The 72,089-nt window shown below is 38.1% G+C and overlaps 2 protein-coding genes and 1 long non-coding RNA gene across 4 annotated transcripts; 2 read left to right on the top strand and 1 right to left on the bottom strand.

Annotated features, from left to right (window-relative positions):
- Positions 1–1,251: 1,251 nt before the first annotated feature.
- Positions 1,252–8,810, top strand: LOC145615256 (uncharacterized). Its single transcript, XM_081670322.1, has 6 exons — positions 1,252–7,060; positions 7,136–7,297; positions 7,368–7,691; positions 7,771–7,917; positions 7,989–8,102; positions 8,176–8,810. The coding sequence occupies exons 1-6, from the start codon at positions 6,596–6,598 to the stop codon at positions 8,731–8,733; spliced, it is 1,770 nt and encodes a 589-aa protein (XP_081526448.1). The 5' UTR covers positions 1,252–6,595; the 3' UTR covers positions 8,734–8,810.
- A 41,716-nt stretch (positions 8,811–50,526) lies between these two features.
- On the top strand, positions 50,527–65,287 carry LOC145614812 (cell division control protein 48 homolog C-like). Of its 2 annotated transcripts, none has more exons than XM_081669876.1 (12): positions 50,527–55,495; positions 55,939–56,726; positions 57,211–57,872; positions 58,089–58,241; positions 60,104–60,220; positions 60,362–60,466; positions 62,105–62,167; positions 62,253–62,317; positions 62,415–62,616; positions 62,787–62,924; positions 63,023–63,106; positions 64,572–65,287. In XM_081669876.1, the coding sequence occupies exons 2-11, from the start codon at positions 55,967–55,969 to the stop codon at positions 63,068–63,070; spliced, it is 2,313 nt and encodes a 770-aa protein (XP_081526002.1). In that variant the 5' UTR covers positions 50,527–55,495; positions 55,939–55,966; the 3' UTR covers positions 63,071–63,106; positions 64,572–65,287. The 2 variants fall into 2 exon arrangements, with proteins under 2 accessions (XP_081526002.1, XP_081526001.1); XM_081669875.1 differs by having other exon boundaries at positions 55,934–56,726.
- Positions 65,288–65,662: 375 nt separating this feature from the next.
- Positions 65,663–69,901, bottom strand: LOC145615517 (uncharacterized). Its single transcript, XR_014107289.1, has 2 exons — positions 69,395–69,901; positions 65,663–65,922 (listed from the first exon to the last, which is right to left on the bottom strand). It is a non-coding gene; the product is annotated as an uncharacterized LOC145615517 (long non-coding RNA).
- Positions 69,902–72,089: the final 2,188 nt, after the last annotated feature.

Genomic DNA, 72,089 nt, shown 5'->3' with positions numbered 1-72,089 from the left:
CGACACCCCGCGCAAATTCCCGAGATGCGCTCGCGAAAGATTCAGAATATCAAAATCGAACCTTACCATAGAGCTGCGCGCAAGACAAATAGTTGCGTGCATCATCCGCGCGCGACCTATTCACTTGCGCGCGACAGCCGCGCGCAACTCATCCAGTTGCGCGCGACACCTGCTGCAGCAGAATGCTTGAAACCCTAAACCTAGTCATTCCCTATAAATAAGACCTTAATTCGAGGCTTAAACACACAGAAAATAACCTAAAATTCTGGCAGAATACTTGTGATCTTGTGCTTCCTAACCCTCTTATCCTAAACACTCACCCCTTTGATACTTTGTTCCTACGGTGGATATTCATCAAAAGGCATCAACACGTTCGGACGAGGCGCATAGCCCAATAAGGCAGACAGATGGTCTTGTCCAGCCCTGCTAGCAGCACGAAAATGCTTTAAACGAGCCCAAGGTACTCGAACGAGTGAAGATCAGATGATGCGGCCTAGTTGGGACGAGCCACCCCCTCTAAGGCTGATAACTTGTTATTTGGTATGATTTTAGGGTACTTTTGAACCTTGTTTTCGTGATTATTCGACATCAAAGTTCATTATTTATCCTATTTTGTACAAATTTTGTACCTTCCATGCTTCACGGGTTGTTTGTGTTTTTGATGTAATGTAGCTATTTTTAGCACCATATATGGATGTAATCAATCATGAGTGAACAAGGAGAAGGGCAAGCTTGGTTGATAGAGCAATGGAGGAAGAAGGATGAGTGCCTTAAAGAGAAATGAAAAGCTTTTGGAAATCTTTGAAGGGTTGTTTGGACAAGGGTCAACTTCAACTGACCATAACTTTTGTTCTACTCAAGATTTTGAAGTGATTCAAATTGGAGAATAAAGTTCATCTCAAGATATTTCCAACGAGTGGTCACATGCCTTATTCCGATTAGTAACGAAGAATTTATGACCTTCCGAAAATAAGCTGTTTCGCTAGAAAAGGGCTGCACGTCCGTGCCAAGAAGTGGCACGTCCGTGCAAGTCCCTGCACGTCCGTGCCAAATGAAGCACGTCCGTGCAAGGTCAGGCAGTAGCTACCGCTCGTATTTTAACAGGTCTGCACGTCCGTGCAACCTTTGGCACGTCCGTGCCGACCTGTAGACGGGTCATTTTTCTTGTTTTATCCGTCCTTTCTATTTGGGGTAATATAAATACCTTCATAGCTCCGATTGTAAAAAAAAAATCTTCTTAGTGTAGTTTTAGCTTAGGTTAGGGTTTTTAGAGAGAGAAACTCTCATTTTCTAGAGAGAGAAAGTGGGGAAAACTTGTTGAAAGCTTGGAATATGAAGAATTGAAGGAAGGAGACTTGAAGATTTAATTATTTCTTGCAATATCAATGAGAATTTCTTACTCTCTCTCGCTTATTTTATTGCTTTAATTACTTATTTTTTCATCTTTTCTAGTTTAATTACTTGTTTATGTTAGATTAGTGTTTGAATTCATGTTCTTAGTTGTTAACTCCCTTAGTTTTGGAATTTATAATGTTTTGTGAGTAGTTTATTTACTTGGGGTGGTTGAAACCATTGATGAATTCACAAATACTTGTTTGCATGTGTTGATTTAGCTAATGTGGGATGTTAATTAGTTGAGCTTAAGTGGTTTCATTGTTAGTTCTTGTAAATGGCCATTGCTAGAACTATTTATCTAAGCTTTCTCAACGAAGGATCGAGAGATGAACTTGAGTTAGCTCCATTATGCTTAATTGACTTGAAATGCCATGAGAATAGGAATTTCCAGTCAAGGGAATGTTTATGTCATCGTGATTATGCTTTAACACTTGCTTTATGCTTTGTAGCCACGAGAGTAGGTTGTATTCATGATTCAAGTAATCCCTCTAGCTTGAGAGAGTAGTTGGGTGCCTTAGATGACTTCCCCTAATTTTATCCCCAAAATGCTATGTTTTGTATGTTAAATTGTAATTTGTGAATGACTTAATTGGTGGATACCTTCCCAAGATCCTTTTTATTATTGTTTGTAGTTTTTTTCTTTATAACTTAAAATCAAAAAAGACTTGACTTAGCTTATCACAAATTGATATTTGTTAGTGCTCCCCTTAGTCCTTGTGGGATCGACCCTTACTAGCCCTTTCTACCCATTAGAGAGACTAAGTTAGGTTTTTATCTTTGGTAGACTCGACGACGGCCTATCAAATTTTGGCGCCGTTGCCGGGGGTTTCGGTTGACATTGGCTAAATATTGATTAGATGAGTCTAGGTCTTTGTACATTTTTTTTTCTTTATTTCTTCTCTTTTTATTATTATTTTTTTAAATTTTATTTTGGGGTTTCTTCTATTGAAATAAATGGCAATTTTTTCCCTTCCCCAATATGAGAATGAAACATTTTTGAGATATTTCCATAGTGTAGGCGTCGCTCGAAGTGCGCCTACGTTAAAGCATGTGGTGAATATGCTTGGCACTCATAGGAAGCGGGAATTGACATATACGATTAGGGACAACGATTAGGGACAAATAAAGTAGGGAGCCGCCAACAAGTTTTTGTGGAACTTGTAAACCGTTCACGGATCATAAAAGGCAACCACGAAAAGGGACAACGAAAGGCAACAACGATTGACCCGTGAAGGTTACACCCCATTCATAATCCATGAGATTACTAACTCCATATGGTTCGGAACCACGAAAGGAGGATCGGGGATGATGGTACGAAGTGAGTCATGGAGTCACATTCGCCCGTATTGGCCTCTACTCGATTCTTATTGTGAAAAGCATTCCTGTGATCTCAAAGGCATATAAACAAAATTCAATTCGCTCCAAACTATTATTATGCTAAATTGGTTTAATATTAATTTAACATATAATTCTATAATATTGTGATCACTTGATTAAATGACAAGATTAAAGGAACCTAAACCGGTTGTCCAAATTATCTTATTAGTCGTGATTTTCAATTACATATTTCCTTTAAACATGCAATATGGTGATCATAATAATAGAAAGAACATTAATATTGGAAGCAATTCAACAATAAATCCAACAATATAAAATCGTTAGAAAAATAATAGAAATAAAAGGAACATGATTCCTTACTTTGATTTTGTTTGCTTGCTACTATAAAAACAATAAACGCGTTAGTAACTTCAAGGAAAATAATTAAACAATAATTAAAATGGAATTAAATTAAATTAAATGAGAATTGATTTGGGGCCAAACCCTCAAACAGTTCTACCTTTCACGCCGTGGTTTAAGGACAGATTCCCGGGTAAAGTACGGACTCCTTGGAGTGCTTAAGGAAGGTATTTTGAAAGAGAGAAAGGTAGGCTAGTGTTTAGGCTAGAGCATAGAAGAGAAAATGAGAGAATTAATTGATGCCCCGTACATCAGAAATGAGGGGTTATTTATAGGAAAAATGTGCTGAGGGAGCACAAGGAACCCTAAAATGACAGAAACCCTAAAACAGTATCCCGTGACACGGCAAAGTGTACCGTGACACGGTAAACTCCACCGTCAGACGGGAGAGAATCCCGTGACACGGTACTTTATTGCGTGACGCGGGATACTTTTAAACAAACGGGGAAGAAAACGTGTTAGGGTTTACGCGGAAGGGACACATACTGTACCCGTGTCACATCAGGTCTCCCGTGACACGGGATTCTTTGCCGTCAGACGGTAAAGGTTTCCCGTGGCGCGGGATTCCTTGCCGTGACACGGGACAGTTTTATCCTTTTTTCCGTCCAAATTCATTTTTAACCCTAATTTCATTCAGCATTTTAGGTGCCGATTGATAATTTCGGGCCATTTTTCTGGTTTATTAAAATCGGGTTAAAATAAGAAAATAAAAGGTTTGGGCCAAAATAAATAATAAACAATAAAAAAAGGTTTGGGCTGAAATTAAAACTATGCTTTTACCAAACACCAAGACTGATCCATGGACTATCCAGAAATACAAATTTAATTAAAGTTTAAGCACTCTCGGGATTAAATACTAAACCCGACCAATAGTGGCGGTGAAAGATTGTTCATCATCGGGTTTGGTTTTGGGGAGACATTTTTAGGTGTCTACAGAAGCCCCCACTTTGACTGAGTTTGTAGAAACATAAGTTTCGAAAACGATAGTCAAAGTAGTCGATAGGGACGGAGAGTGATTTAAGACGTTGTGCGATCCTAAATCACTCTGTATACGCCGATACCTGCAGAAGAATGTTAGTTCCACAGATAAAAGTGTAAAGGGATAGCATACGTATCCGACACCAGTGTATCAGTGACAAATGATGCTTGGTATCTTCCTATGCTTGAAGGAATCCACCGGATGATGTTTCGCTGAAATGCTTTCCATGCCTGAGGAAAGCCGACTGATGAATTTGGTAGCTTTCTATTCTTGAAGAAATCTACCGGATAACATTTTCCATGCTTGAGGAAAATCGACAGATGATTTTGGCGGTTTTCTATGCTTGAAGAAATCCACCGATAATGCTTTCCATGCTTGAGGAAAACCGACAGATAAATACTTTCCATGCTTGAGGAAAGCCGATAGATAAACACTTTCCATGTTTGAGGAAAGTCGATGAATACTTTCCATGCTTGTGGAAAGTCGATGAATGAATACTTTCCATGCTTGAGGAAAGTCTATGAATAATCGCTGACTTCTTCGTGTTGAGAGGTGACAACGACCGACAATTTTCCATGCCTTCAAGTCGACCTTTTGACGTTTGCTAGGGGTAAAATAGTAATTTTGGTCCCCTTTAAATATCAGTTAGAACCTTCGGCGCTTTTTCCGTGAGAAAATAACTGTCCAAAAACCTCGGAAAAATTGTTCAAACTGGTAAAAAATGCCAGGAATATTCGCTGATGGCTTCGAAAAGTGTGCAGAACACGCGTGGGGTCACCGTGCCACATGGCATCATGCCGTGGCACGGGATTCTGCCCCGTCACGCGGCACCAGGTCCCGTGACACGGGGTACCTTCTGGTCAAATTGATGCTTTTGACCCGCAAATTAAAGCGTGCCACTTTAGGAACTGACCGTTACATGATGACGGACCCCGTGGCACGGAGAACGGGGCTTGTAACGGTTATATCTCTTGCTTTAAATTCGAGCGGATGTTTCACCATTTTGCCATTTCTGCTGCTATACTTCTCCATTTTTTTTATTTTCCTTTTTTTTTTCTTCTGCTCCACTCACCGAGGCTCGGCAGAGGTCACCGGCGCTCGTCTAGCATCACCGTGACACATTTCCGGCCACCGTGACACGGCGTCCTTTGTTTGCTTTTTGCGTTGCTGCTGCTGCGTGAGGCTCGTTTCTGTCACTGCCGGCTCTCTGTTGCTGCTGCCGCTGTTATTCGGAGCCACCGCTGCCACAGCCGGAGCTCCGTCGAGACTCAGCTTCACCGTGACACGGGAGCTGCAAACCGTGTCACGGCTGTGTTGACCGTGTCGCGACGGCTGTTGCGGTTTTTCGAGCTTTTGGAGCTCAAACCTCCATCAATTTTGCTCTAATTTTTTGTTACTTCCCTCATTTTCGATTCTCCACAAGGATCTATGTAAGTTTCCTTTTATTTTTGCCTCAAATTTGCTTCAAATGAATAATTTCATGTAAAAACCCTTAAAAATCAATTTGGGGATTTTTGATTTTGAGTTTTTTTTTTATGTTGAAATTTTTGCCATGAATTTACTTGTATGTGTATGCTTTTGTGAGAAATTGGAGACAAAAATTGCATGATTTGGTGGAGAATTGAACAAAACACCATTTTTGAGTACTACTTCTTGTGAAATAATGTCGTTGTTGCTCATGTTATTTCTTTGCACTTGAAATGGTGAAATATTGGTGGTAGATTTTGTAGAATATGCCATGATGTGTTGATCCATTGTTTTTGCGCAATTTCGAAGTATATTTTTGTGTATGTACTATATTGTCATGGAGAACATAGTATCATGCGGCTAGGAGAACTGTAGTATTAGTTTGTCATGGAGAAACTTAATACTAGGAATAATTCTATTATTTTGCTAATTTTTAGCCTTGAGGTAAAAATTTAGCGTATAACAGAAAATGCAACCGGCGATAATTGATAAGCCATAAATAAATAAATAAATAACTTAGGAAATGATGCTAAACCTTTAGATTTTTATTTTTGAAATAGCATGCCTAGACGGCGGGATTGCGATCTTTCCACACGTGGCCGGCGTTAGGCTTTTCGGGAGGACACTCCCACAGTTCCTGAGGGTGCGGAGGACGACGCCCTAGATACCGAGCCGCGCGCTTCTTCGAGTAGGGGTAGATGGGTTCCACCTCCCTGGACACCCGATCAGTTGGTTTTCTGTCGTGAGAACCACGTTTCTCACCGTCCACTTGCCGGCATAGTCGATGGCACGCTTCGCCATCATGGATCTGGAGCTGGAGATTTGATTCTTCGTCTGCATGAGATTATCACGGGGGATCCTGTTACGAATGCCTTGTGGATATCTGCTGGTTTAGTGGACTTCTATTCTGCGGTCGTAGGGTTTCGCAGCCCCCGGGGTTGCGGCCCGACAGTTGTTCGTGCATTGTTGGAGTATTTCTGGGATACTACCAACACTTTTCATTTTTCTTGGGGGGAGATGACAGTGACCCCTTTGGATTTCAGCATGATCACCGGTCTGCGCTTCACCGATCAGGCCGTACGACAGCTTCCTGACCTTAGCTGGGGGGCAGCTGAGGTAGCGGATCTGTTAGGTCTGGTCGTTCAGTATATTAGGACTCGACCGGTATCTCGAGGTGGTCCGAGGAGCGGGCGATCGGAGCTGGCCTCCGTTCTGGCCCAGGGTTTCGACATGGAGGAGACATCTCCTGAGCAGCGAGTGCGGATTTTCATTTTGATTCTGATTTCTATGACTCTTTCTCCTGATAGGAGTTCACGCGCGCTCGTCTGCTATCTTCCTTCTTTAGTCAGGATCAATGAGATAGGATCCCTTAGCTGGGCTAGCATTGGATATGCGGATCTTCTCATGTCGTTGCGTCATGGCTGCAGGCAGCTGAATGACCAGTCCCCGGTGACTGTTTACGGCTTATGGAGAGTTGTAGAGGTAATGACCTTTCCTTTTCTTGTTTTATTCGAATCTGTTTGACTCATGTCCTCAGAGATTACCTTTTCATTGCAGCTTTGGTTCTATGAGTATTTCCCGGGATTGGCCCCTCGTCGACGTCGTGGAGCGGTTCATGACTTCCCTGTTGGAGATAGCTGGCGTGACCGAGGCGAGTCACGAGTGGAGTCTGTCTCTGTGCTGCGCGGGTTGTTACGCCGAGGCACCTCTTCTGTTGGTGTAAGAATTGGTTTTGCAGCTTATCATTCGTTATTTTCAACATCTCATTGCAACTTTTATGGTTTTTCAGGTGGCTATTGACGTCCAGTATCGGCCTTGGGCTAGGATCACTGACCTTCCTGAGGCCCTGCAGCTTTCAGCGCGCCGTACTGTTTTTGTTGGCACTGGTCGTTTTGTTTGGTATCTTGGAGAGCGTGTCATTCGCCAGCACAGTGATGATCGCTTTGTAGTGCCCTTGCCTCCACCAGAGTCGATGTTGGACTCACGCCTGCTCAGGGATTTGATAAACACAGGAGAGCGGTTCACTTTCCCTTGGCAGGGTCTCGTGCACATGGAGGGTGATTACTCGCGGGACGTGCTACCCCTTTTGGCTCCTCCACCCCGTCTTCCCGAGGTATGGTTTCTTTTGAGAATTTTATCACTAGTCTCTGTTTAAATCGTCGAATAACTTGATTATTCGATCGTATTTTCAGACGACTGTTCGCCCTGTGGGGAGGATTGAGGTACCACCTCAGTCTGTCCGTTACCCGGGGCCTATTGGTATTACTGAGGACCACATTGCTGACACGCCAGAGGGTTACAGACAGGCGCAGGAGTCTTTGCCTGACGTGTTTGAGCCGGTAAGCTTTTGATATATTGTTCACCCTTTTTAAGACCTCTTGTTACTGATTTTCCTTTGCTTTGTTCTCAGCCTAACCACCCGGAGATGATGGGATTCATGAAGCTGGTTGACGCCTTGAAGTATTGCATCATCAAGCTTCGGCGTGGCGCGAGTTGTCGAGGCGGTTCTAGTGATGTTCTTGAGGTATATTCACCTTTTTATTTTAACCATTTGTTCTATCTTGCATCATTGACATCTTTGATTACGTGTTTTTCAGGAGCGACGGAGGTCCCGCTCGCGCTCGAGGCATAGAGACTCGGACGAGGGGGAGCCTAGTCATGGCAGACGATTTCCACAGGTTCGTCGTCATTCTCATTCTCAGTGGGAGCCTCCGCTTACTCAGCCGTCTCGTGAGGCTCAGCGGCAGCAGCCTCAGCCTTTCCAGCCGTTTCAGCACTTTCAGGGTCAGTGGCAGCAGCATTCATTTTCACAGCCTTCACAGTCTGAGTTCACTCCAGTCATCACTCCTGTGGATCGGGGCTTATATTCAGCTCCGTTGTCAGGGGGGATACCTTCACCGGTGCCTGGCTTGTTTTCAGTTCCATTGTCTGGGACGATTACTTCACCGACGCTTCCTACTTCATGGAGTCAGTCTACGCCGTTTACCAGCTGGACGGGCCCTGCTTTGACCATGTCTTCTACTGGAGTTATTGGGACTAGTTGGGACACTACTCCTCGTACTCGGATGATGGAGGGACTCTTTGGTTCTCAGCCCCCGTATACTCAGGATACTCAGGCTGGAGATGATACTGATAGTAGTTCTAGAGACTTTTGACGGAGGGTTTATATTTGTACTTTGCTTGATGACACTTGACACTATCTATGTACTATGACTTACTTTGTATATTTTATTCACACTCTATGCTTTTGATTGTATGTTAGTGTGTGCTTGAGACTGATTGTGTGTGACTGTTGTTTATTAACGACGCGAAAAAAAAACCGTTATTTCGTAAGTGGAGGGTACCGACCTTCTCCCAACAGAAAAAAAAACAAAGAAAAGAAAGAATATAAAGGCTAATTTTACAACTTTCCCAGAATAAAAATGGAGCGAGTTTAATAACTTCCCCAAAAATAAAATGAGAAATAAAATGGAGCAAGTTTAACAACTTTCCCAAAAATAAAATAATAAAAAGAGCAAATAAAATAAAACAAAGCAAATAAAAACTTCCCCAAAAATAAAAATAAAAATAAAAATAAAAGGGAGAATTTTATTGGGAATAAAACTCAAAAATATCCGGAAAAATAGGTCAGGGATAAAAAAAATAGAAAGTGCGTGCGCTCCGTGACACGTAATATTGTACCGTGTCACGGTAAAATGTCCCGTGACACGGTAAAAGTTCCCGTGTCACGGTGGGAATTCCCGTGTCACGGTGGTTATTCCCGTGTCACGAGGATAAAATATTGCAGCCGCGTGTTATACGCGTGTAACTTGATAAATTTTCCTCGTTCCGACCCTTTTCGCCTATAAATACGACCCATAATTCATGATATGCATAATTACAAAATACAAAATAATTAGAATTTTATATTTCAATAATAATGTCTCAGAATTTTGATAACATATTGCGTGATTGGTCATATTCTTTAACTGCTGCTGACAAAAGAGAATTGGAGTTGTTTTATGTGAGAGGTTTATTAGCCCTGAGACATGTCGCGATTGAGCATGATTTTCTGAGGGCAGCCTTAGATTACTGGAGTCCAGAAACTCATTGCTTTAAGTTTGATTATGATGAACTCTGCCCTCTGCCAGAGGAATTTGGTGCCATCTTTGGCTTTCCTGCTAGGAATCTTGTTGCCATGCCTACTCTGCGCGAATACTATTACCAAGATTTTGAATGTCATCTGAATTTGAGAGATCCTGATTTGAATAGGATTGTGTGCGGTAATGAAGTAGATCTAGAAAAGCTTGCAAATTTATATTTTAATCGTCATATCTCTGAGTCATATCATGTATACCATAGAAGGGCTTATATTTTTTGCATGTTTAGCAAGCTTTTATTTGCAAACGGTAGGGTAGGACATGCTTGTTTAACGTCTGTGCTTGAACATGTTGAATCTGGAAGATCCCCTATGCCTACTTGCCTTGGAGAAACTTTGCGTGGCCTTGACGAAGCAAAATCTGACCGGAAAGCCATCAGGAAGGGCTCTCTAGTACTGCTGCAGGTAAAGACGGCCTCTGATTAATTCCCGTGACACTTGGCAGACACCGTGTCACGGTAAAGCTCTCCCGTGACACGGTGCAGTCTGCCGTGTCACGGTGGAAAATCTTTTTTTTTTTTTTTAACGGAACTGACTTTTTTTTTTTTTTTTTTTTTTAAAGATTTGGTTGATGGAGCGTTTAGAACTCTTTAAAGCCCCGGACGATATTGAAAAATATGGTCCCAATGATCTAGTCCGAAGGAAGAAAAATTACTCTGCCAACATGTCGTATGATGATTGGAAGGTGTTCTTTGCAAAGAGAGAATTTTCCATTCGATGGGTGGTGCCTTGGTGGAGACTTACTAGGATGGTTGGGACGCATGATACACCGTATTGCCGTATTCCTAGTATATCGAAGTTGACTTTTTATTGTCCTTCCCGAGTGATGCGACAATATGGACTTGAACAAGTAATTCCACGCTATAATGATAGTCCTCGTGAAGTATCATTGCATGAAAGTAATGTTCACAAGTATGAGCTCTATTGGATTGCAAGACCTATGTGGACCGTGTCTGCGAGTGATCAAGCTCCTCCCCCCTTATCTAGTGCATACAAAGCATGGTTGAATCCTCGAAGTAGAAGGGAGAGGTTTGGATCACGTAAATTTGATATGAAGGAACGACTTGGAAGTAAGAAGGCGCCCCCTAAAGATCTTCTTGGTCCGAGAACACAAGGAATTGAGTTTAAAACTCCTATAATGCCTAAGAAAAAGACTTATGTGAAGGGAAAGGGTAAAGAAAAGATGGTTTATAGGGAAAAGCAACCTAAGAACTATAAGAGGGATGAAAGGGGTGAGAGTTCAACAAGGGGTGTGACGGTTCGGGCTACAAGGGACACACTAATGGTGAAGGCCGACTTGGTGGACAAGAAAGATGAAGCTTCGAAAGTGAAGAAGGATTAGGCCAATATTGCTTTGCTGTTATGATTTTAAATTTTTAAATAAGGTGTTTGATGCCAATAATTGTAGTCACATTTATTTCAATAATAGCATATTTATTTTCGCCTTAATTAAAAATTACAATGACTTTTTTTTTTTTTTAATCCGAGTCTAGAAGTCGGACGCAATGGAAGAATAATTGTCGAAAAGCAACAAAAATAACAAAATTTACAACATCGTATTGCCGTGTCACGGAAAAATCTACCGTGTCACGGTTATTCAAAGTGTGTCACGGTAAACTTTGGCATGTCGCGGTTGCAGTTTAAGTGGCGCAGCGTTAATAGTCAAAGAACAGGTCTGCCGTGACGCGTTAGTTTCTGCCGTGACACGGTGAGTTCTGCTGTGTCACGGTGGGTACTGCCGTGTCACGGTAGTTTTTACCGTGGCGCGGTGGCCTCTACCGTGTCACGGTGGATTCTCCTTCGTAATTTAATTGCGTTTTATGCCTTGTGTGCCATATTTAGTCGACCAACAAGGGATTTTTGTTTTTAAAGTGGCCGGGCCCCCTTGAGGGGTTGCCTACGTATCCTTAAAAGGAATCAGGCCAAACGTAGCTCTATTGGGTCATGAACCCATGCAACTAGGCATAAAACTTCTTGAGTTGATCCAAATTGGTTAAGTTGTGGAACCCGTTACCATCCATGTCTACTAGTTGTGCTGCTCCGCCAGACAAAATAGATTTAACAATGTATGGACCTGACCAGTTCGGTCTAAATTTTCCTCTTGGATCAAGCACGTTTTTGCGAAGCGCTTTAAGCACCAAATCACCTTCTTTGATATTCCTAGTGTAGGGAATATTTCAAGCATTATGATAACCCCAAACTTGAACCCCACTGTGATCATACACTAAAGTACGGTGGCGTTCCAAAGGGAAAGACAAAGAGCAAAAAGAGTCGCCAACAAGTTTTAGGAACTTGTAAACCCAAAAGACAATCCAAAAGGACCATCAACTACTCCATAAGGTCTTGAACCAAACAGGGTCCGGGGATGAAGCTACGAATCCAATCTACAAAAGAAAGGACCCGCCCTATAAAATAGGCCTCTACTTTGTTCTGCTCGTATTCATGCGCGCTTTTCGAATAACATACAAACATTATATTGAACCTACCCTGTTTATCTATGTTGGTTGAAATTAATGCACAAATAATACTATTATTGGCGATCACTTGACTTAAAATCACATTAGCCTAAACCAAATTAATAATTATCTTATTAAGCGTGATTTTAAGTACAAATTCCCTTTAAACCTGCATAAAAGGCGTGATCAAGCAATAAGAGCATTCCCATTAGTGAGGAGAATTTTGCTCATGAGCAAAATTCATGAGCAAAATTGCATTATTTGCTTTCCCACCAATGAGCATTACAAAATATGCTCATGAGCATATTGAAATTTGCTCATCCTATGAGCAAAACTGATAGTGAACAGTGATAGCGTGGGGCCCACAGCAAGCACTAAACGTCAATTTTTTTTTTACTTTTCGCACCCTCAAAACGACGAGTTTTGGGGTTTGGTCTGAAAAACCATCCTCCAAAACGCGTCGTTTTGAAGGCAGCAAAGCAAAAAAAAAATTACATTTATCGGCTGACAGGGCGCGTCAGTCCAGCCAATAGAAAGCTGACACGCGTCCCTGTCAGCCTGTTCCTCCAATCAAAAAATTCAACCGTTTAGCAACGGTAATTAAATCAAAACGGTAATTTGGTCGTTTTATAATTATTAAAAAAAAAAAAAAAATTCACCAACGGTTATATTTTTTTTTCCCCTACAAATAGAGATCCATTTTGACATATTTTGGTATAATTTCAAAAATCACAAAAACACCCAATATTACACTTAATCACATTTCTAGTGATATTTATGTTATAATTTCTAATATAAAGTTGAGAAAGGTTATTTTTTTTTTTGGTTTATTATTTTTAATTACAGTTTTTAGTACTTTAATTTTTTTCAAAACGTTATTAATGATATTTTAAGTAGCAATATTTTTTTTTTGTTTAAAAAATCCAAAAAACTCTTTATTATTTTCACTCCCAAGTTTAGTTTGATTCAATTTTCATTTTCTAATATTACTGTTTATTTTTTAGTATAACTACTTTTTTTCTCAACAAAAAAAAAAAAAATTATTTAATTACTTTGGGTAGCACTAGAAATTATTTAAAACGTTATTAACGTTATTCCATTTTAATTTAGGTGTGCCTCTTAAGTAATTATTGTTTTTTGTTATACAATATAATGGATCCAAACAACCCTAATTACAATCAACTTGCTCAACATTTTTCTGATTTAGGTGATGATTTCATTAGTAGTCCAAATTTTCAATTATTCCTAGGAAGATTAGGCAACCCTTCTTCTCAAAATTCCGTTCATCAACCAACACCTCCTCAGATTCCCAACAATGAAAACACTTTTTTTGAGCAACAAACTCCTCCCGTTACCGAAGGGAGCAACTCTGAGTACGATCTCAGCCAAGAAGAAGCTGTTCCGGAGACACCACAGTACCCTCCACCACCTCCAAGGATTCCGACCAATCAACCACTTGCCAAAGCGAGTCGCATTTGGTCGGTTGCTGAGGATGAAGCTCTAATTGGGTTCTATCTAGCACTAAGTGATGATGCGCTTCGTGGTACGAGCCAAAAGGCATCCGAACTATGGCGAAAAGTTCATGCAGCTTACTGTAAACTACAAGCTGAGAAACCGCATATTCTCCCGCCAAGACCTTTGAAGAGTTTGGAGACACATACCGCTCACTCCAGCTGAAGAGGCCCACAAGGACGAGTTACTTCAACTAGTCTACGGTAGAAATTGACTGTATTTCCTTAAGTAGTTTATTTTTAATTAGTTGTATTATTTGGTTAGATTTGTTTAATTAGTTTATCTTTTATTAGCTTATCTTTATGTTGTTCAATTTCAATTAGTTTATTTTTAAGTAGTTGTATTCCGAATTTAGATTTGTTTAATTATTTTATCTTTAATTAGTATATCTTTATTTTGTTCAATTTTTATGAGTTGTATTCATGTCCCTTGTCTTATTAGACATTGAGTAGTCATATGTATTTCATGTCAGTTGTATAAATGTATTTTGAATAGTCAAGATTCTTTTCTGTCTTACTATCTTAAGTGTCATTGAATTGTCAATCATGTTTCATCACTCATTGAGTTGTCAATCATGTTTCATCAGTCATGGAATTGTCATTCATATTTTGGACTTGTCACTGAGTTTTCATGCTTATAAATGATAGTGATACCATCTTAAGCAAATATAATCCAACTCCTCAAAAAATATTGCAAACACTCAAGTAACCAGCAAACACAATGTTTTCCATTAGCTCAACCTCCAGCTCGTCTGATTCTGATCAATACGTTGAATTTGATCATTTAGTTGACGAATTTGTCACAACCCATCTACCAACTTTGTTATATAACAACCAAACACAACACCAACCCGTATCCGATGTTGAATGTGTTCTAGAGCGTAGAGGGGATACGGATAGAAGAGATAGGGAAAAGGGGCATGTTCAATTATTTAATGATTACTTTGCAAGTAATCCAGTTTATAGCGACAAACAATTCCGGCGTAGATTTCGAATGCAACGACCTTTGTTTTGTAGGATTATGAACAAGGTGGTCGAGGGGGATCAATTCTTCCAGCAGCGTAGGAATGCAGCTGGAAGGCTTGGTTTATCACCGTTGCAGAAATGCACCGCTGCGATTAGAATGTTGGCGTACGGTACCTGTCCAGATGCGGTGGATGAGTATCTGCGCATTGGCGAAACTACCTCCAGATTGGCTTTGCAACATTTTTGTCAAGGGGTTATTACACATTTTGAAGCTGAATATCTCAGAAGTCCCACCGACGAAGATTTAAGGAGAATCTTGCATCAAAATGAAATGCGAGGTTTTCCCGGTATGATAGGTAGCATTGACTGCATGCATTGGGAGTGGAAGAATTGTCCTATGGCTTGGAAAGCGCAATACGCAGGCCGTAATAAAAATGCAACCCTCATTCTAGAGGCCGTTGCAGATCAAGATTTATGGATTTGGCATGCATTCTTTGGGATCCCGGGATCTTGTAATGATCTTAATGTCCTTTACCGATCTCCGGTCTTTGATGATGTTCTTCATGGTCGGGCACCTCCAATTCATTTCACCGTGAACGACCATGAGTACAACTTGGGCTATTACTTAGCAGATGGCATTTACCCAAAATGGGCTACTTTTATTCAAGGTATAACACTTCCACAACTTCAAAAGGAAAAATTATTTGCTGATAAACAAGCTGCAGCTCGGAAGGACGTTGAACGGGCTTTTGGGGTTTTACAGGCTCGGTTTGCCGTTCTACGACAACCCTCCCTTGCGTTTAACGAAGACATATTGTGTGACATAATGAAAGCTTGTATCATTATGCACAACATGATTGTCGAAGATGAACGACACAACTATGCTCGGGCCGAAGTTTTAAGAAGGTACTATGAACAAGATCGCCCGCAAATTACAAGACCCACTACAAGTGCTACAGTTAACAATAACGAGCCTTTTGAATTCAATGTTGGCCGACCGCCAAACGTTGATTTCGACACGTACGTCCACAGAAGAATGTCACTACGTGACAGAGACACTCATGTTCAATTAAAAGCGGATTTAGTGGAACACATTTGGCAAAAATATGGCTCTATTAATGAGTAAAAAAAATAAATTTGTCGTAAGATTACAATTTAATAGAGTATTAATCGTACGTTTAAAATCTAGGTTCGTTATTGGTTTGTAGTATAAAATGTATTCGTACGCTAATTAAATTTTATGTTGTATTACATTTATAATTAATTAGCGATTAAATTTCAATATTGGTATAATTAGCGATTAAATTTCAATAATTAATTAGCGATTAAATAAAAGTATAATTGTAATTAGTACCCATAAATATTAATTTAACCAAAACATATTAAATATTAATAGGGTGATGTGTAAGAGAGAGAGATATTGGTGGGGTATGTGAAAAAGTAGGAAAGAGATTGATGAGCATTTTTTTTTTGCTCACTAGTGGGATAGATTTTGCTCACTAAAAATGCTCATGAGCAAATTTAGTTGGGAAGAGAGAGAAAGTGGGTAGAGAGAGAATGAGGAGAATTTTTTTTGCTCACTAGTGAGAATGGTCTAACAATAAAAAATATAAAGCAACATAATAATAAGCAATAACAACGATGATAATAACATGATAAGGCATAATAAAGCTTAAATATAATAGCAAGATCCTAGGCATGATACTAACAAGATTAATAACAAATCCTAGCATGTCACTAAGCAATAAAGATCAAAGCTTTAAACCTAACATGGTACTAACATGATATTAGAAAGAGTAAAGGCATCCTAAACATATGATACTAGAAAGCATAAAATAACATCCTAACATGATACTAGGAAGCATAAAATAACATCCTAACATGATACTAGGAATATTAAACAATAATAAGCATGCAATCTACATTGTGAAAGAAATAGGGAGTAAGCTAATCTACTTACTTTGAAGCCTCGTACCTCTTTCTAATAACAAAATACACAAGTTAGTAACTTCAATGAAAATAAATAAAGAACAATTAAAGAATTAAATTGAAATCAAATTAAATAAAGTTTAGACTAGTTTTGGGACCAAACGCTCAGAAATTATCAAACCTTGCACGTCTAGGGCGAAGGCAACCTCGAACTTGGCTAGATGACTCTAAGTCTTGTGAATGCGGAATATTGTTTGTAAAAAGGTTGGTTTAGAAATAGAGAGAGAAAGAAAGCATGTATTGCTCAAGAGAGAAAAGAGATAATTGAGGAAAGTTGATGAGAATTGATGAGAGTTGATTGTGAGAATTGATGAATAAAAACAGAGATTCGGACCCTATTTATAAGGAAATAGTCCGAAAAATCATAGAATTTGATAAGGAATAAAACTCCACGCTGTCGCCAGGAATCCACTCTCTCGCGACGCGACAATGTCTGTCGCGTGGCGACAGACTTGTCGTGTGGCGACAGCCTGTATTAGCGCGTTTTTCTTCACGCGGAATCCGATCTTTAATCAACTTGATCTACGGAATCCGTACAGAAGATAAAATATATATTTTTAAGATAACAAAACAATATTTTATTCCAAATAAAAATCTTTTAAAGATAATTAATTATTAAATCTAACAATATTAAAATTAAAAGGAACTTTCTAGAAACTTCTAGAAAACTATAATTAATCCTAATAATTTTAGGAATAATAATTAATATTGGGCCCTCCTCTAGATCATTGGGCCGTATTAAAATAAATAACCGGGCCCAGTTTAGTATTTTGGCCATAACTTCCTCAATATTCATCGGAATTGGGCTTATAATATATCGTTGGAAAGGTCTCTTCGAACTCCATCCATCTACACCATTATTGGACCCTTATCATGGACCAAAATAAATTTAAGGACGTTTTCAAATAAATAAAGTCATTTTCAAAAATAGAGAGAAAAGAATTTAATTAAAACTAAACCGCAACACTCGACTTTCAAATCACTTTCACCTAATTCGATAATAACACAACGTGTAAGGCATTCATCACTGGGTTTGGTTTTGGGGAGACACAAATGGGTGTCTACAGAAGCCCCCACTTTGACTGAGTTTGAAGAAACTTATGTTTCGAAAACGAAAGGCAAAGTATCGATAGGGACGGAGAATAATTCAAAATGTTCTGCAATTCCAAATCATTCTTATAACGCCGATACCTGCAAACTAATCATTAGTTAAAACAGATAAAAGAGTTAAGAAACGCGTATCTTGCACCGTCGAGCACACGTCTCTGAACGTAATCATTTTGCTATTGCTTCTTATGTTGTTTGTGACAACCTCCACTGTGCCTCGTGAACGCCATCGTTGAAGATAACCATATGTCGTCGCCTTCAATACTCTTGGTGACAATCCTCCACAGTATTTCGGGAACATCATCGAAAATAACTGTATGTCGTCATCTTCAGGGTTGTGGCCATACGTCGCCACAGCAGTATGTCGCCGCTATTAGACAATCTCTTCTTTACCTAGAGGGACCGCCGAAGGTGGCCTTGCTTCGCCATCTCCACTATTTGTGACACTACCTCGTCACGACCGTACTTCGCCGCTAAACAACTTCTCTTTATGTTGAGACATTGCCAAAGAATCACTTTACCTTTTGACCCTTAATATCATTATTCATCATTGCTTTTATATTTGTGCCAGTACTTTGGTGCTTTTGCCTTTGTAAACCATTACTTTAGTGTATCCATTGAACCAATATTTCGGTGCCTTATTTTTTGAACCATTATTTCGGTGCCTTATTATGACTCAATACTTAGGCACTTTAAGCTAAAGTGAGACGATCTTTCATCAAGTCGATCACTTAGTGCATTTTGATCAAGCTGACTAAATCATGTCAATTACTTAAAGGGGCTAAATGGCGTACCAAGGAACCCAAATTACTAAACTAGACCCAAAAAACCATAAGGAAGAGCCCAACACTCTGTCGCCGCTCCAGCGTTGACCAGAAGCACCTGTCGCGAGCTTTTGCATCTGTCGCCGCGCGACAGAGTCCGTCGCCTCGCGACAATTCTGTCGTTTGGCGACAGAACCGGGGTTTTAAACCCGTCTTCTTCTTCTTTCTCATTTCGCTGCTCTGCTTCACAAATTTCGCGAAAACTTCAATCTACTCGTTCTCGCTCATTTCTCAACCAAATTCGCTCAAACTTGTTGCAAATCGAAGCTTTTCTTATCTATTTTCCCGATCTATGTAAGTTTTGCTCAAACTCTACTCGGTCTTTGACGAATTATGCATTCTTGTTCGCATTTTTTCCGAAAATTCGAAAATATTTTTGCTTAATTTGCTTTGTTCGTTGAATTTTATGCCTTGAATTTGTTTAATTATGCTTGTATATTACCTTGGGAGTATTTTGAGACTTATTTGACTCAATTCGGTGAAGAAATGAACAATTCACCATTGTTGGACCTCTTAAGGTCTTGAAGAACAATGTGGGTCGTTCTTTGCATTTTTACTGCTTTTACTTGTACAATTTGTCACAATATTCATCATATGTTTGCAAGAAATTGTTTATTTGCTGAAAGCACATTTCCATGCTTGTTTGAAAATTTTCTCTGTTTTAGTACTACGTACTCTGTTTTTTGCGAACATAATATCATGCGGCCTAGGAGAACTTTAGATACTGTAGAAATTTAAGTTTAACTACTTTTACATACTTTAGCATGGCTAGACGACGTGGCTCCGGTTCTCGGTCGAGGGACACGCGTCGAGAGGACGAGCCCACCAGCGAGGGCGAGGACGTGCCTTCTACTTCCAGGCTGGGTCTCATGCCTGATTGGGACGAGCGCACTCTATTTCACGCGCCGGTTCATCATCTGTCGGAGAGGATCCGACGAGGTCTAGCGAGTGGGAGGACCCGTAGCCATGGCTCGGGTAATTCCACCATCATTTCTCTGTACGACAACTTTATCTGCCGCGATGAGGGGCTTCGTCGTCTTTGGGAGTCATGTGGATTGACTCCCCTGCTGCAGGCCACCCGGGCCATGTTTTCATACGATGGGGGTAACCTCGTCGTTCGGGCTTTGGTGGAGTTCTTTTGGGACACTACCAACACTTTTCACTTTCCCTGGGGTGAGATGACAGTCACTCCAGCTGACTTTAGTCTCATCACGGGGCTAGAGTTCCAGTCTACTCCCCTGCCCTTTGATGCTGGCGTTACTGTTTATTCGCCGGAGGTTTTGGAGTTATTGGGGCCGATCGTTATTCGGGCCCAGGCTGAGGCTCAGTCGGGACAGCTGAGTTCCCGATGCATTCGTCGTTGCACGCTGGCTGCAGCCTACGAGGATGATGCGACTACCCGAGAGCAGCGGGTGCGCATCTTTGTGCTGATTCTGCTATCAGGGACATTTTCCCCTGATCGAGGTAGTAGAGTACTACTATACTACCTGTCTGCTGTTCGCGACCTCCAGTTGGTCGGGACATATGACTGGGCCAGCATGGCCTATGCTGATTTTCTACTGGGCTTACGGCACTCCTGTCGTCACAAGGCCCTGTCTGGAGAGGTTGCCCTTTCCAGTTTCTGGAGGGTCGTAGAGGTATATCTCTTTTTCCCTATTTAGGTTTTAACTCTAGATTTAGAAGCACAATTTTTACTGGTTTTCACTTTTTTGTATAGATCTGGTTCTACGAGTACTTCCCTTCTCTCGCGCCTGCGAGGCCTTCTCCTCACGTGCTCCCCATTGCTGCTAGTTGGGGAGGCCGCAGAGGTCCGCCGGAGGTGCTACGCCTTCGAGAGATGATCCTCACGGTAGGTTTTTTTTAATTCGTACTTTCTCTTTTATCATCTTTTGGCGTTAGTATCTTACTTAGTAATGTTTCAGGAGCCCAGCCCGGTCTACTGACCTTGGGCTGCTTTTCCTATCTCTGCGTTGGCGGCGCAGTATACAGCTGAGCGTCGTTACTTTCTGAGGACGTACGACGCGGTGGTCTACCTAGGGGAGAGGGTAGCCATCCAGCACTCCTCAGATACATTTGTCGTTCCCGCTCCTCCACCTAGGCATATGTTCCACGATGCCTCACAGCGGGATCGTGCCGGTGGACCTACTCGGGGTACTCCTTGGAGGTCTTATGTTCTCCTTGAGCAGAGCTACGAGGAGGACCTGCTGTCGTTACTGGCGCCGGCTCCTGTCCTTTCTGAGGAGGCAGCGGTATGTTTTCATTTATCTTAACTTATCTTTCTTTAGGTAGCCCCCAAGTATCTTTCTAATCTTTTATTCTTAGCAGGCTGGTCCTAGGGAGTTCATCCCTCCGAGGATGTCTATACGCTACCAGGGTACGTATGGGCCGATCGAGGAGCTTATTCCGCCAGCTCTAGAGGTAGAGCAATTTGTGGAGCGGTCTATTCCTCGTCACCTGACTCGAGTAAGTAGTTTTTCCATACCATCCTTATGTTGGCTTTATAATTGCTATTGACTTTGACTATTTTGGCAGTTCTCTCGTGAGGTGGTGACGGCTATGGCCAGGTGCATTGACACCTTTCGCAGCCAGCTTGTGAGGTTGGGGAACCGTGCTACCTGTCGTAGCAATGACGCTGAGGAAGTATTACTTTTACTTTTATTACTTTTGACTTTATTTTCGTTGCATTTGCTAATCTTGATTTACTTTTGCAGGGGCAGCCTATTCCTTCTCCACGGACTCGGTCGAGACCCGAGCCTAGGAGAGAGACTACTAGGTCCGACTCGAGGCGTCGCCAGACTACTTCAGGTGGTCGAGGTGGTCGTTTTGAGGCCGCCGCTGTGGAGGATTCGGCGTCATCACCTGAGGACGTTCCGACCGGGCCGACCGTTCGAGGTGGGATGGGTGGTGGGACATACGAGTTGCTCGTCATCGCAGCAGCCTTTGCAGCCCCAGCCTCTTTCCGTCGGGTTTCAGGGTGAGGTTAGGTGGCCTGGCCCTGAGCTGCAGTTCGCGCCGCCTGGTGGTCCAGGGGACGATGATGGACATACTCCGCGGAGTAGGACATTTTTCGATACATTGGGCATTCCTCGCGACTTGCGACCTCCAGCGCCATAGTTGTACCTGTGTTTGTTTTATTTTTTTGACTTTTGTAGCACTTTATCTATTGTGTTTATATGACTCATGTACTAGACACTTGTATATATATGCACTTTATTATATAACGAATGCATTGTGCATGTAAGTGTGTGAGAAAGTGTAATTTTTGAGCGAAATTTTTCCGTCATTTTTAATATTAGTGGAGGGTACGTCATTTTTAATATTAGTGGAGGGTACCGACTCTCTCCCCCAAAAAAGAAATGAAAAAAGGAAAATGAAGGAGAACAATATGGTAAGCTTAAAATTAATTAAGCTTTAATATGATATAATGATAATAATAATAATGATAATAATAAAAATAATAATATTAAGGATATGAGAAGAGGAATAGAATAGTAAGTCAAGTCAAAGTCGAAATCAAATACGTAAAAACACGGTTTCCTACGTGCGATAGGTGTCGCTGCAAAGAAAGAAATTAGCGCCGCGTAAATCATCCTGTCGCCACGCGACAGGGTTTGTCGCCATGCGACAGCCTCTATCGCCACGCGACAATTTTGTCGCCTGGCGACAGACGCGCTTTCTTGTTTCCTACAGGAATTGAAGTCCGTCATAAAAAAAAGGTTATAAATAGCCCCCGAATCATCCGTTTACTGCATAATTTAACCAGCTTATTAATTAGTTAATTAACTAGCAATCATGCCTTTAACTAAAAGAACTTTTTGTGAATACATGGATGAATGGTGTCGTCACTTAACTGCTAAAGATAAAAAAGCATTAGATCTTTCTCATATGGGGGGTATGTTTGGAGTCAAGGGGATGAGTCTTGATATTGACTTTATTTATTCTGCCATAGACTATTGGGATATTGATACTCATTGTTTTAGATTTTTTCATGATAAAATATGTCCTTTACCGGAAGAATTTGGAGCCATTATAGGGTATTATTCCACAGATCTTGCGGTAATGCCTAGAATCAATGAATATTATTATAAGGATTTTGAACACTTTTTTGATTTGAGGGGTACGGCTTTAAAACATATAGTGCATGGTAACATAGTTGATTTGACAGAATTTGCACATTATTTTTATGATAATCCCAATCCCGATTTCCGTGTCTATAAGAGAAGGGCTTTTCTTTATTGCTTATTTAACCAATTGCTCTTAGTTAGTGGTAAGGATAATGAAGGCCAATCAATGATTATATCTGTTATAGAACAAGTTGAATCTGGGAGAAATCCAATGCCACTAATTGTTGGAGAGACTATGCTATGGTTAGATGCACTAAGAAAGAATTCAAGAGCACCTTTAAGAGGTTCTCCAATTTTATTACAGGTATAAAATAATACTATTATTAATTTATCAAGAACTAAAGAATATTATTTTACACTGTAATATTAATTAAATACATATTTTGCAGATATGGCTCATGGAGAGGTTGAAGCTTATTAATCCTCCTGATGATATACACACGTATGTTCCAAATTGCATAGTCCGGCGAAAGAAACGATTTCTGAAAATCGGTCGCCGTGAGTGGAGCAAGGTGTTCGCTGCCGGTGACTTTACCATAAACTGGATTGTTCCTTGGTGGAAGATTGAGGCGATGATTGGTTGTAGTAACCAAGCATATTGTCGTCTCCCGAGCTTGTCGAGATTAACCTTTTATTTTCCTTGTAGAGTTATGAGACAATATGGTCTTGCACAAACCATCCCTACAGGAGATCTTCGCCGTCCTTATGAATTTCCTGTGTCACAAGAGATTGAGCGCTTTGATGGATACTGGAGTGGCAGGCCCTTATGGGAGGTGATTACCCATAAGGAACCACCTTGCTTGTCAAATAAAGTGAAGCAATGGCTTGATGGAAGATTCCAAAAATCTCAAGTCAAAATTGAAAAGACCAATGTGAAGGATCGTCTAGGTGACAAAAAGGTCCCTGCTAAAGAACGTCTAGGGGAAAGAATTGAATTCAAGACTCCTATTATGCCTAGAAAGAAGAGTTCTAAGAAAAATCAAGGAAAAAGAAAAGTTGACTCTACTAAGAAGGAAGCTTGGGTAGAGAAGAAACATGGAGTCCTAGCGGAGGGAGAAACTATCTATACTAAAATAGAGTGTAGATCTTCTAATGGTTGTCTCCTAGCAAAGGTTATGGATCAAGAGGAAGAGAATGAAGACACAAATTGGAAAAGAATCAAAAAAGAGAAAAAAGATTAGAGCATTGCTTTTCTTTTGATTTATTAGACAAAGTTAATTTGTTTTAGTTAATTTTTCAGCTTTTATTTTATCAATAATGTACTTTCTTTATTAATTAATAAAATTTCAGCTTTTATTTTAATTAACTTTCAATTAAAGCAATGAAAACAATTGCAACATTTATTTTTCGGAGAATTAATTCGAATACGGAAGTCGAATAAATTTCCAGAATATGTGAAACTTGTCTAGACACTTGCAGAAAACTGGCGCTGGTATCTGATGCACTGTCGCTGACGATTTGGCTCTGTCGCCTGGCGACAAAATTGTTGTCTGGCGACAGAGTCTGTTTTCTGGCGCTAGTCTTGAAATTTTGCGGACATGCATTTTTTACTTCGGGGATACTGAATTTGAAAGGATTAAAGTGGCCGCACCCTGTATGGGTTGCCTACGTATCCTTTACTTAAGGAATCAGGCCAAACGTAGCTCTCTTGAGTGTTTCACTCAAGTACTTATGGGTAGTATTTCTTAAGTTGGTCAAGGTTTGTCATGTTTGAAAATTCATTGCCATCCATATCAGTTAATTTAGCCGCGCCTCCTGACAGGATTGTTTTGACAATATATGGTCCAGACCAATTAGGCCGGAATTTGCCTCTTGGATCTAAAACATTTTTCCTTAATGCTTTTAATACCAAGTCCCCAACCTTGATATTTCTAGTCTTGACCTTTTTATTGAAATGTCTAGCCATGCGGGTTTGATAACATTGGGTATGATGTAGAGCTTCTAGTCGTTTTTCATCGAGTAGGATTAGCTCTTCATATCGTGCTCTAGTCCATTCAACTTCATCGAGTTTACTTTCTAACGCAATACGTAAAGAAGGTATTTCTACCTCTACAGGTTGTACAACATCCATTCCATATACTAAGTTGAATGGCGTATTTCCTGTTGATGTTCGGATTGACGTGCGATAACCCCACAGTGCGAAGTGAAGTTTGTCAGGCCAATCCTTATAATTTTCAGTCATTTTTTCAATGATCGTTTTCAAGTTTTTATTAGCGGCCTCAACTGCTCCATTTGCTTGAGGTCTATACGGGGAAGAATGGTGATGTTGAATACCATACTTTTGTAGCAATTCTTCACATTCTGCTTGAAAGTGAGTTCCATTGTCACTTATCATTGCATGTGGGACTCCGTATCGACAAATTATGTTTCTTTCAATAAAGAGTGCTACATGCTTGGCGGTGAGTTTGGCATATGATTGTGCTTCCACCCACTTTGTGAAGTAATCTATTGCAACTAAGATGTATTCATGACCTCCTGTTCCGGGAGGTGTAACCTTTCCAATTATGTCTATTCCCCATGTAGAGAAAGGCCATGGTGAAGTGTAGGTGTAGAGAAGAGATGGTGGGATATGTTGCAAATTTGCGTAAATTTGACATTTTGGGCATCTTTTTACATATTGATGACAATCTTTATTCATGCTAGTCCAGTAATATCCTTCTCGCATTATCTTTTGGACTAGCATTTTGCCGTTAACATGTGTTCCGCATATACCTTCATGGATTACTCTCATAGCTCTTTGAGCATCTTTTTTGCCTACACATAATAGAGCTCGTCCCTTAGGTACCCTTTTGTGTAGTTCATTTCCTATGAGTACAAAGTGGGAAGCTAAAAGTCTTAATGCTCTTTTCGCTCTTTTGTCAGCATGAGGAGGATATTCTCCTTTGGTGACATAATTTAATATATCTATGAACCATGGTTCCTCCTCTGGCTCCTCTTCTTGAATTACTTCGTCATCTTCTATAGCTTGGATATATGCTGGTTTGTGCCTTTTTTCTATGGTTAAAGGCATTTGCTCAATTTCCTTAGGTATTCTAACCATTGAGGCTAGCCTTGCCAAGGCATCGGCGAATTGGTTTTCCTCTCTAGGTAGGTAAGTGTATTCCACTTTTTCCAATTGATCGGTGAGAGTTTCCAAATACGTTTGGTAAGGAGCTAAGCTTTCACTCCTAACCTTCCATCTTTTGGAAATTTGATTAATAATTAGGGAGGAATCTCCAAATATCCGGAGTTTCTTTACGCCTAAGGCTAAAGCGGTTTCGAGGCCTACCACACATGCTTCATATTCGGCTGCATTGTTGGTGACGTCGAAATCTAATTTGATGGATATAGGGACATGTTCTTCTTTTGGTGATACTAATAAGACTCCTACGCCGCATCCCTTTTGGTTTGAGGCTCCATCAAAATATAGAGTCCATGTATCATCCTCTGTCATCATTAAATTTTCATCTGGGAATTCATTCTCTTCTAAGGGTGTTGAATCTTCTATTGGGAAATCTGCTAGAAAATCCGAGACCACTGATCCTTTAATTGCCTTTTGAGGCATAAACCTTATATCGAACTGGGCCAAATTTACTATCCATCTTGAGATACGCCCGTTAAGCGTAGATCTTTCGAATAGGTATTTAAGGGGATCCATTCGTGAGACTACGTAAACGGTATGCACGAGCATGTAATGTCTCAATTTAGTTGTGGCCCACACCAACGCGAGGCACAGCTTTTCCAATGGTGTGTAGCGTGTTTCATACTCGAGCATTTTCTTACTTAAGTAGTAAATAGCATTTTCCTTGCTACCTCTTGTGCAAGCATAGCTCCCATTGTTTCCTTTGTGACGGTTAAGTATAGTCTTAAGGGTATTCTGGGGAGTGCTGGAGCTAATACGGGAGGATTCGAGAGATAGGCTTTGATCTTCTCAAAGGCTTTTTGACACTCATCGTCCCATATGATTGGTACATTTTTCTTAAGCTTTTTGAATATTGGTTCGCATATCGTGGTTAACTTGGATATGAACCTACTTATGTATTGCAACCGGCCAATAAATCCTCGAATTTGTTTTTCGGTTTTGGGCGGTGGCATGGACATGATTGCTTTAATTTTGGTGGGATTTATCTCTATTCCTCTAGAGCTTATGACATATCCCAAGAGTTTCCCTGAGGTAACTCCAAAAGCACATTTAGAGGGGTTTAACCTCATGTTGTATTTTCTTAATCTTTCAAAGAACTTCTTTAAGGCTGTTAGGTGTCCTTGGCGGTCTTTTGATTTTACAATCATGTCATCCACATAGACCTCCACTTCTTTATGCATCATATCATGGAGTAGGGCAGTTGCTGCTCGTTGGTAAGTAGCACCCGCGTTTTTTAACCCGAATGGCATTACCGTGTAGCAATAAGTACCCCAAGGTGTTATGAATGTTGTCTTCTCCATATCTTCTTCGGCCATGAGGATTTGATTGTATCCTGCGTACCCATCCATAAACGAGAGAAGTGCATGGTTTGCTGTGTTATCTACCAAAATATCGATGTGTGGTAAAGGGAAGTCGTCCTTTGGACTTGCCTTATTTAAATCTCGATAATCGACACACATTCGAACTCTACCATCTTTTTTCGGAACCGGGACAACATTGGCGACCCATTCGGGGTATTTGGATACCCTGATAAAACCTGCAGTTATTTGTTTTTGTACTTCTTCTTTTATCTTAAGGGCCACGTCGGTTTTCATTCGACGTAACTTTTGTTTTACAGGTTTCATTCCTGGAATTAATGGTATGGTGTGTTGAGCTATTTCTCTATTAATGCCTGGCATATCTTCGTATGACCAAGCAAATACATCGATGAATTCTTTAAGTAGATTAATTAAATCGGTTCTTTCTTCTTTGTTTAGTGTTAGTCCGATTTTAACTTCTCTTTTAATGGTTGGATCTTTTGAGATATCAACCGTTTCTGTATCCTCAATTATTGGTGTCTTATTTTCAAGTGTTTCTATTGCTTTAATTATTTCTTTATCATTTTCATCATTAGTTAAGCAATGCTCGTCATCTTTAGATAAAGAAAAACAAGAGGAATACGGGGAAGAAGACATATTATTAAATTCAGAAATCATTACATCAAACAAAGAAATGTCCATCGGGACTTGATTGCTAACTATCCTAGGAGTAGAAATAGAAGATGAGGGTGCTACAACTAAAGACTTAGAAGACCCGATAAGGGAAGACTCTAACTCAGACTCTGACTCAGACGATTCTTCGAACATTGGTCCTTGTCCTGTAGTTACTGAAATCTTCTTTCCATTCGTAGTGATTATCTTCACTGTCTTGCGCCATCCACGCTCTTGATCTTCTATTGGAGTGATAAGTTCGGAGGGGTCAAAATTTTCACTTTGGAGAACCGCTTGGATAAGTGAAGAATCATCCTCCATGTATCTTGATTCATTCTTTTCCCTTCCAAAGAGGAGTCCCATGACATTAAAGTCGAAACAAGGAGGTGCCTTTTCCTTATAGATTGGAGCTGGAATCTCGTCTAGGAAGTAACAATCCAAAAAGATTTCGAACCCAGGCTGCCTTATACCATTCACAACAAAGGGTTCAGGAAATTCATGACAAGGGTAGTCCTCTCCTTCTCTTATAAATTGTCCATTTAAGGTGAGAGGATATTGATCCATGGGTATTTCCTTTTTTTGTGTGCGGGCATTTCTTCGTACTTTCGATTTTTCCTGGGCCCGTTTAAGGTCTTCGCGAGTTGGTTCAAAACCAAGTCTGAAAGTATCCAATTTAGGGAGGCCAGGTAAGCCCATGTGTTTAGCTACTCCTTTCCTCTTTCCTAGAGTCATTCCAGGAAAGTGTCCTTGTTTTCTTAGGATAGCATTCGTTATCATGTTTGAGTGGAGGTCATAATGAAGAGGGGTCCTTTCATCTTCCTCTATTAAGGATACCTCTTCGCTAAAGCCCCACAAATCTTCATCATTTTCATCGTGTTCCACATTAATTAGTGGATTTTCTACTGTTTTGATCCTCATAGATGAAGCATCAATAGTAATTGGAATGCCTCCAACTATAGCCTTTACTTGTTGATGAAGAGACGAAGGGACGGCCTTTAAATCATGAAGCCAAGGGCGTCCCAATAGCAAGTTAAAAGATGCCTTGATATTTACTACTTGAAATGTAGTAGCATGCTCAATTGCGCCCGCCGTTATATTCATGGTAATCGTCCCTAGTGCTTGACGACGGGAATTATCATAAGCTCTTATGCCTTGGGTTGACGGGGATAAATCCTCATCTCTTATTCCCAACATTCTTGCGGTTCTAAGTGGGCACACATTAATTGCTGAACCGTTATCCACAAGAGTCATAGGGACGTTCATTCTTTTGCATATGACCGTGAGGTTTAGAGCTTTATTGTGTTTGTCACCTTCCGGTGGTAGATCTTTATCCGAAAAAGTGACTAAATTAATTGGACTTGGGAGGTCACTCGTGAGGAAGTTAGCAAGTCCCTCAGGAGTGGTGTCCGAATCTATGCCTACTTTAGCCAGTGCATCCATGACTGCAACTCTATGTTCTCGAGATGTGGCTAAGAGTTTCCATACATTCATTTCCACTTTAGTCTTTTTTAACTGTTTGACAACATCGTTGTCTTCTATAATAGGCACGGGAATTTGCTGAATAGAAGGTATGGGTTGTGTTAAAATGGGAGGTTGTATTCTCCCGGACCTAGTGAGGACATCTATGGGCGAATCCTCCTCATCCCAAATGTCACTTACTGGGTATATTGTTGATAGAGGAGTTTCTTCAATGTCTTTAAGGTAAACATCCTCATCATCACTGTCCCATACTCCATTAATCATGGCATCTTGTGGAAGTTGAACTAATTTCTTCTCATCAATCAAACGTTGAACCAAGTCCTTAAACTTGAAGCATTGCTCTATTGTATGTCCCCCTGATTGATGATATGCACAATAGTACTTGTCTGTTCTTTTCAGCGATTCAAATGGTCTTGGTTCGAGAGGTTGAATTTTTCCATTCTCGAAGAGCATCTTGAATATATTTGTGTATGATGTCCCAATTGGAGTATATTTCCTATTATTCTTTTTGGGAGTGTCAATTACTTGGAGAGAAAAAGGTTTCTTTTGTTTAAGTGGGGGTTTACTTTTAAGTAACTCATTTTTCTCTTTTATGGCCTCGAAGGTTTGTGAGATTAGCTTTTTTAATTCCGACAATACTAATGTCAATGCCAATACTTCTTGCTTAGTTGCAGGTTCCTGACCAGAGAATTCGAGAGCATCTTCGAAGACTTCTTCTTCAATGGTCTCGATAGGCTCTATGAGACTAGATGGATCCTCTTGGTTTTCTTCGTCGGAAATAGCCAAAGAATCTGATAGCGGTGCGGTATTGATACTTGGCTTCTTACTTGCAGGAGGTAATGGGAGCTTGTTACTATCGATCAAGTCTTGAATGGCTTCCTTTAATCTCCAACAATTTTCTGTAGGATGACCCCTACCTTGGTGATATTTGCAATGTGCATTCGGGTTCCAGCTAGCCGTTCTCCTTTCGACGGGTGGGTCCCCAAATGGTCCAATAGGAGTTAAAAGACCTTTTGCATGTAAGCGATCAAATGCGGTGTCATAACTCATACCAATAGGAGTATAATTCTTCCTAAATGGTTTCTTTTGTCCTTGATTATTATTCATTGCCAATACTTCATTAAGAGGAAAAGTGCTAACATTATTTGAGTGGGTAGATTTGGATGAAGAAGGATTGTCGTTCTTCTTATTTTTCCAGCCACTACTTGAGTTGTTATTAGCAACTTTCTGTTTAGCAAGGTCATCTTCAATATTAATTCCAATATCATATACAGCTTTGAAAGTGTTTAAGTTGCTTTGGTATTTAAGGTGCTTAGAGTATTTTTCTTGGAGGTTCTTAATGAACATCCTGACGGATTCCTTTTCACTAGGCACTTCAACCATTTTTGCAGTAGTTTCCCTCCATTTATTGAAGAAGGGGGTGAAACCTTCATTTTCTTTTTGTTTTAGCATTTCTAATTCTCTATGATCGGTTTCAACTTGTATATTGCATTTATACCTTTCAATGGAAGCGCTCACAATAGATCCCCAACTAGAGGTCTTTTCTTTATCAAGTGAAAAGTACCACTGTTGACATACAGCTTCTAAGGATAATGAAAATACAGAATGAAATGCTTTTCTATCTATCCCCTTAATACTCATTACAGTTTCAAAAGCTCTTAAATGAAAATAAGGATTATCCATAGCCTTGAACTTAGGGATGTCATTGGGATTGAACTTTTGTGGAAGAAGGTCCTTATCCACCGAGACCCCTTGGGAGCTAATCTCTTGAAATCTAAAGTCATTGGACAGTTTGCCCAAGCTTTCCTGGATTAGGTCCATTTGTTTTTGTTTTTCAGGATTACTTATTTGCAGCGACAGGTTTTGCAACATCTCAGCCAAGTTGGCTACCTATCCCTTGACTTCATTAAGTTCTTCTTGACTAGCCATTGCCTTCTTAGCTTTCCTTTTCCTACCGACTGGTTTGTCAAAAAGTAAGACTTGAACAAAAGTGTTGTCCTTGATTAAACGCCCTTCCTTTCTTGACCACGCGCTGTAATTTAAACCATATTTGTTTTAATACTCGACTCTAATTGACTTGACTTTATGTTCAAAAGATTTAAAAGAAAAAAAATGGGGTATAAAAAAATGGGGTATATATTTTAAGGGAAATTGAAAATTGGAGGATTAATATCCGACTTACCCCCCCCAAAAAAAATGACGGAAAACACGCATTCAAGACTCTCTAGACATGGTCATAATGTGACAAACATGTTATGTGTGTGCTTTATGTGTATGTGAGTGACATGTTTTGACTACTAGTTTATGACCATGGGACTTTTAAGTGTCTAAACTCAATTAAAGACTTAAACATGGTTTGAACCATTAACAAACTGATTAATCCGATTAGTAGACTGTTAATTAGACTCGTCGTGATGACTCGAGCAAAAGAACTGGACTGTCGCTAAAACAACAGGACTGTCGCCACTGTTTAGAGCCTATCGCCAGACGACAAAATTGTCGCCAGGCGACAGACGCTAAACTGCAGCGCCACAGTCCAAATTCCTGTGCCATTGCTGGAACATTAATCTGGACTGTTTCCAGTAATTTTACTCTAAATGGACATGCCTAAAGTCATATTAAGTTGAATTGATTAATTTATTAGCCTTTAATTAATTCAAAATTAATTAATTAATTAGACAAAGTCCTTTTAGTCATTAGTCAATTTATTTAGTCTTTAAAACACAAGTCAAACAAACGGTTAGCACATATATAATAAATACAAGCAAGGGTGCACAAGTAGTTCACATAGTCACAAGATGAGTTTGCAACCTAACCATGGCTCTAGTTCTCTAAAGTTCGAGGATATGGGTTAAGTCAAAAAAGGTCCATGGTTAAGAATCCATATGCATTGCACACAAGCCTACCGGGAGGGTTGGAGCGAATGGACAGGATTCCGCGAGTGCGAGATGAAATCGGACTCGACTCCATGGTTTGGTGGATTCACAAACATTACACGTACCCAAATCTGAACTTTGCACATGATAGTGGGATATTCCATTGGGCAGGTGAAGCAGGAACCCCCAGAGGGTTATTTCCATATGTAGAACACATATGGGTTCAGAAAAGTGAGAAAAGGACTCAATCAATAAGCAAAATCGAGCCAACAACACTAGAAATGGTCAAAGCAAGAAGGCAGACCCCTGGCTCGGTATTAGAAGAACTTGGCGCTAGACTACAGGGACTGTCGCCGCAAAAAAGCCTCTGTCGCCAGGCAACAGAAACTTTTTACGGGCGACAAGCCCTGTTTTCTAGACGCTAGTTCCTACATGCCTTGGCAAGTTTCTGTGTTCTTCGAATTTTCCAGATTTCGCATCATCTTTTCGATTCTAGTCATGAAAGATATTTCTCAAATTTCCTACGTGTAAAATTCCTATGGATTGACTCATGGGGTACTCCCATGAGGACCTTTTAATGCATATGACAATAATGTTAATCAAATCACGCACATGAAATACTTAGAATTTTTCGAGTCTCATCCGCTCATTATAAATAATTGCCAAAATTAAATAAATTTCAAGAATATAAATAGAAATCCTCCCCAGTGGAGTCGCCAAAAACTGTAGGGAATATTTCAAGCATTATGATAACCCCAAACTTGAACCCCACTGTGATCATACACTAAAGTACGGTGGCGTTCCAAAGGGAAAGACAAAGAGCAAAAAGAGTCGCCAACAAGTTTTAGGAACTTGTAAACCCAAAAGACAATCCAAAAGGACCATCAACTACTCCATAAGGTCTTGAACCAAACAGGGTCCGGGGATGAAGGTACGAATCCAATCTACAAAAGAAAGGACCCGCCCTATAAAATAGGCCTCTACTTTGTTCTGCTCGTATTCATGCGCGCTTTTCGAATAACATACAAACATTATATTGAACCTACCCTGTTTATCTATGTTGGTTGAAATTAATGCACAAATAATACTATTATTGGCGATCACTTGACTTAAAATCACATTAGCCTAAACCAAATTAATAATTATCTTATTAAGCGTGATTTCAAGTACAAATTCCCTTTAAACCTGCATAAAAGGCGTGATCAAGCAATAACAATAAAAAATATAAAGCAACATAATAATAAGCAATAACAACGATGATAATAACATGATAAGGCATAATAAAGCTTAAATATAATAGCAAGATCCTAGGCATGATACTAACAAGATTAATAATAAATCCTAGCATGTCACTAAGCAATAAAGATCAAAGCTTTAAACCTAACATGGTACTAACATGATATTAGAAAGAGTAAAGGCATCCTAAACATGATACTAGAAAGCATAAAATAACATCCTAACATGATACTAGGAAGCATAAAATAACATCCTAACATGATACTAGGAATATTAAACAATAATAAGCATGAAATCTACATTGTGAAAGAAATAGGGAGTAAGCTAATCTACTTACTTTGAAGCCTCGTACCTCTTTCTAATAACAAAATACACAAGTTAGTAACTTCAATGAAAATAAATAAAGAACAATTAAAGAATTAAATTGAAATCAAATTAAATAAAGTTTAGACTAGTTTTGGGACCAAACCCTCAGAAATTATCAAACCTTGCACGTCTAGGGCGAAGGCAACCTCGAACTTGGCTAGATGACTCTAAGTCTTGTGAATGCGGAATATTGTTTGTAAAAAGGTTGGTTTAGAAATAGAGAGAGAAAGAAAGCATGTATTGCTCAAGAGAGAAAAGAGAAAATTGAGGAAAGTTGATGAGAATTGATGAGAGTTGATTGTGAGAATTGATGAATAAAAACAGATATTCGGACCCTATTTATAAGGAAATAGTCCGGAAAATCATAGAATTTGATAAGGAATAAAACTCCACGCTGTCGCCAGGAATCCACTCTGTCGCGACGCGACAGACTTGTCGTGTGGCGACAGCCTGTATTAGCGCGTTTTTCTTCACGCGGAATCCGATCTTTAATCAACTTGATCTACGGAATCCGTACAGAAGATAAAATATATATTTTTAAGATAACAAAACAATATTTTATTCCAAATAAAAATCTTTTAAAGATAATTAATTATTAAATCTAACAATATTAGAATTAAAAGGAACTTTCTAGAAACTTCTAGAAAACTATAATTAATCCTAATAATTTTAGGAATAATAATTAATATTGGGCCCTCCTCTAGATCATTGGGCCGTATTAAAATAAATAACCGGGCCCAGTTTAGTATTTTGGCCATAACTTCCTCAATATTCATCGGAATTGGGCTTATAATATATCGTTGGAAAGGTCTCTTCGAACTCCATCCATCTACACCATTATTGGACCCTTATCATGGACCAAAATAAACTGAATTGGACGTTTTCAAATAAATAAAGTCATTTTCAAAAACAGAGAGAAAAGAATTTAATTAAAACTAAACCGCAACACTCGACTTTCAAATCACTTTCACCTAATTCGATAATAACACAACGTGTAAGGCATTCATCACTGGGTTTGGTTTTGGGGAGACACAAATGGGTGTCTACACCTAGTCTTGACTTTTTTTATTGAAATGTCGTGCCATACGCTGTTGGTAGGTTTGGACGTGATGCAAAGCTGCCAAGCGTTTTTCGTCAAGTAAGACTAATTCATCATATCTTGCTCTAATCTAGTCGACTTCATCTAATTGGCTTTCCAATGCAATTCGTAGAGAGGGGATTTCAAGCTCTATTGGTTGTACGGCTTCAACTCTATAGACCAAAGAAAATGGGGTAGCCCCCGTTGATGTACGAACAGAAGTTCGATAACCCCAAAGGGCGAAATGTAGCTTGCTCGGCCAATCCTTATAATTTTCCGTCATCTTTTCGATGATAGTTTTCACATTTTTGTTAGCCGATTCGACTGCACCATTTGTTTGTGGTCTGTAGGGTGATGATCTGTGATGTTTGATATGATATTTCTGTAATAATTCTGCACACTCGGCTTGGAAGTGTGTCCCATTGTCACTGATCATTTCGTGAGGTACCCCATAGCGACATATGATATTTTTCTCAATGAATTGAGCCACATGTTTTGCCGTTAACTTAGCATATGAGGCAGCTTCAACCCATTTAGTGAAATAGTCGATTGCTACAAGGATGAATTCATGCCCTCCTTGCCCTGGTGGCGTTATTTTGCCGATGATGTCGATACCCCAAGTAGAGAAAGGCCATGGGGAAGTGTATGTGTAAAGAAGCAAAGGTGGAACGTGCTGTAGATTTGCGTAGACTTGACACTTCATACATTTCTTGACGTATTCGTGACAATCTCTCTCCATAGTAGTCCAATAATATCCTTGTCATTGAATCTTTTGGACTAACATCTTAGCATTCATGTGCGTTCCACATATTCCAGCATGAAGGTTCTCCATGGTCTTATATGTTTCTTTCCCGGCTATGCACAAGAGATTTCTCCCTAGCGCATTCCTTTTGTGGAGTTCTCCCCTGATGAGCACATACTGTGAGGCCAGGAGCCTCAAAGCACGACGTCCCCTTTTATCAGTATTAGGAGGGTATTCACCCTTGGTCACATAGTTAAGGATATCCATATACCATGGTTCTTCATCTTCCTCTGGTGACTCTTGTTCATCATCAAGTGCGTGAACATAGGCTGGCTCATATCTTCGCTCTATAGTTAGCGGCATCCTGATTGTGTCCGTTGGAATGCGCACCATTGATGCTAACTTTGCCAGTGCATCAGCAAATTGATTTTCTTCTCTAGGCAAGTACGTATATTCCACTTCATCTAGTTGCTCCGTGAGAGTTTCCAGATGAGCTTGATACGTAGCGAGACTTTCACTTTTCACCTTCCATCTCTTAGAGATCTGGTTAATGATTAGTGATGAATCACCATAAATTCTGAGCTTCTTAATTCCCAAGGCCACCGCTGTTTCTAATCCCAAAATGCATGCTTCATACTCTGCGGCATTGTTGGTGACATCAAAGTCGAGTTTCATGGAAATTGGGATGTGCTCTTTACTGGGTGATACGAGTAAGACCCCTACACCACACCCTCTTTGGTTTGAAGCTCCATCGAAATAGAGCGTCCATCTATCATCTTCAGTCATAAGTAGATCCTCGTCAGGGAAATCATACTCATCTTCTTCTTTCTTAACTTCTTCAAGTGGAAAGTCCGCTAGGAAGTCAGAAACCGCAGAACCCTTGATGGCCTTTTGTGGTACGAATTTTAAGTCAAACTGAGCAAGGTTGACTGTCCATCTTGACAACCTACCATTGAGTGTTGCTTTTTCGAACAAGTATTTGAGAGGATCCATCTTAGACACGACATGTACTGTATGAGTAAGCATGTAATGCCTTAATTTTTGTGCAGCCCACACAAGTGCGAGACACAACTTCTCAAGTAATGTGTATCGTGTCTCATATCCTTGAAGCTTCTTGCTCAAATAATAGATTGCATTCTCCTTGCTTTCAATCTCTTGTGCTAGCATTGCCCCCATCGTTTCTCTTGTGACCGTAAGGTAGAGTCGAAGAGGGAAGTCAGGCATTGCTGGTGCTAGCACGGGTGGGTTTGACAGGTACTCTTTGATCTTGTCGAAAGCTTTTTGGCAATCGTCATCCCATGTCACTGGAACATTCTTCTTGAGCTTTTTGAATATAGGTTTGCATATCGCTGTGAGTTTGGATATGAACCTACTTATGTATTGCTATCTTCCAATAAAGCCTCGAATCTCCTTCTCAGACTTGGGTGGTGGCATGGCCATGATTGCTTTGACTTTCGTGGGATCTATTTCAATTCCTCGAGAACTGATCACATAGCCAAGCAATTTGCCTGATGTAACTCCGAATGCACACTTTGCTGGATTTAATCTCATGTTGTACTTGCGAAGTCTTTCAAAGAACTTGCGAAGTGCAATGATGTGGCCTGGGCAATCTTTTGATTTGACGATCATATCATCAACATAGACTTCCACCTCTTTATGCATCATATCATGTAATAATGCTGTGGCTGCTCTTTGGTAGGTGGCACCCGCGTTTTTCAACCCGAATGGCATTACCATATAGCAATATGTTCCCCACTATGTGATGAATGTGATTTTCTCCATGTCTTCCTCGGCCATAAGCACTTGGTTATATCCAGCGTAACCATCCATGAAGGAAAGGAGTGCATGGTTTGCTGTGTTGTCGACCAGAATGTCAATGTGAGGTAGAGGGAACCCATCTTTTGGACTTGCTTTGTTGAGATCCCTGTAATCAACACACATTCTGACCCTTCCATCCTTTTTTGGGACTGGAACCACGTTAGCTATCCATTCCGGATATTTGGACACTTTGATGAAACCTGCAGCTAATTGCTTTCTGATTTCTTCTTTGATCTTGAGAGCCACATCCGGCTTCATACGACGCAACTTTTGCTTGACGGGCTTCATACCTGGAATGAGTGGTATAGTATGTTGTGCAATATCCCTGTCAATACCTGGCATGTCTTGGTAAGACCAAGCAAATACATCAACAAATTCACTAAATAAGTTAATTAACTCTTTGCGTTCTTCTTGACTTAGTGTTAATCCAATTTTTACTTCTTTGGCAGTCGTATCATTGGAAATATTGATTGTTTCTGTATCTTCGATAATTACCGTTTTATTATCATGTTCTTCCATTGCTTTTATTATTTCTTTGTCATTTTTATCATTAGCAAAGCAATATTGATCCGGGTTGGGGGAATGACACACATCGTAAGCAAAGGTACTCATTTTATTAAAATCATTGGTCATTACATCAAGGAGGGCAAGGTCAGCTGTGACCTCGCCAGAATTAGAAAGGGAAGACTCAACGAGAGGTTCAACACTAGGGGGAAATACAGAAAAAGACTCAATAGCAGAAAGGGGGTCGGCCTCAGATCCTAAGGGTTCATTAACAGACTCAAACTCGAACTCGGACCCAGACGATTTAGGTTCATCAAACATGGGGCCTTCGCCATCGGTTACTTCGAGTTTTTCTCCATTTGGCATGGTAACCTTCACCGTCTTGCTCCATCCTTTCAGAGCATCATCAGCTGGGGCAATTAACTCCGAAGGATCAAAATCTTTGCTTGACATGACCGCTTGAATGAGCGCAGAGTTGTCATTGTTGGTGGGCCTAGGTTCATTCTTTTCTAACCCGAAAAGGAGACTAATGCTCATATCATCGGAACCTGGGCTGGTTGGTTCCTCAGCTGTTGAGGAGACATCGCCTTCGTCAATGAAGTCACAATCCATGAACACCTCAAAACCTGGTTCACGCCTCCCCTTGTAGGTGAAAGGTTCAGGAAATTCGTAGCACGGGAAGTTCTCTCCTTCCTTGACGAATTGACCATTGAGCGTGAGGGGATAGGGATTCATAGCCATCTCTTTGTTCTCTTTTCGAGCTGCGTTCCGAGCAACCATCTTGATCACAGCTTGCTTCATATCTTCCTTTGTTGGTATGAATCCCAGGCCAAAGGTGTCCTTCTTTAATGAGCCTGGATGGCCCCAAAGTTCAGCTATCCTCTTTTTGATGCCAAGGGTCATCCCAGGGAAATGCCCTTGTTTCTTCATAATTGCATTAATATTGTCTTTAGAATAGGGGTCAAACTCGAGGTGGCATTTCTCGTCTTCCTCGATCATAAGCACATCTTCTAGAGAAAACCCTCAGAGGTCCTCATCTTCCTCGTCATGCTCGATGTGAACGATAGGGGTATCAATGACTTGAATACGCATGGGAGAGGCATCAATGGTGATCGGAACTCCTCCAACTATAGCCTTGACTTTCTGGTGCAATGATGATGGGATCGCCTTCAACTCATGAAGCCAAGGGCGACCTAACAATAGATTGAAAGAAGCCTTGATGTCCACCACCTGAAACTTGGTGCGACGTTCAATGGCTCCAGTAGTGATATTCAACATGATAGTACCCACGGCTTGACGGCGAGTATTATCATAAGCTCGGATTCCCTGAGTAGAGGGAATTAATTCTTCATCTTTTATGCCCAACTTCTTTGCAGTGCGCAACGGGCATACACTGATTGCTGAGCCATTATCAACTAGGCTCATGGGAATATTCATTTGCCTACACACCACAGTAAGGTGTAGGGCTTTGTTATGTTGATCCCCTTCCGGGGGTAAGTCCTTGTCAGAAAAAGAAATCAAGTTACTAGGACTTGGCAATTCAGTAGTGAGAAAGCTGACTAGTCCTTGAGGAGTCATGTCACTATCAACTCCTATCTTCACAAGAGCATTCATCACAGCCTTCCGATGCTCATGAGACGTGGCCAACAGCTTCCAAACATTCATTTCCACCTTGGTCTTTTGCAATTGTTTGATCACATCGTTGCTTACAGGGTCGATGGGATCAATTATTGGTTGTGCTTGCGGTGGAGGTGTGGATGGGGTAGGTTGCTGTAACCTTCCAGTTCTAGTGAGAACCTTGACTTCAGGATCTCCCCAAACATCTTCGCTATCTTTCAGATTGACAGCGGCAAGAGATGAACAAACTATATCTTTGAGATAGACGTCTTCATCATCGCTATCCCAAATCCCGTTAACTTCTTCACAGCTTGAAATATAAACAACTTCTGGTAAAGGTTCATCCACAGGTTGGATGAGTATTGACAGATCAAAAGAGACTTCATCTCCCATGATAGCCAAAGCATCAGAAAGAGGACCTGTTTGAATATTAGGCTTCTTGCCCCCTGGAGGGACAAGAAGTTGATTAGCATCAATCAAGTCCTGGATCGCATCCTTCAACTTCCAACACTTTTCAGTAGTATGCCCTTTGCCTTGATGGAATTTGCAATGAGCATTGGGGTCATAGCTAGCAGTTCTGTTCTTTGGTCGAGGTTCTAGAAAAGATCCAATTGGCATAATCAGTCCTTGACTATTCAAACGATCAAAAGCAGCATCATAAGTCATTCCCAAAGGCGTGTAAACCCTCCTTGGCCTTTGGAATCGCTGAGGGGCAGCATTAAGAGCCAGCACATCATTGATATTGACATTGTTGGTAGCATTATTCGGCTTGGAAGACGAAGAAGAAGGACTGTCGTTCTTCTTGTTTTTCCAAGTGTTGTTGTTATTATTGTTGTTGCTACCAGCAGTCTTCATCAGTTCATCTTCGATATTGATTCCAATATCGTATACAGCTTCAAAAGTGTTCAGTGGCAGGAATTTCAAGTGTTGCTTATACTTGTGAGTCAGATTTGCGATAAACAGGCGAACCATCTCTTTCTCCTTGGGAGGATCCACCAAGAGTGCAGCTGTTTCCCTCCACCTGCTTAAATAAGTAGTGAAGCCTTCATTCTCTTTCTGTTTGAGAATGGAGAGTTCACGTTCAGAAGTTTTGGTTTGGATGTTACACTTGTAGCGGTTCATGAAACTTTCAGTAACGTCCTCCCAAGTTGCAACGTGCTTGGATTCCAAAGAGTAGAACCATTGTTGATAGGCATGCTCCAGGGAAAGAGGGAACACAGTAGGGAAGAGTGTCACATCTAACCCCTTAAGAGCCATAGTTGCAGAAAAGGCCTTCAAGTGAAACATAGGGTTATCAGTAGGCTTGAACTTGGGAATGTCAGCAGTGGAAAACTTCTCAGGGAGCCTGTCCCTTATGTTCAGAGAAGTGGCAGGTTGTTCTACATAGGTGAACTCCTCAGAGATCTTACTCATTTGTTCTCTGATTTTGTCTATCGCAGCTACAGCGGCATTGCTTTGATTGTTCTGTTCTACCGTGTGAACCCTGGTAGTGAGTACTTCCATCATAGCAGATAACCTGTCAATGGCATGGTTAAGGTTTTCCATATCTTCCTTAGTGGCCATTGGTTGAAAGTAAATGGGAGATGGATTTCGTGGGGATGCTTGTGGTGGTTTTCTTGTACGCCTCTTAGGTTGTTGAGGTAGCGACTCAAACCGTAACAGTCTACCCCTGCTTCTTGACCAAGTGCTGTGACATAAACGCACATTTAATGACTAGACTTATCCTTGACCCATCCGAAAAATAAGAAGGGAAAGAAGAAAAAAGAGTTTTGAAAACAAAGAAAGCATGTGTGGGAGGATACCATCCGACTTACTCCTAAAAAAAACGGAAAAAAGACGCAAGACTTTCCTAATGTACGGTCACGAACAAAATAGTGAAAGACTCGAGGAAAAAGTGTGTGAACTCGACACGACTTGTGGGTGATTAAGTGAGGTTATGGACACGTGTTATGACCGTACAGCCATACATGACACCAAACTGGATACATAAACCACATACGTACGCACACGGAAAAAAGACTGACGGGACATTTTCCTGGGCACCGTGTCACGGTGCTAACTGTCGTAACACGGTACAGTCCACCGTCAGACGGTAGAATGTCCCGTGTCACGGCACTGTTCCCCGTGTCACGGCAGACTTGCTGTGACGCGGTGTTCAGTTCCAGGCTTTTTTGTGACATTTTTCCAGATTTTAATCAATTTTATAGTCCGTACTAATTACTAAGTGGAAATAAAAACCCTCGGTCATAGATTAGTCCAAGAACAAAATGAACAAACACATGTGGGTTAGTAGCAAATAAACCACGTAGCATTTAGTCACGATGATGCAAAAGTTCTCAACCTAAGGTCAAGTTCTACGTTCAACTAGGGTCAAGCTTTGGGTGACAAAAGGGTACCATGGTTAAGAGTTTGGACGCGTTAGCAAGGCAGCCTCCCTTGAGGGTGTATGCCAACGGGCGGCTCCGCGAGTTCGTGATGAAATCGAACTCGACTCCATGGTTTGGGTGGATTTAATAACTCGGATGAACCCTTATTGCCATGAGCGTTTTTGGGTTGATAGAGCTTAAATCCCCCGGGGCTAAGACGTATGTAAAACACATACGGTTTTTCAGAAAAATCGAAGGAAGTCAACTGTGAGAAGGGAAAATAAGCCACCGGACTGATTTTAGGACTGCCGTGACACGGCAGAAATTCCCGTGTCACGGTACATTGTACCGTCAGACGGTACATTGTACCGTGACACGGCAGATTCTGCCGTGACACGGCAGTCATAAAATCTGACTGGTGCCCTGTTTTTCTTCGTACGCAATCGAGTTGTTCAATTTTTCCTACGGGACAGATCTAAATTCGACGTTAAAACGTCTTTGCTTATGCAAAAAATGCCAAATTAATCACAGGAATATTTTTCAAGAATCTTTCAAGTCTCATCCACTCATCTCAATTAAATACTGATCACTCAAATCGATAAATAACCAAGAATCCTCCCCAGTGGAGTCGCCAAATTGTAGGCGTTGCTCGAAGTGCGCCTACGTTAAAGCATGTGGTGAATATGCTTGGCACTCATAGGAAGCGGGAATTGACATATACGATTAGGGACAACGATTAAAGACAAATAAAGTAGGGAGTCGCCAACAAGTTTTTGTGGAACTTGTAAACCGTTCACGGATCATAAAAGGCAACCACGAAAAGGGACAACGAAAGGCAACAACGATTGACCCGTGAAGGTTACACCCCATTCATAATCCATGAGATTACTAACTTCATATGATTCGGAACCACAAAAGGAGGATCGGGGATGATGGTACAAAGTGAGTCATGGAGTCACATTCGCCCGTATTGGCCTCTACTCGATTCTTATTGTGAAAAGCATTCCTGTGATCTCAAAGACATACAAACAAAATTCAATTCGCTCCAAACTATTATTATGCTAAATTGGTTTAATATTAATGCAACATATAATTCTATAATATTGTGATCACTTGATTAAATAACAAGATTAAAGGAACCTAAACCGGTTGTCCAAATTATCTTATTAGTCGTGATTTTCAATTACATATTCCCTTTAAACATGCAATATGGTGATCATAATAATAGAAAGAACATTAATATTGGAAGCAATTCAACAATAAATCCAACAATATAAAATCGTTAGAAAAATAATAGAAATAAAAGGAACATGATTCCTTACTTTGATTTTGTTTGCTTGCTACTATAAAAACAATAAACGCGTTAGTAACTTCAAGGAAAATAATTAAACAATATTTAAAATGGAATTAAATTAAATTAAATGAGAATTGATTTGGGGCCAAACCCTCAAACAGTTCTACCTTTCACGCCGTGGTTTAAGGACAGAACCCCGGGTAAAGTACGGACTCCTTGGAGTGCTTAAGGAAGGTATTTTGAAAGAGAGAAAGGTAGGCTAGTGTTTAGGCTAGAGCATAGAAGAGAAAATGAGAGAATTAATTGATGCCCCGTACATCAGAAATGAGGGGTTATTTATAGGAAAAATGTGCTGAAGGAGCACACGGAACCCTAAAATGACAGAAACCCTAAAACAGTATCTCGTGACACGGCAAAGTGTACCGTGACACGGTAAACTCCACCGTCAGACGGGAGAGAATCCCGTGACACGGTACTTTATTGCGTGACGCGGGATACTTTTAAACAAACGGGGAAGAAAACGTGTTAGGGTTTACGCGGAAGGGACACATACTGTACCCGTGTCATATCAGGTCTCCCGTGACACGGGATTCTTTGCCGTCAGACGGTAAAGGTTTCCCGTGGCGCGGGATTCCTTGCCGTGACACGGGATAGTTTTATCCTTTTTTCCGTCCAAATTCATTTTTAACCCTAATTTCATTCAGCATTTTAGGTGCCGATTGATAATTTCGGGCCATTTTTCTGATTTATTAAAATCGGGCTAAAATAAGAAAATAAAAGGTTTGGGCCAAAATAAATAATAAAACAATAAAAAAAGGTTTGGGCTGAAATTAAAACTATGCTTTTACCAAACACCAAGACTGATCCATGGACTATCCAGAAATACAAATTTAATTAAAGTTTAAGCACTCTCGTGATTAAATACTAAACCCGACCAATAGTGGCGGTGAAAGATTGTTCATCATCAGGTTTGGTTTTGGGGAGACATTTTTAGGTGTCTACACATAGGGTTAATGATTATATTGGTTATAGCTATGGTCATAGACTTTTAAAGGTGGATATTTGTGAAGTAATTCTTGAAGGTTTAAATGATGAAATGCGAGTTGTTGTTGAATCCATGTCCGAAGGTCAATATATGTCTAATACCATTAAGAGAATTGGAGTATGTTTGTGTGGCTAGCTAAAGGTACCTATGATTGGGAGATGGCTAATTACGAGACATATGATAATTTTAATGATGCAATTTCATTTGAAGAATGTGGTGATAATGTTTTGGATTCTAATGTTTCGAGTTTTGATGATGCAAATTTTCAAAATTCTCCAAATTTTTTCTTGGATTCCAATTTTATGTCATGTACTCCGTATGATGTGGCTAATGTGCATGAGGTTGACACCTCTTCCTAATGTGATTTTCGAAATTTCTCTCATCCTCAAGAACCCAAGTCTTCTTTAGAGCTTGCTCTAGAACGTTTTTTGGAGGGTTGTGAAGAGAATAGAAAAAAAAATGGACATAAACAACACTCGTACATCCATGAATCATTATAGTGAAGCTTCTAGGGTTCAAATGAATGAAAATGAAAATTTTGAGAAGCCTCTTCTTGAAAAATCTTTGCTTGATGACCCTATTTTTCCAAATGTCATCAATTTGCATAATGAGCCTAATGTACCATTAATTATGAATGATGACAAAGTTGATGATTGTTTGTTGAATTCCACTAGTGATATAGGTCTACTAAAGTCCAAATGTAATGTTGATGGTATTCTTCAATTTGATTATATTGATGATTATTCAAGAGATGTTGAGGATAATTATCAATTTGGAAAGAGTAGCCTAGATATTCATGGTGAATTTTGGGATAGTAAGGATAAAAGGTATGAATTTGAGGAATATCCCTCTTTTGAGGACCATAGAGTTGAGAGTGAGGTAATTGTTGAGTCTTTACCAATTGAACATTCTTTTTTTGAGCCTCATGTCCCTTTCTCAAAAACTCTTGATATTATTGTCTCATTTCCAAACCTTTACCCCCCTCCTCTTCCCAAGTTCACTTCACATGAGCCTCTTTGTACTTCATTCTATGATTTGTGTAGGGAATATTTCAAGCACTATAACCCCAAGCTTGAACCCCACTGTGATCGTACACTAAAGTATGGTGGCGTTCCAAAGGGAAGAAAGCTAGAGCAAAAGAGTCGCCAACAAGTTTTAGGAACTTGTAAACCCAAAACGATCCAGGAGATCGTCAACTCCATAAGGTCAGGAACTAAATAGGGTTCGGAGATGAGGGTACGAATCCAATCTACAAAAGAAAGGACCCGCCCTATAAAATAGGTCTCTACTTTGTTCTACTCGTATTCATGTGCGCTTTTTTACTAACATGCAAACATTAGATTTAGCCCTAAACCTGTTTATCTATGTTGGTTGAATATTAATGCACAAATAAAACTATTATTGGTGATCACTTAAATTAAAATCATGTTAGCCTAAACCAAATTATTAATTATCTTGTTAAGCGTGATTTCAAGTACAAATTCCCTTTAAACATGCATAAAAGGCGTGATCAAGCAATTATAATAAAATAATAATCAAGCAACATAATAATAATCATAACAAGCATTATAATAGCCAAAATCATGTTAATAATAAAGCTTAAATAATAATAGCAAGATCCTAAGCAAGATACTAACAAGATTAATAACAAACCCTAGCATGTCACTAAGCATTAAAGATCAAAGTTTTAAACCTAACATGGTACTAACATGTTAAAATGATATTAGAAATGATAAGAGGCACCCTAAACATGATACTAGAAAGCAATAAAACATCCTAACATGATACTAGGAATATTAAACAATAATAAAAATGCTTTCTACATTGTGAATAAAATAGGGAGTAAGCTAACTACTTACTTTGAAGCCTCGTACCTCTTTCTAATAACAAAATACACAAGTTAGTAAACTTCAATGAAAATAATAGAAATTAAAGAATTAAATCAAAGTAAATAAAGTTTAAACTAGATTTGGACCAAACCCTCAGAAAAGTATAAACCTTGCACGTTTAGGGCGAAGACAACTTCGAACTTGGCTAGATGAATCTAAATCTTGTGTATGCGAAATTGTGTTTAATAAAAGGCTGGTTTAGAAAGAGAGAGAGAGAGAGAAATCAAGTAATTCTTGATGAGAGTTGATGAATAAAAACGGAGGTCGAGGACCCTATTTATAAGGAAAATAGTCCGGAAATTGACAGAATTTGATAAGGAATAAAACTACACGTTGTCGCCAGAAATTCACTCTGTCGCCAGGCGACAGGGTCTGTCGCGAGGCGACAGACTTGTCGTTTGGCGACAGCCTGGCTTGCACGCGCTTTCCACGCGGAATCCGATATTTAACCAAATTTGATCTACGGAATCCGTACAGAAGATAAAACGTATCCTTAAAAATAATAATATAAGAATAAAATAATAATATTTTATTCCAAATAAAAATCCATCTTAAAAACAATTATTAAATCTAATAATATTTAAAATTTAAAAGAACCTTCTAGAAAGTTCTAGAAAGTTATAATTAATCCTAATTATTTTAGAAATAATAATTAACATTGGGCCCTCCTCTAGATCATTGGGCCGTATGTAAATAATGAACCGGGCCCAGTTTAGAATTTTGGCCATAACTTCCTCAATATTCATCGGAATTGGGCTTATAATATATCGGTGGAAAAGTCTTTTCAAGCCCCATCCAATTACACTATTATTGGACCCTTATCATGGACCAAACTAAACAGCATTGGCTATTTTAAATAAAATAAGGTTGTTTTCAAAAACAGAAAGAAGAGAATTTTTAATAAAAACTAAACCGCAACACTTGACTTTTCCACACTTTCACCTCATTCGATTATGGTTCGACGTGAAAGGCATTCATCACTGGGTTTGGTTTTGAGGAGACACAAATGGGTATCTACAATTTGTATGACCATTTTACAACCAATGATACTCAATTTGATGAAGTTGATGTAAATATGGTTTTTGATTTACCAAATGAATCTCCAAAGTGTTTTAATTTGTTGATAGTTATACTTTTATTTTTCCTTCTTCTTTTCAATCTAGGACCTTTTTTAGATCTTTTCATTTTTATTTTAGGAAACTTTATAGATTAATGTATATCCTTTTCTTCTTCCCTTTAAATTTTCTTCTTATTTTTATGGTTTTAATTTATGAAATGTGCTCAAGTACATATGATAAGCTCCTTAGAAGTTTGTCAAATTACTTACTAGCTATGGTCTAGCCAAAGACTGAAAAGAAAGGCAATTTTTTCTTTTCCTTCCCCCTTTTTTTCCTTCTTCTTTTTTTTTTAATAATGATATGCATGAAATTTAATTGTATGATAATTTAAAATAATGGGATTTATGACATGATTCTCAATTAGGTACTCTCTAGTATCTCTCCACTCCAAATTACATCTTATAGTCTCAAATTCACAAGAATTTTGGAGTTTTTGCAACATTGGAAAGACACAACTTACTCTACCAAATTTTGAAGATTTTATGAAGAATTTTGCATCAAATTGAGCAATATCTCTTCCTCTATTCATCTCTTCTCAAGCTATTGATTTTATAATTATTTTTGCCATTCATTGGTTGCTTGTTTAAGAGTTTGGCTTGGGGCTAGATTGTATTGTATGTTGTGGTTTTTCGTTGTAGTTACGGATGTTGGACTATATGTACTTATTGAGATTGATTGCGTTCCTTCCCTCCCTCTCTCTTAATTATCTCTTCTAAGCATTGGGGACAACGCTTCGTCTAAGCTTGGGGGATAGCTTCACGCTTTCATGAAGGGGGATTAATTGTTAGTTTGATGCTTGAATTTGTTCATAGTTGTACATTTGGATATTCATGCTTTTTCTTCTTTTCTTTATCATAACTTAAAAAGACAAAAAAAAAAAAAAAAAAAAAAAAAAGCCAAAGGATGAGACTCAAATGATGATGCTTATATGTTTTGCTTGCTTGACTCTTGAGTGATGAGTACTAGTAGGGGTGAGCAAACCGGGTACCCGGTCAAAATTTTAGGACCCGGACGTGGAATTGGTTGGAACCGGGTCCTAAAATTCGAAACCGGAATTGGAATTGGTTTAACCGGGTCCTAAAATTTAGGAATTGGAATTGGTACCACCGGGTACCGGTTCCGGGTACCCACTTATGTATGTAATTTTTAAAATATAATACAAAAATATATTTCTTATTTTAGTTAGTATCATTATTAGTGTTTAATACTTATATTTATATACGCATTAAGTTATTTGTATTCATGTTAGGTACTAATAATACTTTTTTATTTTACAAATTAGATACATTTAACATATTTTTATTATCTAAAATTTATTTAGTTTAGGATATATTGAGTAACCGGGTACCCAACCGGTTCCGGTTCCAAAAAGTTGAGAATTGGAATTGGAATTGGTTATAACCGGGTCCTTAATTTATTACCCGAAATTGGAACCACTGGGTCCATTCTCGGTTCCGGACCCGCCGGTTCCTAACCAGTTCCGGTTCTAATTCCGGGTACCCGGAATTTTTGCTCACCCCTAAGTACTAGTTCTTTAGATGGGTGTATGCTAGAGTTGGGGTCATTTAGAGGCTTATTAATCTTGATTGCATTAGTGTATATGGAATGAAAGCCAATGAATGCTCAATTGCACGTCTAGCACAGGATATTGTCAAATTTGCCCAAAGCAGGATATGTTTGAATCGAATTGCGGTCCCTTGTGCCCTTGATGTGCTTCCTCTCCTCCCCGAAATGAAACTCTATTAGGGAATTGGTTCTACTTGTATCATGTGTAATAAGTGGCATAATAAGCCACATGTTTTGAATAAAGAAAGAGCCGCTCACAGTTAAAAGAGGCGAGGGCAATGAATGTTGAAAAAAAAAGAGAAACCAAAAGAAAAAAAATATATAGAAAAAGAAAGGGAGATCAAAAACTCCTTCAAAATTCTCAAAATTTTCACTTTTTCTTAATGAGAGGTCAACTTGTGGATGCCTCTCACACATTGTCTATTTTGATGTTTCTTGTGTAAAATTTCCAAGTTAGAGTGTAGTTAAATGGGCTTGGGTGTGCATTTTGGGAGGTGGACTTGCATTTTGAGATTTTATAACCGAAAGAGGGCTTGTTGCAACTTTAAAATATCTAGATGTGCTCTAATGAACTAGTAAAAGGTATAAAGAAGTATCCTAGTGCAACCTTGCTTAGTTTTCCTCTTTACCCCCAACTCATGTGTACATTTGTATGATTGGTAATTCTTGAAAGTTGCTCACTTGTCTTGCTTGTGTCTCATATCCCGATGAGTTGACTTGGGTGAAAAAAATTGAAATTGTATGCATGATTTTTGATGATGTGTTGTGGTTTGTGTGAGTTGTGGGTTAAGCTCAATGAAAACCCTCACGAGATAAAAACTCGTCCTCTTAGGCGACTTAGGGGTTTAAATTGCTTTTCACTTGTGCTAAAAGTGTTTATGGTGGTTACCATGCGGATTTGTGTTTTTGTGTTTCCTCTTTATTACCTCTCCTTGGTTTGATCATTAGCAAGTTATCTTCCTTCTTGATTTGACATGTTTGTTTTGCTCGAGGACTAGAAAAAGCTTAGCTTGGGGGAATTTAATAACTTGTTATTTGGTATGATTTTAGGGTACTTTTGAACCTTGTTTTCGTGATTATTCGACATCAAAGTTCATTATTTATCCTATTTTTATACAAATTTTGTACCTTCCATGCTTCACGGGTTGTTTGTGTTTTGATTTAATGTAGCTATTTTTAGCACCATATATGGATGTGATCAATCATGAGTGAACAAGGAGAAGGGAAAGCTTGGTTGATAGAGCAATGGAGGAAGAAGGATGAGTGCCTTAAAGAGAAATGAAAAGCTTTTGGAAAGCTTGAAGGGTTGTTTGGACAAGGGTCAACTTCAACTAACCATAAATTTTGTTCTACTCAAGATTTTAAAGTGATTCAAATTGGAGAATAAAGTTCATCTCAAGAGATTTCCAACGAGTGGTCACATGCCTTATTCCGATGAGTAACAAAGAAGTTATGACCTTCCGAAAATAAGCTGTTTCGCCAGAAAAGGGCTGCACGTCCGTGCCAAGAAGTGGCACGTCCGTGCAAGTCCCTGCACGTCCGTGCCAAATGAAGCACGTCCGTGCAAGGTCAGGCAGTAGCTACCGCTCGTATTTTAACAGGTCTGCACGTCCGTGCAACCTTTGGCACGTCCGTGCCGACCTGTAGACGGGTCATTTTTCTTGTTTTCTTCGTCCTTTCTATTTGGGGTAATATAAATACCTTCATAGCTCCGATTGTAGAAAAAAAATCTTCTTAGTGTAGTTTTAGCTTAGGTTAGGGTTTTTAGAGAGAGAAACTCTCATTTTCTAGAGAGAGAAAGTGGGGAAAACTTGTTGAAAGCTTGGAATATGAAGAATTGAAGGAGGGAGACTTGAAGATTTAATTATTTCTTGCAATATCAATGAGAATTTCTTACTCTCACTCTTATTTTATTGCTTTAATTACTTATTTTTGCATCTTTTCTAGTTTAATTACTTGTTTATGTTAGATTAGTGTTTGAATTCATGTTCTTAGTTGTTAACTCCCTTAGTTTTGGAATTTATAATGTTTTGTGAGTAGTTTATTTACTTGGGGTGGTTGAAACCATTAATGAATTCACAAATACTTGTTTGCATGTGTTGATTTAGCTAATGTGGGATGTTAATTAGTTGAGCTTAAGTGGTTTCATTGTTAGTTCTTGTAAGTGGCCATTGCTAGAACTATTTATCTAAGCTTTCTCAACGAAGGATCGAGAGATGAACTTGAGTTAGCTCCATTATGCTTAATTGACTTGAAATGCCATGAGAATAGGAATTTCCAGTCAAGGGAATGTTTATGTCATTGTGATTATGCTTTAACACTTGCTTTATGCTTTGTAACCACGAGAGTAGGTTGTATTCATGATTCAAGTAATCCCTCTAGCTTGAGAGAGTAGTTGGGTGCCTTAGATGACTTCCCCTAATTTATCCCCAAAATGCTATGTTTTGTATGTTAAATTGTAGTTTGTGAATGACTTAATTGGTGGATACCTTCCCAAGATCCTTTTTATTATTGTTTGTAGTTTTTTTCTTTATAACTTAAAACCAAAAAAATACTTAACTTAGCTTATCACAAATTGATATTTGTTAGTGCTCCCCTTAGTCCTTGTGGGATCGACCCTTACTAGCCCTTTCTACCCATTAGAGAGACCAAGTTAGGTTTTTATCTTTGGTAGGCTCGACGACGGCCTATCAGAGGCTCAAATGTTTAGGGTAAAAATACCCCAAGTACGTGGTCTAATACCATGATGACATGTGGCCCAATAAATGGGCCACACGTGTCACCATAGGAAGATGACACGTACCATGCACAAGAGAGCACCTGAGATCAGCTATGTCATAAAGGCCTCCTTACATCAGGAGGCCTAAAATACTAGGAATGCCGTAAAACGATGCCCCCAAAGGACACATGTCCTTCACTGATTGCGCCGCCAATCAATGACCCTAAATCCTAGGTCACTTACCCTAAGGGGCATAATTCCCCACCTCTATAAATACCCAATCATTGATGATGGCTGGGGTGGATTGTGACATAACATTCTCAAGAGCACAAAAAGCTCCAACTTCTCTCTATTTTCTCTCTCTAAACTTATTCCGTTTCCGGTCACTAATTTGATCGTTGGAGGCGGATCTCCGATCGCTAGAGACCCGTTGTTTTGCAGGTGTTTGCGTCCTGTTGCCAGTCTAAGCGTGACCAGTATCCCGTGGGATTCCAAAAAAACCTGAAACACAAATTATACAAGCTTTGTTGTGTGAAGATAATTTTTAGGAAAAGGAAGTGTAAATTTAAACTAATACTCCGTACTTTTTAAAACAGGTCTACTCTAAATTCTTAAAAGGTGTGCGATGCCCTATAATTGGACGATTGTATAAAGACTCGACCCATTTGTTTATTAGACGGATGAGGAAGTACTAATGGAGTTTTGTTATGCATTTGCAAATGCATAACAAATATAAAAATATTAAAAAGTACATGGAAGAGAGAGAAAGGAGGAGAGAAATAGGTAAGTGGGACCACTTTAAATGTGCCACTGAAAGCTTATATAATACCACTGAAAGCAAATGTGTCTGAATCCTCGTATGAAACGAGGACACATCCCAATAATATCGATTGGCCATGGTGATTAACGCCTACGAAGTTGGCAAACGGTAGCTCATACTTGTTTGTTATGTAAGTGGCATCAAAGCAAACCACATCACCAAATTCTTCATAAGCAACCCTAGCTACTACGAGCGTCAACCCACATTACGTCCTTCAACCGGCCATCACCATCTAATTTGTGTGCATGATAGAAATTTTGATTATCCGCTTGCATCTTATCAAAGTAGGCCATCATTGCAGCTGCATCACCACTTTCCATTTTCAACAGCTTCGCCTTGTAAACTTCATGTTGTAGGTCCTTAACACTAGGAAGGTTATCCACCCCAGTCTTAGTAGATATACATCCATGTGCTTGCCTTACAGGAAGACCTTCATCATAGAAATTTATTAGTTGCCTCCTTACATTGCATGTATACTTCTTCATTCGATATTCCTTCACCAACTTAGCATCACTTGGTTTGGGGGTATGGTTATCATGTTCGGTTTTCACCTTCCTGATAACCCAAAGCCCATCATTATCAATCCCGGCATATATCATGGCACCACATTCACATTTCTTAGATGTCCTTTTGGCACGCTGCAATTTCACTGTTAACCACACCACCAGTGCCACACAACTTCCTCCTTTATTGGCCTCCCTCCTTGCCCTCATATCTGGTGGGCCCCAACACTCACACTTCCATGTGGCACCTCTCCTCTCCTTTTTATTCTTCGAAAATGCAGACGAAACTCTAGTTACCCCAAAGCCTTTCTACTCTGCATATTCCTTGTAGTAGGTTTCTACATCTTCAAAGGATTTAAATACCATTCCTAACTTAGGAGACTCAACATAGGAGTACATGCTCACCTGGTTGGTTGACACAATGGTCTCCATAGTCTCAATGGTTTTAACTAGAGACAAGGCAGCTAGTCTCTTCTCAGCAGAGTTTGGTACAGTCAGTTGCATACATTTCATATAGGGGAGTTCATCACTAGCAACACCACTATAAGATATGACTCCCCCCCCCCTCAAAATTAGCAGATAACTCTTCAACTGGATCACACATTATGCCTTTGCCTTTGTCCTCAATACGATTAGACATTATGGCTTTCTCAACATGAGCAGACATTATGGCTTTCTCAACAGGATCAGACATTTCTTTCCCAAAATCAAACTCAAACTCAATCCCCAATAGCATAACTGCAATTCAATTTCAATCCAAATATCACATAAATCACTCAAATTTCAACCACACAAAATACAACATAAATCAGTCAAATAAATCACTCGAATTTCACATGAATTTCACATGAATATCACATGAATATCATATACACAAATTATCAATCACAAAATATCACATGAATCACTCCAGCATCATATACACAAAACAAATAAATCACTCGAATTTCATTCTAAAACTATAACAACAGAAGATAAAATACAGAACCACCAGTCGAAAATACACTCCTTAGCTTGACAAAAGACAGAACAATTTCAGAGCACCAGCAGAATTCAATCAATTAATGAACAAAATATACTATTATCTTTAAAACAAAAATTCAAACAACATTACATCTCCAACAACAACGCAGACTACACATTATTGCTTTACACATTCAATTCAAAAGAGTTTTAATTTGGGATTTACAGCAGACTACACATTATTGATTTACTGGGACTACACCACTCTCATTAATACGAACTACAATTCGAAATCGTCGTCCATTTTGAGTCATAAACACCAAATCATTACCCCAACTCCCATATCCTCAACAATGACAAAATGCCCCCACATCTAAAACTGATCATTAGGACTTCAAGGGTTTACAGCAGCTAGGGTTTACGAAATCAAACAATAAATTATACCTGTCACTGCAGCAACGACGCTCCAAAAACCTCTCCGGGCACCAGCGACGCTACGACAATATGGACTGAAGCTCCATTTTTGAATTTCGCCTCACCCACTCCCTCCAATTTGCTAGATATTGGAGAACTACAGTTGAAGAAAAATAACGGTTGTTGACAAATGATGAAGATGGCAAAATGAAAGTCATAACGGGGTCCAAAAATAAAGTTAACCATTGATTAACGTCACAGTTAAGTGCCAACATAGCACCAATTCAATAAAATATTAAAATAATACAGGCAAGCTCTTATATTTGCGATTTTGCCACTATATTAACGCTCATTGTCAATATTGCATATTAACTGGCAGCGCTCGTTAGTACTACTACATGCATACATTATACCACTGAATGTTCAACGGTACTCTTTGATCACACAATGGTAGTAAAAACCACCCAATATTACTACTCTAAATTCAGAATATGCATTTACGTATAATTACACCCTTGCTCCTTATCTGCATTTCTCTATGCATAAAGAAACTCATTAGGACAAGCTCTTCGACGGATCTATCCCTTTAGTAACTGTGACGGGTCATAGAGATTAGGGATGAGCAAAAGTACCCGAAAAATCGAAAACCCGAAAAACCGATCCGTAACCGTTCCGAAAATTAGGGTACCCGATCCGATAACCATAACGGTTCGGGTACCCGTTCCGATAATTTGTTATCGGGTATGGTTATGGGTATCATTATAAAATTAACGGTTACCCGATCCGATCCGATAAGCATTTTTTTTTGCTTTTTTTCCCTACTTAAATCTATTAATATAAATCTAAACTTTTACTTTACTTCATAATCACTTTATAATATCAATGATTAGTAATATTATTAATAATTTGGTCAAGATCATATGGTATTGTTGTTAATTAGTTGTAAATTATATCATAATAACTACATAATTAAGTTTAATCATAATTATTGGATATCTTATTGGGTACCCGATAACCGATCCGAAATTCCGGGTACCCGAAGTCCGGGTACCCGAACTTATCGATTCCGGTTATGGGTATCACTTTTAGTGATTTTGGTTATCGGGTACCCGAACCGTTAGTACTAACGGTACGGGTACCCGTCCCATGCTCACCCCTAAATTAGGGATCCATAGAATTGCTCTCTCTCAGATTAGTCAGATATCCATTGAAGCGCACTCAACGTTCTCCACTGAAGCGCAGTTGGCGTTCTCCGTTGAGTCTAGTTCTTGTATCCCTCCATTGAAGCAGCTTCTGAGGTAAGCTGTTTGTATTTGTTATCATCATTTCCAATATCCCTATAATTATGAGATCGATTATTGAATCAAATATCCCTATAATTATGAATCAAATTTGGTTACTAATGTATTGCACAACACTTTAATGTTAGGATTTAACTATGAAATCAGAGCTCTTTTCCCTCCTGCCCTGCCTCACTTTAATAATTATAATAAGCGATTTCATTGCTATAAATTTGCTATTCTTATTATATTCTAAGCTATATTCTAAGCGAGGTGAATTTAAAGTGATTTTTCGACCCTATTTGATTATTTAAGTTTAAATATTGAATGTTTACTTGATTAATTCAATTTAATTGGAAAGGAATGCGCTTTTTATTTATCTTGTACTGTGAAATTGTATAAAAGCCATTTTCAAGATGACCTGATTAATGACAGATTACTTTGGTTTAAATTTAGTTTAGGGGTTTGGAAATTTGAATTGATATCACTATGAGAAAGGGATCGAAAACGCGAGGTGGTCGTAGCACTCTTAGGATTTTACAGCAACGCTTTGAGTATTGTAACTTTGAGAGTGAGGAGGATGCTGTGAGCTATCTACGTAAGACATATCCGGAGTACAGGAGGTGGAAAACCGCAATACTCACCAAAAATGTTAGAGAGGCCCTTTTTCAGCTTAAGCGGAATAATAGTAGTGGCGGTAGAGATGGTCAAGTTCAACAATCAACATCGACTTCAGCATTATCATCTTCATCCATTGATTCAAGTTACGAGGAGGATTCCAGTCCGAAGTTTGACTTGATGAAAACAATGTTAAGGGAAGCCTATTGTCAGGATGGATTTGAACCTGATAAAACAGAAGAGAGTATGGAGGAGAAAAATGAGAAAACTGTAGAGTTATTAGAAAAAAAAGAGATTGAGAATACTGTGATGCTTGAGAAAACCGGAGGAATAGGAAGTAAAAATACGGATTTAGATGATGGTAGAGATCAGGTGCACACGCATCCCATGTTTAAGGATTTTGGTGGCATGCGTGAAGTATTGGAGGAATTAAAATACAATGTGCTTATCCCACTTCGTTACCCTGAACTCCTCAACCGGCTGTGTCAGTTACATGCAGGGCCACCAACAGGAATTCTATTGCACGGGCCTCCTGGGTGTGGTAAGACCATGTTGGCTCAAGCTATTGCTAATGAAGCTGGCGTTCCTTTGTATCAGATTGCATCGACTGAGATTGTATCTGGTGTTTCAGGTATGTCAAATCAGAACTAGCTTATACTATGTATGTTTTTGATATCTTTTGTGGCCTTTAAAGAGCCTACTATTGTTGGTAAAACCGTAGAAGGGAGAGAAAAGGATGAAAATGCACATTTCTTGCGACATTTCTTTCTTTCCATTCATATTTGAGTTTTTTTTTTATTTTTTTTTTAAATGGGGCATAGGATGGTAATTTTGTCACATATTTGAATGGAATAAAGCAATCAAAATTTGATTTTTTGGCCTACCGTCTATTTAAATTAGGGTTGGTTAAAAGGTTATTTGTAAAGAAGAAAGGCTATGTGAGTATGTGACATTGCTTATGGTGTCGGCAGTGTGTTGTTGTGCAACTTAGGTTTTCATCTTAAGGCTTTACATCTTCATGATGTCTTCTTCGGCCTTGCTTATGATGGTAAATGATATATATGTTAGGATTTACTTTAGCAGTACTTGATGCTTCTTGTGTTTTCATATTGAAGGTGAGTCAGAAGGAAACATTCGTGAGCTTTTCTTAAAAGCTCGTAGGACTGCTCCTTCAATAATATTCATTGATGAGATTGATGCCATTGCGGAGAAAAGAGAGAGCTCGCAGAAAAGGCAAGAAGGGCGAATTGTCACTCAGTTATTGAAATGCATGGATACTATATGTGAGAATGCTTCTGTAGCTGGTCAAAAGATTTCTGTGAGTGGGAGTAAAGTACATTCATCTCCAGCAGTTCCGGAGATTTCAGTTTCTGAGAGCAAACAAGGCCATGTTCTTGTTATTGGAGCAACCAACCGTCCAAATGCTCTTGACCCTGCATTAAGGCGACCTGGAAGATTTAACTGGGAGATTGAACTAGGAGTTCCAGATGAAAATGCAAGGTTTGAGATACTTTCAGTCTTGACACATGATCTTGGTGTTCAAGAGGGTTTGAGCCTTAGAAAATTGGCTAGGGACACAGCAGGGTTTGTTGGGGCTGACCTGGAAGATTATGTTAGAAAAGCTTCTGTACATGCTATGAGGAAGATGATAAACTTAAAGAAGGATGAGGGTCTTAAGGAGTGTGTAGTTGGGCCCCAAGATGACGGTTGGTGGAAGCAACTACGTTTTATGCCTGGAGAAATGGAAACACTCTGTCCCAAAATGTCAGATTTTGAGGTAATTCAATGTCACTTTCCTGTAAATGTTTTCCTAAGTGAAAAAAAGTTTTGTTCCACTGTAAAATTTGCTACGTCTGCCATTTATTGTCATGAAATGTTTATTAATTTATGCCATTTATTGTCATGAAATGTTTATTAGTTTATGGATACAGGTGCTTTTCCAAGTATGTTGATGTTTTTTTTTTTTCCTCTCCTGGACTATGTATTGATTTAGGTTGCATTTAAGAATGTTCAACCGTCTTTAAAGAGGGAAGGTTTCTCTGCAGTTCCTAATGTGAAATGGGAAGATGTTGGAGGCCTTGGCACCATAAGGCAGGAGTTCCAGAGCTGTATAGTTGATCCTATTAGAAATCCCGAAGATTATGAGGTAATTAATTATACTTGATATTTTTTTTAAAGTATTCTGGTCTTGTCCAATTTATTAGTTTGATTATACCATTTATATTTATTAGATTGCACATACTCTTAACCAACACACATTTTGACCGGTGAACTTCTGTGATTGTTCTTCTATTTTTAATTTTAATTTATATTTATTTCTTCTAAAAGTTCTTAATTGGCTTGTTTTACGTAGTCATTTTTTCTTTAATATCTTTAATCATTAAAATGTGTAAGATGTGATTTTGTGTTTTGCAATCACTAAAACTAATGTGGAGTAGCATTCTAGACTTTGTTATTCGAGAATTACTGATAACTGAGTTGTCATCAATTAGAATAGGCTTCTTATGCAACTTTTATTTACTTATTTATTTATTTTTTATTTTGAATAATCATGTGCAATGTGCAGTTTGTATTTTCCAATGTAATTAGTATTTGGTTTACTTAGGATTGTTGTAGCATTGTATGTGTAGCAATGGTTTACCATTTGTCTACTTTCTATTTAGGCCCCGTTTGGTTTGACATAAAACATTTTCAATGAAAAATTTGTTATCATGGAAAACATACTTTTAAGGAAAACCACTCCTGCAAGATAGTTTTCCTTTGTTTGGTTCTTACAAGAAAAGTTAAAGAGAAATGAAAAATAGGAGGGTAAATGTGGGTATGGATGTGAAGAAAGTAAAAAGAGGAAGGAAAATGAGGCTTCCCTTGTTTTGGAAAGGAAAATGTTTTCCACCATTATAGATGCAATTTTCCACCATTGAGAAATTATTTTCCGCCCCGTCACAAACCAATCAAAGGTAAATGGGAAAATCATTTTCCGTGAAAACATTTTACATCAAACCAAATAGGGCCTTAATGACTTGTAGCCATTTATAATTAGTAGTTTATTTTAGACATTTTTTAAAGTGGTCAATGATATAAGTTTTGGCAAAAATTTTATGGTAAAAATTACAAGTCAATTAGCTGTCAAGAATTTTATAGTGTAACAATGCATCAATTAGCTGTCAAAATTTAAAAACAAAACGAATAAAAGTGCAGCATTAGATATTATTTTTCAAGTAAAAGCTCTACACTACAGGCCATATTAAACTATCAACACACGACACAATGTGGGTAGGAACTTAATTGTGGTTTTGTCTACTTAATTGGGCTTATGGAGCTATGGGTTTACCAAATTTAAGTTCAATAGTTGTAAAGTTGTAGTAAGAAAAAAAAAGATATGGTTGTAAGTGCTAAGTTGGGTGGGTAAAGCGGGACTGCGTAGGCAGGTATTAATTTCAATCCACCACCTAACCACTGCCCATGGTGGGTATGACTATTGTACCCATACCTCACCCGCCCCACTGACGTGGTGTGGAACCAGCATTTTTGTTCCCACTTGCATCCCTATCGTAGATACTTCTCCATTCTATACACGTGTAAGAAGTTGATAATGGTACATGGTTTGATTGATTTTCAGGAAGTTGAAGAGTATTTTTTTTGTAACATTATTTTGTTAATTTATTGAGGAAAGCACATGTATTTCAGTACAACTAGTAGATTCTTGTTGATGAGTGTTTCATGATAAGCTGCTGTCCTTTTCAATTAAGAGAGGTTTATCTGCTTTTTAAATCCTACTTGCTTTGCTGCTTGTACAGAAATCACTGGGAATCCTTGCGCTTCCCGTGATATTTTGTCTTTTTTCAAACTGACTTTATAATGAGTCATTGCAGCTAAAATTTTTTTACACCTTTTCAGCTATCAAGCCAGTGTGATTGTTGATCTGGTTCCCATGTCTGCTTTTATGAGCAGCATCTTATGTCTGATGATTTTTGTATATTGACTCTTATTTCTGCTGATATTATTCAGGGATTTGGAGAAGATTTGCCAGCAGGATTCTTGCTTTATGGTCCCCCTGGCTGTGGTAAAACGTTGATTGCCAAGGCTGTTGCTAATGAGGCTGGTGCAAGTTTCATTTACATCAAGGTCTATTTTCACTGCCCCCTGCTGTAAATTCCCCCCTCACCCCCCTCCCCCACCCACCCCTGTCTGTTTGCATCTTTGCTTTCTTGGGATTGGGCCTTTAAAGCATACTCACCTTGCTATGAAGTACTTAAACCTTACCAGGGTCCTGAACTTATGGACAAATATGTTGGTGAAAGTGAATTGGCTGTTCGCAAGATCTTTAATCGTGCAAGGACATGTTCTCCATGTATTCTCTTCTTTGATGAGGTATGAATAATTTTTCTTGAATTTATAATTATTGTTTTAAATGTTCACATTGTTGTTGCTCGTTGCTAGTTTCCTTTGTTGGCTTGTAAGTTTTAATATAGCCAAGAGAGGCAAATTTGAACAGCCTTTCGGCCAAGCATTATGATAAAATATTTTAAAGGCAAATTGTAGTGTAATAGGCAATGGGTTTATCTACATGATGAGGTCGCTATTGCTTTTTTTCATGAAACAATTGGGACATTTTCTTTTTTGAGAGGAGAGAAAGGAAGGGGGGTTTGATCAAGCTTTCGGCTTTGCATTATGATGGGATATCTGAAAGGAAAGTTGTTGTGTAATAGGCAATGACTTTATCTAGGTCACTATTGCTTTTCTTGTTTTTCTTCATGAAATTTGCTAGATAGTTGGAGCTTTTTTTTTTTTTTTTTTGGGTGGGGGGGTTTGGGGTGCGGGGTTTATATGGTGCTCTGTGACACTTTTGTATTTATTCTTTCCTACCTACGGTGTTTGTTGTGGCTGGAAATACAAAGCCTGAAGTGGTAATATTATGTTAAACCAAACATCAATTTCCCTAACCTATGTGAAAGTCTTGCAATCCTAAATCAATGCGGAGTATCAGTCTATATAATGTTTTTTTGTTTTTGATGCTTATATACGCCTTGAGGGCTGCATATAACATTACCCATTTTAAATTCCAATTTGCCCCAACCACAATTTAGTGACTAAATCATGTGAATCCCATTTATATGGAGAAGACATGTGAAAAATGATGTATTATTGATTGTATGTTCCTTTTTGAGATGAATAGTGGGATGATTGTAGGCTTAAAGCCTTAATCACCTCAAAATACTTGCTACCTTTTGATATGCTCCACTCATATTGGTGTAAAAGCCTCTAATGCTAAAAAATTACAATGCCCGTATCTATGATTTAACTTTCCACACCCTCCCTTTTCTGGGTGCATTCATATTTGGAATTCCAACTTTCCTTATAATTTTGTGAATTGCTGCTTTAGAGTCTTAGCAAACAAATTCGTTTCTTGTTTGAGATGTTAATTATTGTCAGCTATGTCTTCTTTTACAGCCATCTGCTATCCAATGGCATGTGATCTATTTCCATTTGTTTGGTCTCATCATGAAATACTGTGTTTTTTGCAATATCTTTCACCTCTCAATCATCAAATCTAATCTTATTGGGTGTTTTTATTAATCTCCTGTGTATACATTTTGATAGTAAGAATAATTCTACATTTCTAATAATTGATTGTTAGTGGACAGCTTGCCCAATCCGAGATATTAAAGCAATATTTAATACCTCTTGATCTTAATCTCTTGATTGTTTAATTGTCAAGTGACGGCCAAACAAAAGCTCAAAGTGGTTGCCCAGCTCACATTATTTACCTAGAGTTGAGATATATGCTGTCACTAATGCACTCTCATCCCAAAAAGCTTATTGGAAACTTAAATTAAGATCTTAAAACTCTCGCCATGTCAAGGATGTAAAAATCCTTCCTTTTTATATGCCCATTCTTTTATATCGGTGTATTGCTAATTGTGTGTATCATAACAAGAATAGGACTACAAGATAAATTCAGGAATCAAATTCAATTGATGACATTTGAAAATGCTGAACTTGTCACAGGTGGATGCTTTGACTGCAAATCGTGGAGAATCTAGTGGGGTTACTGATAGGATACTTAAGCAGGTTCTTCACTTTGTACCACTGTATAGTTTTGGTTTATTTTTCACATGGGCACTCAGATGTTTAAAATCTTAAATTGTCATTGCAGCTTCTTATTGAGCTAGATGGTGCAGAGGAAAGGCGGGGGGTTTATGTCATTGGTGCTACAAATAGGTATACTTTTTTTTTTTTCATTACTTATCACTGCTAGTAATATGTTTTATCAATGCCAAAATCCTCCTATATGACAGTCTTTATCTGGATGTTCTAGACCTGAGTTGATAGATCGTGCTTTATTGAGGCCTGGAAGATTCGAGGAACTATTATACATTCCTCTGCCTAGTCCACAGGAACGTGGCTTGATATTGAAAGCTCTTGCAAGAAAGAAACCTATAGATACCGGTGTGGATTTACTTGCTATTGCAGAGAGAACAGCTTGTGATCATTTTAGTGGCGCTGACCTTGCTTTCCTGGTTTGTTCACCCCATTCCTTGTTTCTTATCTTTGCTATGTCTTTATCACAATTCTGGTACTCCTACATCCCTCAGTGGATGTTCATTAAAATCTTGATATTCCTTTCAATTAGCAATGTAGGCTAAGTATCCCCTTTTTTTTTTTTTTTTTCTTTTTGGAATACTGCTAGATGCGGCAAGCCAGTAGGTTTGCTCATGACGAGATGCGATTATTGAAGCAAAAGGGTGCAGGTGCCATTCCTTGGTTGATTAATTATAGTCATTTTGAAAAAGCATTGGTGGGATTGAATCCTTCTGTTAACAAAGAGGTATAATTGTTTTAATTGCGTCATTGGTATTTTAAACTAAAAAAAGTTGACTGTCTAACATGTCTTGAATATCCTCTTATTTCTATGTGGGGGAGCAGCAAAGAGATTTCTATGATAAATTGTCACGCAATTTTTCTCCAACCTAACCAATGTCGAGACAAAAGCACTGAACACATGTGGAGGTATATATTACTTGCCTTCATTGAGTTTGTTCTCTATATAATTTGCTTAACATAGTCATATAGTTTCATTGCCATGTTTTAAGGCTATGTTTAGCTCACCTAAAATCTGGTTTGAATTTATCTGTTCAAATATACTCTTATCTGATTTTTTTTCAAGTTAAGAATGTAAATAAAATTATGACTATTTATTTATTTTGATAGGAATATTATTATTACTCTTATTCAAATAAATAAGAGAGTGGTAATAAGGCGGATTGGTGTAAGGAATAAGGAATAACATAAGAGTGGGTGGAATTAGGTAAATATTAGGCCTTGTTTGGTTGACATGAGAATTAAATTCCCATATGAAATTGCATTTCATGGGAAGTTATTTCCCTCATGAAATTCCTAGGAATTTCCTAAATTTGTTTGGTTGGCAATGTGAGAATTTAGAAATCCCATGAATTTTGATTGACCTAGGGGGGTCTAGGTAATTTACTTGCCTTGTTTTGTGGGATGTTGAAATTCCCATGAATTCACTTCCCCCATTTTTTTTTTTTTTTTTTTTTCCAACCAAACAACTTCTCAATTTATCAAATCTCATGAATTTTCACTTCCCCCATTTTATATTGTCAACTAAACAAGGCCTTAAAGGTTAAGGGAGTAAGATAGATATTTTTGCTTATTGAAAATAGAATAAAGATATGGGTATATCAAATTAAAATATCTTAAAGTGAAATATGGCTACATCCATCAAAAACAAAGGGAGTATTGTTATTGTAACTTGCAAATATGTGAAATTAACTGAAAATCGTATATGCAAAACAATATAGTGTTGTTTTTAGCTTTTTATATTCGTGTTTAAATTATAAAAGTGTGAAAAACAGAACTTGTATGACAAGTATTTTTCTTGTTTTGGCTATGCTACTTCATATGTAGGTTTTGCTTTTTATAAAGAACCTATTTCAATCAAAATCCACCTCTAAAAGGAAATGCAAATGCATATTAATACTGTACAACATAATAAAAAAGTTACATCTCTCTAGATGCCTTAACATGTTACATGTGCATCATACTTACAATTGTACCATGCAGATAATGCATTTATTCATTCATGCTCTCATTAAAGCCGTCCAAAATGAATAAATTATAATTATTACTAATTTATAAAACAAATTCTCTGATGTGATTTGATTATTTCTAATTCGACCTGAACTTTTTTTCTTTTTTTTTTTTTTAAATTGTGATATGTTATAATGATATGGAATAAATATGTTTTCTTATCTGTTTGATTCAAACTTATTTGCTATTATACTACGTGTCTACGTATATGATCTGATTTGATCTCAGCCTAATTCCATGATTTTGATATTTACATTTAAGTTGTTGTGAACTGTTGGTTTTACTCAACTGATGCCCTTAAGAGTTATGATTTACACTTGAGCCTTTTCTACTGCTAATACTGCTTTGTTTTTTTTCATGAAAGGTAATGCGTTGAATTCAATGGTTCTTACTGCTTTAACTGCATTATAAAAAGTGTGACAAGTCTATACTAACTACTAAATGGCGGTGATATGAATTGTTCCTCACACTTGGGATCTTTGTTGATGCATTGACTTAACATAATTCGTGTTTTGCTCATGTTCGTAGAAGGGTAACTATGTTGCTCATTTATTGGCCAAATTTCCTTTAAAAAAGAATTTTGAAGTGAGGGTCTCCTGATACATCGCCCCATGTACAAGTACCCTTGAATGAACTTGGTTTGCTATGGTGATGAATCTAAAAGATTCTTATTGTCGCATGTTGAGAATGGTTATGCTGTGGTGGTGTACTCTGGTGCTGGACCTGTTGGTGTTGGTATTACCATTGCTCGTTTAACTTTCTCATTGCAGTGAGACAACGAGCTATACTTGAAGGCCTGCTTCTGTGTAGAACTTCATTTTGGGGACATTTAAAATGCAGTAATTATAGAGGGACAATACCACAAAACCACTGCACATATGAGGGGTATTATTAAGCTATAGGGTCATCTTGATTATTGTTATCAATTTTGGTATTAATATTGTTATGTTTTTGTAAAACTTCATTTTCTTGTTTATGGAATTTTAGTTATCATCTATAAACTACTGAATACTCTTGTGGTTTCGTCCCATATGTGCCTATTGTTTTAGTACGATCTTGAGATATACATTTGACTATCAATATTTTCCATTATGTATCAACTAAAATTATAAAAAGTTTATATTATAAATAGGATATAAATATACATGTCGAATATGACAATACTTCATTTTTTTAAAATATAAAAAACCACATTTTAATCCTTTTGTGAAAAACCATTTTTTTACAAAAATGTCGTAGAAAACCACCAAGAAGATCTTGAAGGCTAACTGGAAAATCACTTGCGTAGGGCTCGAGAATTTCATAAGGCCTTAAACTTGAATTTGCAAGAGACAGTAAGAACTTCATAGCTGAGACCAAGGTTCAGAGGGAGCCAATTTATCTTTCATTTTAGGCCCTTCCGCACCCAAAATATGTTAAGTCTACTTTAGTTGCAGATATATAAATTGATGATGGTTGTCCTCAGAAAATTTGGATGATAAACAGAAATCAGACAATTGTCTTTATAATTGCTATAAAGTATAGGTCAGAAACACAGATTTACATTCTCGACTAACTTGTAAGCTGTACTACCGACAAAATTATCGTACAAAAAGATACATAATTATATGCTCATAAACAAGAAAAAACTACGATATCATTGTCAAGATCTAGAAGGGCCAGAAATCATGTTGAGGCTTCTTCACCATAATCTGATTGTACTCCGGTCTTGATGTCTGCAATAAATAAGAACCACCATAAGATAAATAATGACGCAGGACATCTGCCACAATCCTATCTTATTAATAATTTAACAACCTTTCCCTCTCATTTGCTTACAACATACAAAGTCTTACAAGTTACACTATCCTAGAGAAAAATCTACAGGTGCATGCTGATACCTACCCATTTGAAAAGCACAATACCAACACAGGTAGCTCGATTATGAGAAAACAATAACAATTTACTTAGAAGACACAATAAAGGATAGAACCACACATGTTGATTTTCTATGGCTGTTTTACACGAAAATCAAACATTTAAGAATTATTGCTATACTGCATTCAATGTTGAGAACAGAGTAGATCAGATAGTCTAGTAAAACAACACACTCCAGCAATAAGCCTATCAAACTCCTGTGAGTCTGTTACTGGTAATAAATCAATAGCATGTTCATTTATAGCTATCCCATCTATAATACAAAAAGAACTTTGGTACCTCCGTCCCCCTTCCCCAACCCCACACACTACCTCTCACCTGTGAAGACACACTTTCATTTAATCTGTTGTAACGAGAAGTAGATTGATGCATGATACTCCATATACATTTAAGGTGATGGGTGCCTTTTAGTAAACCAAGGTCATCCTTCTAACATCACTAATAATTTATTCGATTACATTCGGCAACTATACATGGATTTAAAAGTCACGTGAAAGTGATACATTTCACTTGCAAACTGATAAGTAAATGCAGATTGAGCAATTCCATGAAGGGTGATGGGTGCCTTTCAGTATAGAAAGAACATTTAAATGAAGTAACATCAATAACAATTCACTGAATTTATTGCCTGCAAAGGTCAAAAAGTCACTTAAAAAAGATACCAATTCATTTCCAAATTGGTTAAGGAGATGCAAACTGATTACTTGAGTAGGGCATAGCAGCAGAAGGTATGTTACATATTCTTGTTACAAATACAAGAATTTGTAACAAAGAATAGACCACTTATAAGAAACATGTATGATTGGCTGATTGCTATATTCTATTGCAGCTTTCTCTCAAATATGAGTTTTATTGAGCAGATAATTCTACTGTTTGGAAAGAATAGTCAAGTTGTCCAAATACATCATAATGAAAAAAATTATAAAAAAAATATAATAGCCATAATTTTACTAGAGTACCCCTAAATTAAGTTGTCTCATACCCAATTTGTATCCACCCCTCCCTTTAATGGGGGCATGTTTGCACATTTAATCATGATCCATTCATATTATAAAATTACAAAATAGTATAGGTAACTTCCTAACAAAAGGATAATTTTATAGAAGATATACACAAAAAATCTCAAGTTCTCAACTATGGATTGTATTTCTATAGCAATCCCAACTATAAAAATACTTGTATATCCTAACTACGGGAGAATTTTTCCCAAAATAATCCATAATTACCAGCTCCCTTGCCCTGCCAACAACCGCACTCCCTACCTAGTCACCCTCGTCCTTCCCCCGACCAACACATCACTGCCACTAAGTCTCTTCCATCTTGTCGCCAGTGAATTTGCAACTTCCAGCCACTCCCATCTTCTGCCTAAATCAACCTTGCCTAACCATCCATTAATGTAGACTATACCACCATCCCCATTCAACCAAAACCATTGCACAACTCCATTTAATTTGACTTTTAGATTTGAATCACTAGTAGTTACAGTCTAAAATTTAAAGAGTTTCCACAAACAACTAAAAATGAAAGAACTCCAGTAATTGCTCAGCAACAACATCAAAATTCCTTTTTTTTTTTCCTTCTTCTTTGAGCAGATTTATTAAAATAAAAATATTCTTATGCATTTCCTTCATTGCTCATTCATATGCCTGAATTAGACAAAATAAAGACTAATCAGCAATATTTGCTTTTTATTTTGATTTTGAGCAAGCCAATTATCCAATCAAAGTTTCAGATTCTAATTTTCTTCTACTAGTGGCAAATGATCCTGAAAATTTTGTGGGTGTGAATCATGACTCTTGGATGAAGCCACATTCAACAAATTGTATTTTATGAGAATAATTTTGCTTAATGTGAGTGAATAGCTCGAGGTGCTTTTATTCTAGTGTCTAGATGAAAGTGATGGTTTCTAGCAATGACACATAGCAGACGAGTTAGTTTTGGTGGGGAAGGGGAAGCATGGTGGTCAACGGGAAGGAGGGAGAAGTATGGGAAGACAAAGGGAGTTTGGGGCAGAACTTTTAAGAAAAAAATTCAAAAAAAACTCAATCACATTATGCTACATGGCCCAAGTGACCTGCTAATTCAGTTCACGTAGGTCACCGTTTCATTTGGGAAGGAACACCCCCCCCCCCCTAATTGAGGTTATTCTAGAACATGTGGGATGATTATGGGAAGACTACCCATAGTAGTAATTATTCATGTGAATTTTTCCTATTTTATATTGGAAGATTGAGAAGAATAAATCACTATCCTAAGATAGACACAAATTATGATAGAATATCTTAATATGCTTCCTTTTCAACTCAGAGATAAAGACATAATGGGCAAGCAACTAAGCACGCAACTTCAACAAAAAGGCATCTCAACTTTAAGAAAAACATAAACTAAACCTCCATTGACAAAAGGGGGACTAATCTAATAATAATCACTATACCTAATTCACTAAACCTTCTAAACAGAATATTAGCTAAAGTCACTAAACCTAATTCAAACCTACTTGAGAGACTACGTTACACGGACTCCGCCCTCAATCCTATGAAACCCGTATGACAATAATTTTTGGGATGCAATTAAATTGGCGTGCTTTGAATACTCCAATCACCCCCAATGAGCAATCAATAATGGTAATTCAACATTTCAACATTCACGAGCAATTAGTGGAAATTCAACATTAAGCAAAATGAGGGCAAGAAGGCTGTTCTGCTAATATAACACTAAGCTAAATCAATGTTAATTGACGAGTGTGACTTATAATTCACCTGCAAACAATGGTGATTTAACATTCAGCAAAACGAGGATGAAATAGGCTGATTTCTATTCAAAATGAATGAATCAAACTTATTGACTCAGGCTATTTACAACAACAAAACCAAATCCTTATTCCCAAAAATGACGGGTTCGGCTGCGAATTATCCACGAAGATCCTCTTCCATCATTTTCCTCTATCTAATTCTCTACATGAATTTGGCTATAACAAATAAAATCAACAATTTATCCACCTACAAATCATATTGCAGTTTTAAACCCCTAATAAAAGTCCCAAAATTTAAATTCATACATTAAAAAATAAAAAACCCTAAAGTCTTACAGCAATTTTCTCAAGAAATTCTAGGTTAAACAAACCATAAATCAAAACTCAAATTAACGAACAGAAATTGAACTCGGAAACAACAATTAACAACTGAAACCAATCATCAAATTGAAAAGGTAATTAAATGAAGATTAGATTCAAAATTTAGAAGAAAAAAAGGGGAAATTGAGGAGACTTACGAGATCTTTGAAGAGGAGAAAAGCGACGAGAAAAAAGAGGAAGAAGAGAATCTCAAATTCGGCAGCACGAAGATGGAGGTAAATGGAGGTTGTCAACGATGGTTGTTGCCGCTTCGATCCCTTACCACGCATCTTTATCCGTGGGAATTTTGCAACTCAGTTTCGATATTTTGTTCTTCTTTTGGTTGATTTACTGTGCTTTTGTAAGCTTTGAAAATTTGAATGCAGTATTTGACTATTTGGTCATGCATATAAGAATTCAGCTACCCACTACTGACTAATTCCTTATTCAATTACTCTCTCACTATTATTTATTCATTCAAAAAAAAAAAAAAAAAAAAAAAAAACTATTAACTATTACTCCCCTTTATATATATATATATATATATATTAGATTGTAACAAAATTATATTATGAAACCAGACATTATGACAAATCTAGTGATATATTATATAATAACATTTACTTATTTTTTAGAGGTGAAAAAATTAAGTCAACCATGGTACTCCCTCCGTTTTTAAATACTTGCTCCATTTCTCCATGTGCGGAGTTTTAGGAGAAATTGGAGAAAGTAATAAAATATGGAGATAGTGGGGTTGGTAGAACAATAAAAAAAAATTGTAGAAAGCAAAAGTAATGGAGAGAATTGGAGGAGAGAGAATATATCTTGGGTCCACTTGGTGAGAGAAATTAATTAAATATTGTAAAAGCTTTCCAAATAAGGAAATGGAGCAAGTATTTAAAAACGGCCGCAAATGGAAAGTGGAGCAAGTATTTAAAAACGGAGTATGTGAATAGTGCAATTGTCAAAGTGATGCATATAAAAAAACGGAGGGAGTACTAAACTAGAAATTGTTGACATCATTATTGCCCATATGTCAATTTCTCAATAAAAATTTCCCGCTTAAATGCAATAATGATGTCTATTTATTTATTTTTTGGGGAAAGCTACCATATTTAACATTTTTGAAATTTAAATATTAGAATCTTCTATATTACAACTAAAATCTATCAATTCATCGTAGAAAATTGAGACAATTTTAAATAGCACACTATTAAATGACCTCCTACATTGAACTATGAATTAGACAACGTTGAATCGATACTATATCATAGTTTTGATTAAAATAAAAAAAATTTAAAATTACAAAATATACGTAATTCTAATTTATATTCATGTATAAAATCGATTTATTTTTAAAATATACAAATTAAAAATAGGTTTTATATAAACCGTGCATCGCACGGGTTCTAACCAAGTATGTCCTACAAGACACACCAGCAATGACACATGTCATCTCCTAGTGTGTCCTTAATATTTTTTTCTTTTTTATTTTTGAAAATAAATTTAATTAAGAAACAAATCTTTTACATATATATAAAGTAATGATTACTTACAAAGTTACAATGATAATAGAAGATTTGATGCATCTTTTCAAAAAAAAAAAATCGACAAGTTAAATGACAACTATAACCTTAGGTTAAAAAAAAATGAATATACTCCGTAGTATTTTTAACATAATTTGTGACATATGGATTATGGACTATTGAGTTAGTTTTGGGAAAGACATATTATGCACGTACTCCATTTATTACAACAAAATTATACTTCTTATATATTTTCACTTGATTTTTTATCAATTATGTAATAGAAGCTACAAGCTTGAACAATGAAATGCAAATATCAGATCAACAAATGATACTTTTGTTAATTTCTTGAATAATTATGATTTGAATTTTAATACTCTTTTATCAAAATTAACTCTAGATACTTCAATAATACTTGCCAAAACCGACAAATGTTGATTATTATTATTGTGATTTTTTCCTGCCATTTTTGTTGTTCCATTCAATTGATATAAATAGAACATAAGACAGTAAATTTTTTTAATATAGTGTTAATATAAAAAATAGTTATTCAAAATTATCGTGCATGGCACGGAACATAACCTAGTTTCCTTCTATTTTCACTTTCTTTCTAAATTCTTTTTTGTTAATTAATCTTTAATTTATTTTGAAAATAATAATTAATGTTTCTGTAAAATATGAATAACCAATACCGTATTACAAAAAGTACGGAGAATAGCAATGGATGACCATATACATTAACTAAATTCTTCTATATTCAACTATATACTATATTTATTTTAAAATTCAAGCTTAGCTAGATTATTCTTTTGTATGTATGTACATAACATGTGATAAATTATTACATAATCTTGTTCAATATGCTATGTGTACATTAAAAAAAATCATATTCATACAATTTATATTAAACTAAATTTATTAATGATGAAATTTGCAAAATAGATCTAATATAATATATCCATTTATTCAAACAGTACGATTAAATAGATAACCCATTCATATCATCATAACAAAAATTAAACATAAAAATAGTTTGAGTAGTGACAAAAGAAAATCTCCCCGTACACAATTTCCGTAAATGTTATTTTGGGATGATTGGTGTAGACACCCAATCGTGTCTCCCCCAAAATCAAACCTAGTGATGAATATCATTTACGTCGAATGAAGTGAAAGTGTGAAAAGTCTAATGTTGCGATTGTTTTTATTTAAAATCCTTCTTTCTGTTTTCGAAAACCTGCTCTATTTATGAAAATAGCCAGTCCAATTTAGTTTGGTCCATGATAAAAGTCCAATAATAGTATAGTTGGATATGAATCAAAAAAAAACT

This window comes from Chenopodium album, chromosome 25 (genome assembly GCF_948465745.1).
Source record: "Chenopodium album chromosome 25, dcCheAlbu1.1, whole genome shotgun sequence".
Taxonomy (NCBI): Eukaryota; Viridiplantae; Streptophyta; class Magnoliopsida; order Caryophyllales; family Amaranthaceae; genus Chenopodium; species Chenopodium album.
The sequence above is the reverse complement of the archived record's forward strand: the minus strand, read 5'-3'. Positions and strand labels throughout refer to the sequence as shown.

Coding starts and splice junctions, on each gene's coding strand:
- LOC145615256 (XM_081670322.1), top strand. CDS start 6,596: ATGACAGTGACCCCTTTGGATTTCAGCATGATCACCGGTCTGCGCTTC. Junction 7,061..7,135: donor GCTTATGGAGAGTTGTAGAG/GTAATGACCTTT, acceptor TTTTCATTGCAG/CTTTGGTTCTATGAGTATTT. Junction 7,298..7,367: donor GAGGCACCTCTTCTGTTGGT/GTAAGAATTGGT, acceptor ATGGTTTTTCAG/GTGGCTATTGACGTCCAGTA.
- LOC145614812 (XM_081669876.1), top strand. CDS start 55,967: ATGAGAAAGGGATCGAAAACGCGAGGTGGTCGTAGCACTCTTAGGATT. Junction 57,873..58,088: donor CCAAAATGTCAGATTTTGAG/GTAATTCAATGT, acceptor GTATTGATTTAG/GTTGCATTTAAGAATGTTCA. Junction 62,318..62,414: donor GTCATTGGTGCTACAAATAG/GTATACTTTTTT, acceptor TGGATGTTCTAG/ACCTGAGTTGATAGATCGTG.